Raw genomic sequence first — 72,089 nt, forward strand, 5'->3', positions numbered from 1 at the left:
AAATGTGCTGGAAAAAAAGTTTTCCATTAAAAAATCCCTCAAAATTCGCCCCTTAAAATATACAATTATTCAATTTTTGAAAATACATTGCCTTCTGAAAGTGGAAGAAAGTAGCACAAGTTGTTTTTAGAAGTGGACGCAACTTTATACGAATTGCTTCCAAACAGTGGAAGCAACTTTCTCAAGTTGATCCTAAAAAAATTATTTTTTGTCCCTCGGGGGTATTTGTGCAATGTCATCAAAAATGGAGGGTATTTATAACATTCCCACTTAAAATTCGATTGTGTTGTGTTCTCATGCGACTCTCATGTATGTACTATGCCGATACAATTAAACATTGTTGGTGTTGGTATGTAACTGAAATTATAGAAGAAGAAAGATGGGAGGAGAAGATGGGAATTAAATTCCCCATTTCATTTCTTATTACTCTGTTTCTTAAAGTAGTACATCCATGGTTGAGAACTGGCTATTTATATCCAGTAAGTCGGTAAGACAAATGACACGTATGTGTCTAGAAATGTTTAGAAAACTTAAAGATTAAGACTCCTCAGTTGATCCTTATCAGTTAAGAAGCGTCTAATTTGTCCGGTTTTCTCTCGATGCCTGCTCGATTAATGGTGGGTCATTTATGACGTGTATACAACACTCCCCCTTGGACCACCATTCTAATAATGTTCCGTTGTTAAGGCTTTGCTGGAAAAACATAGTGGGACAAGATCGAGCAAAAAATTGTTGCATCGTCAAAACTTAATTTGCCAGGAAAAAACGGGACAAAGCTAAATACTTTAAACTCCAAATGAGGTTGGTCTCCTCAATGAATCTCCTCCTTTTTCGAAGCTACGTCAGGAAAACCATTTAGGAAAAAACCTGAGCTTAGAGTGAGGGTGGTCGCCGCCACGAAATATGTTTTTTGAAAAGATTTACGCCAGGAAAACCACTTGGGATAAAACCTTAGCGCCGAGAAATACTTCCACCATAAAAAAAATTGCGTTAGGAAAACCACTTGGGACAAAACCTGAACGCCTGCGTCAGGAAAACCACTTGGGGACAAAATGTGACCACAAAAATTTAGAATAACGCCGACGTCGAAGAGCATGTTTCCTCGTTAAAAACCTCGTCTGGAAAACCACGTGGGATAAAACCATACCAAAGGAAAAGAGTACAACGGACGTCGCCCAATGACAGTGTTGGATACGCATATGCTGCCTCGTTAAAACCTTGACAAGAAAAACCCCTCGGGACAAAACCTTGATGAAGAAAAAAGAGTACAGCGCGTTTAAGTCCAGCGTATGATTCTACGAGTCTGCTCCCCCTGAAGCATGACTTCTTAAAGCTGTTGGTGGTGTTGACATTTTACAGCCTTTAGAAAAAAACTGCTTTACTAAGTTCAGTTTATGGAGGATTGACTGCCAGATTTTGCGCCGGGTGAACAATTGCCATTGTACACTTCGCATTTAAATCCTCCATCATTGCACACCAAATTCATTTTTCCGCTTTAACTTCATGCATAACAGTGAAAGGCCTTTTGTAAACTCATAAACACCGTAGAATCAATTTCAGCCTCTAAAAGTGTAACCTGCAAAAAAATAGTTAGAAAACAACAAGATAATGCATGCATTATATTCGTATATGGTACTTATGGACCATAAAGTATTATTTCTACGTACGCATCATATAGATCGATCACTTCCCATTTTTGGGAATCAAATAGTAATGGTGTAAATTTTAATAGCACAATAAGTATTAACAGTATCAAAAGTTAGATACTCTAGTCTGTGCTAGCATATTCTCGAACTTCTGGCCGAAAAATATTTCAATTTCGACGAGATCTCAAAATTTAGTTCAAGCGTGGATTTTAGCGCTACCAAAGGCTCCTTTTAAAAGCCAAAAATGATATCATCATTTCGTCCGGATTTTAACCTTATATCAAGAACATAAAATACACAAATAATTGTTCATAAATTTCTCCTTTTCAAGATGGTGATTATGATTGAATTTCAAGCCTGACGTGGTTCACAAATTCAGGTGGCTGCCTGATTCAGAAAATCGAATCCTTCAAAGATTCAAATATAATCACCAATCATAAGTCGTAGCAAGGTGCAATCAGAGTCCTTCAAGGACTACCACGCTAAGGTGCATCAATATTAGGAAAATACCTTTAGTTTTACAGAACCAATCCTGTGGTTCAGCAGGAAACCCTCAGTCGTACTTAAAACGATAATACTATTCTCTCTGCGCTTAATCTCAAACACCGTACTTAAACGGTGTGAGCCAGATCCGATCTTTTGCGCTTTTTCGAGAGATTCCATCCTCTACCTTAATTTGAGGGGAACGGATCATATGACTATCAATCACAATGTCGATGTTCCTCTGCAGAGGGGTACACAACCACTATTGTAAAATAATCGACTATTATATACAATCTAACACATTCTCTAGTGCATGCACTCTCAATAAAAGTTTCACATACTGGTACCAGCGCCACTTCAGGGGCATTATTATCTCCTCATTTTTAATAAAGAGTTCCAAACTTAGAGAATGTGGATCATATTCCGATAGTCTCCACGAGCACTATCTGTAGTCTCTCTTCAAGAGCACTACATATTAGGAAAGTGATTGGATTCTCTTTTTAGAGGCATATATGAGGTAGTTATTTAGGCCTCAAGTGTGTTTTAACACACGACTTTGTCACTGCGAGATGCATGATTTAACCTGCTGTGACAACTTCTCATGTCCGCATCCTCAAGAAAGTGACAAACAATATTTTCCCAAAGCTACTGCAGTTATTTGCTTTAATCATGAGTAACTTTCAACACCTCAATTACATTCAATATCTTGGTGTGAGAAAAACAAACTGAGATGGTTTCACGCCAATATATAGCGGCAGCCAAACTTTGTTTGATCAGGATAAATACTTGATCAGATAACCTATTAATTATCGACATTTCTTACTGCAACCATTAAATGGTGTCGGTCATCTACATGACTTCAAGGGAAAATTCTTAAATTTGTCGATATAATACGTGTCATCTTCAGGTGGCATTCTTTCTCCCCTGGTTAGGGAGGGAAAACCTTTTAGGTTATCATAATTTGCACCATCCTTTATGGTGACGTTTCTCCCTCTGACTAAAGTGGGAGAACCTTACAGGTTATCAACCCTACTCTTGCTGAACTTCTGGTGGCGGGTTGTCATGCCAACTTCTGGTGGCATTTTAGTTTTCCTGATCATGACGGAAACATTACTATCTCATTTCTGGAAACTTCTGGTTCCATAATTGCCTGATTTTCAAAGGAAATTCTGCTCATGATAGATTTTGGGTATTAATTAAACCACACAATAAGTGTCCCAAAAACAGCCTCAGGCTCGACAAGAGATGAGACATTTCACGCCGTTCCTTTTTGGCGGCTTACTTCCTCCCCCTAACGGCGGGAATACAGTCTCATCTTCAATAAGACATTACCAACACACGGTTTTAAATGTCTTATGAATCGAAACCAATATATATAGCTGGGTGACGCTATGGACCAAACACATAAATTGTAAGGTTGCTTCGCAAGACATAATTGATGGTAAATAGTTGGTCGAGCAATAAACTAAAGATGCTTAAGCAAAGAACTCAAATAGACCATGTCGAGTGCGCACATGTGCTAACTATATGCTCGATATAATACCAACTGAAGGCAAAGCATCAAAAGCCTATAAATTTACCACCAAAATAAATGGACTTAGCTGGAAAGTCTAAAAATGGATACGCAACAACAAGATTTGCACAAAAAGTTTGGCAAAATCTAACATCACGTGTTAATATAACAAGAGACCATCTAGTAGACGTGTCTGCAATACGATAAAGTATTGAAATAATTGTCCATACTGCAGGGTGAATAAGTCCTGCATATGCCACCTTGAATCCTTTCTAGGGATTAAAGTTGGTGTTTCAGCAACGGGTTACCATAATGGAATTTAATAACTAATTGTCTCTGGGACCAAACAACACAATTTACATCCTCATGTAATAGAAGCTTCAGGTTCTGTAAAGGATGTACATGAGCATTTTTAATTGTCTACTCATCTTGGTAGAACTTTGGTGTTCGTGCGGACCATGCCTAGGCATGAAAAATCGAGGTCATTAAACTTCTGGCTAATGACACTGTGAGATTCTACTGATAGAATTTTCATATGGCACTCCCATAAAAGAGAGAGCCTCAAACTTCTCTTAACGTGCTTCTAGCACAAAAACAAATGAAGTAACAAAATACTCCATAAAAATGCTCATTTATTATTTCAAGGTGGTAATACTAAATATTTCTAAAACTCAACAGATTCTTCTGGAACCTGATAGAATATAAGGCAAATACCACACCACCATATAAAATGATACACGCTCTTATGCAGATGTCTATCATACTATTCGAACATGAAATGATATTTTTCACATTTCCAGAAACCTCTACAAGGTTATAAAATGGTTCGAAAATTCGTGTTTGTTGTTTCGTCTAAATTTGAGACAAGTATCTCAATCGTCCATATCTATACTGGACTGATTACTTCTGGAATCCATATTCTTTGGCAAAGATAAGACGAGAGAAAAATAGTAGAGTCACCAACAAAAACATTTGGTAACCATGGGCTACTTTGGGAACCCAAAATTTTATGGTTATTCCTGAAATCCAAGTATTTCGATAGACCAGTTCTGGAGTCTATTTTATGGATTATTACTGGAACCCAAATATTTTGGATCACCACAAGGAACCATAATTTAAATGTTGGACCGCTTCTGGGTCAACGACATCTCGTGGATTACTTCGGGAATCCATAAATTCAAAAACAAGTAAATAAAATAAACAAAACTCGAAACAAAGAAAAAATATATGGTACCGACATAATAAATCTCCATTTTCGTCTCTCGGGGGTCGACGAAATATTAATTTACAAGTGTGCAAATGGATACATGCTTTATAGGAAAATTCCTCAATATCAGTCACAGGTCACTTCAGGGACCGCTGATAGAAACCGGTTAGCACTTTATAATGGGTCACTTCTGGGACCAAACGGCTAGCGGACCGTGCCCTTTTGCATTCATACTATGCTAGACGAAATTCCAGCTTCTGGTGGAATTATTTCAAAATCTCTGGAGATTATTTAGAGCAAGAGAAGTTAAATTTATGTTATCCTCTAGGGATACAACAATGTCTCGCTTCGCTGGTATTAAAACCGTAAGTACCATAACAAAAATAATATAGCGGAAAATTATTAAAGTTTACGGAGTCGCGGTTCTCACCATCCCGCACTTACCCAAAAACATTCGTACAAGTTTGCAATACTTGTAGAACAACTTGCCTCCATTAATAGTGTTACTACCCTGATCAATAGAAGCAACAGAGTCAGTACTACTATCCACATATATAATCAAAAACACAAATTCAACTCAAAACACAAATATAAATTGTGAAGTTGATTATATGGCTTTGTGGGTATCATCCCCGGCAGCTTGGCATAACTATCGTCGAACACTGGTTTATCAATTGGCGGCATCGAGTTATTCGTGCTGATAACGTGTTGCGTTCTCATGCGACTCTCATGTATGTACTATGCCGATACAATTAAACATTGTTGGTGTTGGTATGTAACTGAAATTATAGAAGAAGAAAGATGGGAGGAGAAGATTGGAATTAAATTCCCCATTTCATTTCTTATTATTCTGTTTCTTAAAGTAGTACATCCATGGTTGAGAACTGGCTATTTATATCCAGTAAGTCGGTAAGACAAATGACACGTATGTGTCTAGAAATGTTTAGAAAACTTAAAGATTAAGACTCCTCAATTGATCCTTATCAGTTAAGAAGCCGCTAATTTGTCCGATTTTCTCTCGATGCCTGCTCGATTAATGGTGGGCCATTTATGACGTGTATACAACAGATTGGAATTTGTATATTTTTTGTAGGCCATCCTATTAAAATATTTTTCACTTCATCTTTGCCTACGACACATATCCAAGCTCCATCGGAGATGTTGTAAGTTGTAACCATAAGCTTCACAATTCCTGTTGGACAAAAATATGGATTTAAAAATGTTCCCTAAGGAAATCTTAGATTTCACTTTATCTAACGTTAATGATTATTAAACAAAGTCTAATTTAAAAACAGAAAAAGAAAAAAAAAACAGCAAATCTTAGATTTCATTTTCTTCCTATTCATTCTTACCACATCATCAACACATTTGGACAAAACATGGAATTTGCTTCAATAGGTGACAGTTAAACTCTTTCCAGCTCTGTAATGTGTTTATCAAGCTGATCTTTCAACTCTTTCTTCCGCCCTAGGATTAATTTCTCGTGCTTCTTTATCAACTGTGTCTTGGTCCTCATCTCTTCTTCCATTTCTGCAATATGCTGGAGAAACACAGCACTGCAAATGAGAATCCTAGTGCAAAACGCCCATTCAGATTTTAAAGAGAGTTGGCTTAACCACACATGGCATGAAAGAATACGCACTCTGCAGTATGATTGTTATGTCCCAAAGTGAGTGGTATTTATATCCTTTATTTTTAATCAGTTGATCGTTCCCCACCTGCCTGGTTTTATGAATCCACTAAACAAGTATTATGTACAAAATACCTTTCGAAGAGTTGATTCTTTCGTGGGGAGCTCTTCATGTTGCAGTCCAATAAAATACAATTGCAGTTTCTTGGCAGCTTCCATGAAATCTCTTGCATGTCTCTCCACGTCAACTATAAGGACACAAAGTAACCATCAGTTTTGAACGCAAAAACTTCACTACTTGCAATGCTGCATCACAAAGGGATATGAAAAAAATACTGGATTTTCACGTCACAATAGACATGATAGCGCAGCCAGGAAAAGACTCATAACAGTTACCTTCGTGGTCCATTTAGAGAGTGCTCTCTTCCAACCACAAAATATCTCACAGGTACCACAACAGCAATAAAATTGGCAGACAAGACAGTACAAAAGAATAATATATATATCTGTAATCATCTGAACCAAACTGCTTGTTTGATAACCATTAGGATGACTACTTATGAGTTCACAGCCAATTTTGCATTATAGGGGGATACCATACCTTGAGAGGGGGAATAGCAATCCATATAAAACAAAACAATCTTGACCACTGGATCTTTGGATTGGTATCGCGTCACTAGGTTTGGTATCCCCTTTATAAATCTTGCAATTTTGGATCCTATTTTGGTGATTGGAACTTTTTCCCTGTGATAGTGTTCGAGCTTGTCTGATTGCAACTGAGAATATGTAGGCCATGAGTAAACAAAACCCTACATTGCAGCTGTAGAAAAGAAGTTGGAATTTTAGAACCACCTTTGTACTATAAAATTCAGATGAGATGCATTTGGTTCAATTTGGAAAAGAAAAAAATTCTACCTTTCGCTTATCATAGACCATCGAACTAAAAAGAATATCATAGCTGAAACACAGAACACAGCTCAATGCCCACTAATTAGAATAGTTGGAATGTTCAACCAAAGTTGAGAAAACAATGGAAAAGAGACTCGGCATCACTGCGTCATCAAGCTTGTAATAAACATTTACATTTTGTTTGTACGATTCATTTTCCCAGATCCTAGTTCAAACAATCCTACAAATCACGACTGACGGGTGCACTAATTGGGACTTCTTGCCTGTTGGTCACCACAGCTAGAGTTGCTTATTAGACCGGAAAAACAAAATTTTGAACAAATTGAATCTCCCATCATATTATCTTGTTTTTTTCCTTCCACTTCAATGGATGGCTAAACCTGACAGATCTCCATCAAATTTCTAAATCACTACAACTGTGACTAAGAATAGTTCATTTCAAGATTAGATTACTTACTTTGGTGAGAAGGATGAGGAGAACAATCTATTGCTTGCAGCTCTCTCGCAGGCAAGCATGGAAGCAAGGCAGCTTCTAATTACACAAGCAATCATATCTCCACCTTGTTGCGGTGGTTGCAGTTGCTGATCAATTTTCTGTCTCTCAGCCGTATCGTAAATTGTGAAAGTTTGTTTCTGTAAATTACTGTGTATCAACGAACTCAAATCCTGCACCGCAGCAAGTAAATTTAAGAACCTAGTTTTGATAATCCCATTACTTGTCTCTAAAACAAAATAAATATGACATAGAACAACATTGCTAAGGCTAAACGGTAAGACATGAATACTACTACTATTGGAGGTATGAAATTCATACGACATAGAAAAACATTACATACCCAACTATGCAATCGAGAAAGATAATATGTAACTAATGGTTTCAAACACCCTAAGCGAATTTTCGATTGAGGAATTTTATCAAACAAGTAAACATGCGAATATGATCAACACATATCAATAAGAAATAACGATACTCACATCAAAAAAATTAATAATCAATGAAACTCAGATTGACACATCGTACCTAGTTCCTTTGCGCGCTCGCTCTCTCTCTGTCTCTCTCTCGCTTTCTCTATAGTAGAGAGACAAAATTGTACTGTATTTCTTTACCCTTTTGGTTTGAGAGTTTCTTAAAAGGACAATTTTAACCCTTGAGCATAACATGTTAAAATCGCCCGTGGGGCAGTGCTTTTCTCTTTGTTCACCTCCTCCTTCCACATTATTATTATTTCTCTGAAGTCTAAACCCTAACAAAATTAAGGTATGAAAAATCCCCCTCTTTCTCGCAGTCGTTTGTTAGCTTTAAGGAGACATAGACTAGATTAGCTGTGAACTTGATTGATATCAACAAATCCGTTTATGTGGAGAAATTTATGCATTTTGTTTCGACAATTTTATATAGATTGATTTCTAAGAATTCAAGTATCAACTAGTTTAAAATTTTGAGGTTAATGTAACAAGTAACAACTCAATTTCAATTCTTTTGTGTATTTTCTGATGCTATTTTTTTTTATTTTTAGGGTTCAATAAGGCTCTCTGTGTTTTACACTGTCAAAGCGGTAGAGATCAGATAAGACAGTAGTAATGGGGTCGAAGAAGACTACCGATCTCAAGGCTCTTGCTGAGCGGTTGCAGGAACAGGGTTTCTCTTCTCTCTCTACGCTGGACTTGAAGCTTTTAGGTATTATCATTATCTCTCTCCTCTCTCACTTTGAATTTTAAATAAACATGCATAGTGTTGTTGTTTTCTAACATAAAGGAAACAAGCTTATTATAGGGCGTCATGATTTATTAAAGGGGCGGCATTGTGATAGTAATGTCCTTTTAGTTGGTTAGGGGATGTAAATTGACTAGATTACCCTTTTCACCTTAAATCAACCAAAATTAAATCATTTTTCTTTAAACCTAATGAATTAGAAAAAATCAAATCAGTTTTTTTTCATCATCTTCTTCATCTTCTCTTCTCCTCCATCAACCGTAACCTCCATTAAAACTGAAAATTTCATCGTCTTCGATTAATCGACGATTCGAAAAATGTTTGGAAAAATCCAGTTAGGGTTTAGTTTATCGTGTTGGATTTAAGTTAATTTTGTATCAAAAATTAAGGTTTTGTATGAAAATTGAAATTGAAATTTCTGGTTGCATGTGAGTTACGGTTGGTAATAACTCAAATACGAACCGTAACTGTAGATTGGGTTGATGTTACGGTTGGTTTTAACTCAAATACCAACCGTAAGTTCTTAGTTTTGAAAAATATGTTCAGTTACGGTTTGTATTTGCATCATATTTATCAACCGTAATTGAGTTACGGTTTGTTACTCAAACAACCATACCAACCGTAAATAATCCCGTGTCTTAAGAATTTATCAAATAATGATTTACGGTTCAAAAGTTAAGTTGACACACCAACCGTAGGGTAGTTACGGTTGGTCTCGATTCATTAGTTACCAACCGTAATTTAGTTACGGTTGTTGTCCAAATTTAACTACCAACCGTAACTGGTTTTACAATTGGATCTTCCCCAAATTTAACCAGTTACGGTTGGTATTCGATAACTTACGAACCGTAACTAAGAGTTACGGTTGGTCACGAGCAAAATTGCAACCGTAAGTTCTTCTGAAAATTTAAAAGTTTTGATTTTGTTATGTACTTTAGATAATTTTGAGAAAGAAAAAGCTAATGAGAACTAATTTAGAAGTATACCGGGTCACTGGAATCACTCATTTTGGTTGAGTGAATCAAAATTTAGGATTTCACAAATATCACAAAAGTTTTTCTTTTTCTTCTCCTCTAAACTTTTTTCTTTTTAACTCTAAAAGTCTGATTTTCTTTTGATTTTGAGTTAATATAAGTGAAATTAATCATTAACATTAAACTTGATTATCATCACTAAACTAGGTTATTAATAATGAGGATTAATTTGTCATTTCCAATTTTTTGATAAGGGACACCTTGAATGATCATGTAATGACCCTTTTCGTCCTATTAGAATACCGTCCCTCTAACAAAACATGTCGCCCCTATAATAAGATTGAAAGGAAACGACCATTCACTATTATTTAGTCTTTGATAAATATTATCCATGGTACTAAGGGATCTTTGTGATTAACCTTAGCGGAAGGGGAAAAAAAAAAGCTATTTTATTTGGCCATGTCAAATTTGAATATGAGATTGATTCATTTTGTTTTTAGCATCTAGTAACATGACCCGACAGTATAAGATTAGGAATGCCGATAGCAAGAGATTCATTATTAAGCCAATTACTTGCTCTCTAACCAGTACTGAATCAAGTCAACAACAAATTTTATTATGTATTTACACACGGCAAATATATCAAAGCACAATTACTATGATTAAAAGCTGTTTAATTTTTTTATATACAACTAGTCTTTAATGCGAGTAGTGTGTATAGCCTTTGCCAGTTTCCTTCTTTTAGACTTTCTTGGTATGGAGTTATAAACTTCTTTCAACACTTTAGATAATTCTTTTATACATCAGCACCTACAACTCTACAAGCCTACAACCAAAGCTATAAATGAGATCCTTTAGCAGGCTTGTATCTTATTTTGATTCAGAAAACTGTTAGCTTTATTTATGGATGCTTAAAAACAAATATACTGTCTATACTTGGCCAGTTAGAACTTGATCCCCAAATTGCTTCAATTTTTGGTTTGATCACTCATGTGTTGTTTTATTGTAGGTTCCTCCCATATGACATGGAAAGAAAAGAAGGCTTTGCAAAATGAAAGGGTAGTTTCTCTCGGTGGGAAGGTAAGAAAACTACACAGATGGTTCGTCTTGGATATTATACATTTACCAAGCCTCTAACTCTTCTTATATTGAAGTATTGTTGATTTTCTTCTTAAATAACAGCCTGTTAAGAAGCAAAGAGTACCACTGAGTCTTGCAAGAGTCACAATGAAGAAACAAAAGGAAAGACAACAGAAAACGCTACAAGAGGTTGTTGAAGATTTCTATTGCTTGTTTGCGATTTTTTTATTTCTTTAACATAGTATCTTTACTATTTAGTTCAAATTTGGAGGTTTTGCTGATAGTTAATTGTTGCTAATTTAGGATATGGTTCTCGGTCGTTTTGGGGGGAACAAATCAAGTTCTAGTAATAGAGCCCCAGGGAAGCGAAAGGCGGAGGATAGTGTACTGAGGTCAACTGATGGGTATTTCAAAAATGGTGTATTGAACGTGAAGCATCTATTGCACAATAATTCTTCAAGAAGCATGGAAAATCGGCCAAGTCGGCCACAAGCGTTGAATTTTGGTACTGGTACTAGTGACAAAGGAAAGAAAAAGCAAGGTGGTGGAAAGAAGAAAGGAGGTAGGAAGCACGGCAAAAAGAGGCACTAAGGATTTTCTTTTTCATCGGATATTTGGCCGTGTACGTTAAAGAACAATGCTTTAGGTCTGATGTTTCGTAATCCCCGAATATACATGATTTTAGGTTTCAACTTGGACTGGATTTTACAGTTGTGTCTGGTATTCTTATTAATGGCTTTAATGGCTTTGCGTGAAAGTGGTACTCATGGGTACAGAAAGTGGAGATTTCTGAATCTGCATCACGTAGTCAGTGTTTTGGGTCAAAGACCTTGTACACCATAAAATCTATATTGCAACCGAAATAAGGTTTTCATACAGAAGTAGGGACGAAGACCAGTAAGAAAGAAACCAAAACCTCCACACCAACTCTAGTGAAGTGCAACATCATCCCACACCAACTGTTACTTCTGAGGGTTTCAGTAGATCCACCAACTGGAGTAAAGTGCAACATCATCACACACCAACTGTTTTTTTTTTTTTTAAGCATCCCACACCAACTGTTGCTAGGGAGATGATTCTGAGGGTTTCCGTAGATCAAAATAATATTGGCCTGCAAGGTTTCCTTTTCGAGAGCAGCATCAGCTACCTTCTTGTTTCCTGGAAAGGCTTGGTGAGAAATATCAACAGGGGCCTTGTAGCTGTCAGTTTCAAGCAATATTCAAAATGATATTTAGCAATCGATCATACCAGCACTAATCCCAACTGTCTGATCAAAAATAAAATAAAATTGTAGCTGTCAACTTCAAGCAATATCAAAATGATATTTAACAATCGATCATACCAGCACTAATTCCAGCTGTCTGATCAAAAAAAAAAAAAAAAGAACCACAGTTTATGACCTATCCTGAACGAACAGTAAGTTTTTGCTTTCATAGTATATGCATATCATTTTTATGGATGAAGCGCAACACAAGAAGTAATCTTGGGAAATTATGATTGGAAATAATTTTATAAATTGAACTAAGGTAAAAGCTAATACAAAAGAAGCAACTGGAAGAAGCCAGTAAGAAAGCCTAATCTCGAGAGTACATTGACTGATATTATGACACCCACGCATTTCATGCTCAAGCAAACAACTCGTTTGAAATGCTTAATTCCGGGTTTTGAATGTTGCAATGTCCTTTATCTTTCTTAACAGTAAGGAACGTCTGGGTTCCACTGCTTGTATCCATTTCTGTTTCAACAATTGAAATTCCGGTAGGACATCAAATCCATTATATAGCTCTTGTGTCGGAACAATTGAAAGTTGCTTCCAGTGTGAGTCAATGTTTGACAGAGGGATAGCCTTACCCTGAGGAACATATTTTACCAACTCATGTGCACAAGGAAGTCCGTGTATAGAGTGGAGGAAACACCTGCACGAGGACTCTTCGTTGCCAAGGTTTTCTGAACAATGAATTTCAAACAATACAAGCTCCAAAGCCTTATGAGATACATGGTTCCTCAACTCCTCCAAAGCAGGTGACAAATGTTCTTGATTCAATGTGGTAAGACTCAGCTCGAAAGAGAATTTAATTTGAGCAATTTCATCTTTTATCATGTTGTGCATTGCTTTCCAACAAGTATTATAACTGTCTACAGCAGAAACTAGATACTTCCTTAGGTTTTCATGCTCTTTGTCAGCCTTTGTCGTAGTGTTGCCGAAGTGTTTGATCTTATTTGTCCACGCCAAAGCAAATTTTTCTTTCTGTATCAGCCATGTATCACGCAAGTATATGATGCATGATGGGTATTTTGGTGCCCATTTTGTTGCAAAATCAGCATAAGCATCGCCACATTCATCCATCGTCTCAGCTTGCCAAACATGATTCCAATCAGTGAGAAACTGTTCCCACTCTTCAATATCTTCAAAAGCCTTCTCACAGTTGGCCTGCACCTGCTGATTTAAGTGCCACGTGGAAAGCAGCCTACTTGATCTCGGAAATACAATATCAATTGCATTTACCAATGCACTCTCTCTATCTGTGACAAATAAAGATGGCAATGTATTTGGCATATACATCCATTTCAACTGCGTCAAAGCCCAAATATAATGTTGTTCTGTGCCCGCCTCCATAAAGGCAAATGCAACTGTGAAGAGTTTCCCTGTTGAAGAAATCCCTACAATATGAATGAGCGGCTTCTTAAATCTATTAGTCTTGCATGTGGAATCAATCATTAAAACCGATGGGAAACATTTGGCCAATAACATCGATTCTGGATGAACCCAGAATATATCTCTTACCTCGTTTGTTTCTTCATTACTTCTATGCTTTTCTACATAATGGTATTGAGCCAATAATTCCATCACTTGTTGCATTGCAGACTTACCTTCAACCTGACTCTTCCGATGTTTGGCCTTTACATTGTATATTGTTTTCAAAGTCGAATAATTTTCTTTGCTCTTCTCTTTAAGTGCTATAAGTACCTGTTGTGGTGGAACACCAGTTGCTGTCAAATGAAGTACCAATTGCTTCTCTTCCTCCTTCAACCTACCAGCATATGCATGCCCAGTCAGTGTGTCTGATAATTCGTGATTATGACGTCCACACACTACACGAAGAGTCCACTTATTTCCTTCTACCCAATCGCATTTCAATTGAAAAGGACAACCACACTTTCTAGTTCTGCTCTTTCTTTTCCTTGGCTCAGGAGGTTTGGGTTTTAAACTCTTTTTCTTATGGTCCGTATACCAACCACTTCTTTCACATCCAAGTGTAATTCTTGACCCCTTTCCTTTTAGTGTTCTCTTTGAGTGTGAGATCACAAGTACTGTGTTGTTCTTCTTTCCGACCTCTTGACACCACTCTATTATGGCTTCGCGTGAGTCAAACACCTATGCACAGCAAAATGTTAGTGACCTACCTTTTATGTCAGTATGTCAGGGACAAATGTGTATATAAATATCTCATAAGAAGTTAGTTGGCAAGATCAGTACCTGATTGGTGACAAAAAAAGGTGTCAAATCAACAGCTATCGATTGGGAATCTGGTTCAGTTATCGATGTCATCTCTACTAGTTGCGGACTATCAACCCCTGGATCCACATCTAGTTGTGGACTACCAACACTTGGAGTTATCTCCATACGTGGACTACTGTTAATCGTTCCATCCACCATCTTCCTTCCAACCACATGTATAAGTAAGTATCAAAGTAATATGACTGCAAATTTTTAACACTATAATAAGCATATGAGCCAAATTTCACCTGAGTCGCTGTTGATTCCAAGTGCCTGCCAGAACCAAAGGAGCCCTCAGAAGAAGAATCGACCTCCATAATTTCTCTCCCAAAATTTACATCCACCATGCTCAGTATCTAATAGGTGGTGCTGGTGAGGACTTGGTCTGCTAGTATATGTGAGCTAAAAGCCTAAAACGTTATGGTTTCTCTTAGTTGGGGAAAACAAGAACTAATTTTAGGATACACCTTGTCCAATTCCCCCAAACTGCCAATCTCAATAGATAATAAAGAGTAAGATGTTCCTGGAAAAAAGAAAAACCCCATTAGTTCACGAAATGTTATTAAGGGTTTCAAGATCCAATTCTACGAATCATTTCGAAAGAAGGAAATCCTTAACCTAGAATTATGAATTGAGCGAGAACATATATTCAAATCAACAATAGATGAAATCTTTTCAAATATATCTAGTAAATACGCACGTGCGATGCACCTGCCGAATTGGCATTCGATCAGCATATGAGAATGTAAAAAAAGCAATACTGATGTATATAATTCAGTTGTTTAAAGGTCATTAATGATCAGCAACATTGGATAGGAAATAAACAAACATCTTTTATATTTTCAACTTTTGTTAGATTTCAGAAGTATAGCAGCATAAACTTATCAACTTCATGGATGTTTCCTCATCCATATATTTGGAATTAGTACTTCACAACGATAAAATTAGCCAGGGAACGATCACAGCCGATCGAACGCCAAAACATGGTATTTAAAAAAAAAATCCCCTTTCTACCTTGTTAAAAGTTATAAGTTAGCTTAAGACACAGGAGGAGCTCATAGGAATGCACTGTTGATCTATGATCTATTCAAATGTTAAATCATGTGAGAATCATTAAGCCATTCAAATTTTATCTCATAGGAATTTTGTCGATCAAGGGATATAAATTTAAAAATATACTGCCTGACGGTGCATGTGATATACATGTATGGTTTTGGAAGCAGAGCACCTGTAACATTTTCTTCTTCTCCTTAGTCATGAAATTCATAAAAACAAAAATGGAAATTCCCCCATGAACCAGCTGCTTAGCTGTTACAACCATTACAACAGTAAATTTCTACCGCTGCCAACAAAGTGCAAGAAGACATTAACATCAGTAGAATACTGAAAGTATTCCTGCAGGTGGGTACAGGGGATGGATATACTGCATACGCGTTTCACAGTGAAAATTTGGATCCGCGACCGCAATGTAGCAAAAGTTGACATCATTGCAAACAGCTGTAGTACATTATTAGTTTAATTACAAATAGTGAAATCTAAATTGCAGTATGCAATTGGTACAGTACACACATTTTTTGTTTTTCGTTATCATATTAACTCCATATACAAAAGCCATTGCAAAACCAATGAAGGGGCAAAAAGAGGTGAAATATTTCGAGCATGCCACTCTCCTAGTCAAAGTATATGAGAACATTGAACAACCATAATCAAACAAAAGTTGAAGTAGAAATCATGTAGTATTAGGTTGAGAATGTAGATTTTGTGTCCTAGGAATTCTGTCAAACAACTGAAAGGTATAACAATGGGGTACCAATGAAGCAGGAAAAAGGGTGAATTTGTGCAAACCTGCCTTCTGAAATATGGAATACTTTGTAGGTGACGCTGAAATCCAAATCTCAGCTGATTAATGTTTTGTAAGCTGAAATCATAGTGTTGTTCAACTATTAATTTCAGAATCACTGTTATTCGTCCGTCACCCTGAAATTTCTTCTTCGGCTACAAACCCTCTTCTTTAGTCCCTAAAATTTCATCTTTGGCTGCAAAAGCTGGGCTGAATACAACAACTATGGTTCGATCATTATAAAAATTTTGATTTGGAGAAAGAGTATTATGGTTAATTTAGGGAAAGAGTATGGTGATTATAAGAGGCGAAGATTTTTGGGTTTTATTTGGGATAAGAATTCGATGGCTTTTTGGAACGAAAGATCAGAAAATTGCCCTCGATTCTTCAGACGTACCAAAATCTGATGAGATTCAACTGAATAATCAAGAACAGGAATGCGTTCATTCAGACTCAGTTGCAGCTAAGTAAACAAAAACACAAAGGGATTGTATTGCTTTCAGTCGCAGCTGATTAATCAAAGAAAAAACGGAGGGGTACGGTGGTCATTTCCTGTCGGTACGTTGAAAAGACCCTTTTCTTTATTATAGTATATATAATACTGCGCGATGTGCCTGCCGACTTGCCGTTTCGCTGCAAAATTTATACTCCATATGAGTAATGAACCAACATAGTTTAGACGTAAGCGTGATCCGCATATCGTTCCGTTCTCAAAAAATTAAACTTTTGGTAAAATGATATACTACTGGTAAATTCTCCTGACATTGGCATTGGTAAAGTTTTTTCCTGATAAATGGACTCAGAGCAACCACAGTCACGACCAAATTTGGAGACTATACCCAAATTTAATCCTAAAGTGAAGCGTAGTGGAGAGGATCATAGTTATATTTGGTCCGGAAAACTAGGGTTTGAGACCAAATGTAGTCGTCAACCCAGACCAAATGAACATATAGTGGGGCGTAGGTATTAATCGCGTGTGTTGTTAAGCGCAAGTATAGTGAACGTTTCTGATGTAGTACATCTTTCTCTGTATCAACAATGATTGTTGATCCCTATCTTCTGGATCAACTGTAAACAATTGACCTCATGTTTTTGGATCAACTATGACTGTTGATCCATTACGTCAGTTTAAGTTAGTTTGTTTCACAAGTATTTTCTTTTCTAGTTTTCGTCAAACTCTTTCCTTTAATCTGTTCATGTAAGTCTATATAAAGGCTGGAACTCTTGTTTATAAGACACATCTTATTATCAATATTATTATCAAGTTTGTTTATCAATTTTTTGTCTTAAAATCTTGATCCTAGAATCAGTTTTCTATTAAGTTTCTGACGAAACTTAAACCTATCCCTGTTACCCCTGTTCTGTGCTACACTAGTTGGTATCAGATACAGAGTTTTTAGATTTTTATCTAGAAACAGATCCTTTCCACAGCTTCCGCAACAATTCAAAACCCTAAATTTTCACCCACCTACCTTTCGTTACAATGGGAGACAAGTTAACAGCAACTGAAATTGATGCCATTCTCACAACACTTGAAACCAAGCTCAGCGCAGCACTTGAAACCAAGCTCGGCAACAAAATTGAAACGTCTTATAGTTCCTTAGAAACCAAGTTTGCTACCAAGCTTGATTCAGGTACAAATTCTCTAAAATCTGCACTTGCTATGCATGGAGATTGTTTAGACAAATTATGGAAACATGCTGGTTTTGGTGACTTGGTGATGCCTAAATTAACCGATGATACAGAAGGGGACCAAAGCTCTGGCGAAAAAGAAGAAGATGAAACACAAAAAGATAAACCTTTTTTTACTCAGAATGATAATATTCCTGAGAATATTTCCCATACCCTTTACCACAAGGAACCCTTGGAAGGTTATGTTAACAAAAAAAAGATTACCGTACCCCTCAACTATGATGAAGATGACAAAGCTGAAGAACTCAAAGAGCAACAATGGGTTGATGAAAAACGATTAAAATCTGGTATGAATATTTATGGAACTTTACCAGAATATAAGTTGAAGGCTGATACCTAGTTTTCATGGTGGTTTACATATTGAAGACTTGCTGGATTGGTTTTATGAAGTCGATTCCTTTTTCACTTTCATGGAAGTTCCTGAATCTTCTCAAGTTAAATTGGTAGCTTATAAATTAAAAGGTGGAGCTGCAGCTTGGTGGGAAAAACTCGGTAAAGATCGACGCAATGCTCATAAACCTCCTATACGTACATGGCAAAGAATGAGACAATTATTAAGAGATAAATTCTTACCTAGAGATTATATGCAACAACTTTTTATTAAGCTTCAGAACTGTCGACAAGGGGCCAGATTAGTTGAAGAATACGTTGCTGAGTTCTATGCTTTAGTTGCTCGTAACCAATTGCATGAAACTGAAGAGCAATTAGTTGCACGTTTTATAGCTGGTTTGAATAATTTAATTCAACATGGACTGACGCAGTCCGTGTTTACAATGGTTGAAGCCATCCAACAAGCTATTAGAGTTGAAAGGCGTGTACTCAGTACCTTTAGACAAGCAACTCCACGTCAAGCTCATTATCAACATTTTTCTAAAACTTCCAGACCATATAATTATTCTTATGGTTACCAAGCTGAAAAGGGATCAACAGTCGTTGATCCATCCTTAGAGGGACCAACTGTCTTTGTTGATCCACATGACAGAAGTGCAAACCAACCATATCAGCAACAACAACCTACTTATGTTCCTTCAGAACCTGCTCCTACAATGCATATCTCATCTGCTAAGCCACCTCAGCCTCCTCCACAACGAAATTTTGTTCGCAATACTAAAGGTAATCAGTTTCAACAAGATTTTCCACCATTATCTAAACCCTCTAACCCTTATTCAAAATTTCGAGGAGATAAATGTAACAAGTGAAACCAAACTGGCCATACTTCTAGTGATTGTCGCAAATTCCATGCTTACATTAATGAAACTTCAGACGAAACACAAGAAGAAGAAGCATTAGGAGATGATGAATTATTTTATCTTCAAGAACATGAGACTTATGATGCAGATTTCCTTAGGATGATTCGACCAGTTTTAATCACTGAACCATGTCCTACTCAGAGACATAATATTTTCAGATCTCATTGTTTCATTGAAGAGAAGCTTTGCACCATGATCATTGACAGTGGAAGTAAAGAAAACTATGTTTTTGCAAAGTTAGTTGAGAAACTTGGTTTACCTGTTACTCTTCATCCAAAACCGTATTTAGTTGGATGGATAAACAACTCTTCCACTCAGCAAATTAATAATCAATGTTTGGTGAAGTTTTCTTTCCCTGGGTATTCAGATTATGTTTTGTGTGATGTTATTAACATGAATGCAGCAAGTTTATTATTGGGAAGACCATGGCAGTATGATATTCGTGTTGTTCATAGCTGCTATGAGAATACGTATACCTTTGTTCATGAAGGGTTTACTAAAGTTCTATGGCCTTTACAATCTTCTAATTCAGTCAAGGAACCATCAGATAAGAAGACAAATGCACTAGTTGCTACCATTGTTCATTCTTTACAACCAAAACATTCTTTGAGTTCTCATGAAGCTGATAAACCTGGAAATTCTAGACAAGGTACAACCTTTATTATCTTCTTTCAATAACTTATTTCCTACTGAATTACCCAATGTTTTTCCTCCATTAAGAGATCTACAACATCAGATATACTTTATACCTGGAACTTTTATTCCTAATCAACCTCATTATAGGTTAAGTCCTAAAGAACATGAGATTTTACAAGGTCAGGTTGATGATTTGTTACAAAAAGGTTTGGTAAGACTTAGCAAAAGTCCTTGTGCTAGTCCAGCCTTTTTAGTAGATAAAAAGGATGGTGGACATTGTACGTGTATAGACTGTAGAGCATTAAACAGAGTTACTATACCATATAGGTTTCCCATACCAAGAATTGATGACATGATAGATATGCTTTCGGGTGCTAAAGTGTTTACAAATCTTGATTTACGTAGTGGGTATCATCAAATACGTATTCGAGAAGGTGATGAATGGAAAACATCTTTCAAAAAAAAAAGAAGGGTTATATGAGTGGTTAGTCATGCCTTTTGGATTATCTAATGCTCCTAGTACTTTTATGCGCCTCATGAATCAAGTTCTGCAACCTTTTCTTGGAAAGTTTGTCATTGTATATTTTGATGACATACTGATTTTTAGCAACAATGAAGAAGAGCATATTTCACATTTATCTTAAGTCTTTCAGGCACTGCAGGACAATGTTTTGTATGTGCATCTAAAGAAGTGCACTTTCTTTACAAACAAGGTCACTTTCTTGGGATATGTTGTGTCGGATACTGGTATTTCTGTGGATGATTCTAAAGTTAAGGCAATTGTGGATTGGCCTACTCCAACATCTATTCGTGAAGTAAGAAGTTTTCATGGGTTAGCTTCTTTCTATAGAAGATTTGTGAGAAACTTTAGTACCATTGCAGTTGGTTTGACAGATTGTTTGAAGTGTGATACTTTTGAGTGGACTGAAGAAGCAGATAAGAGCTTTAATCTTCTTAAGGAAAAATTGTGCAGTGCACCTGTTCTTGCCATGCCAAATTTTGATAAACCTTTTGAGATTCATTGTGATGCTTCTGTTGTTAGCATTGGTGCTGTGTTATCTCAGGAAGGACATCCAGTTGCATACTATAGTGAAAAGAATTCAGATACAAGGAAGAAGTGGTCTACTTATGAGTTGGAATTAATTGCTCTTGTTCAAGCTCTTAAGAATTGGCATCCTTATCTTATTCACATTGAATTTGTTGTCAATACTGATAATCAAGCTCTCAAGTTTTTGAAAACTTCAACAAAGGTCAATAGGATGCATGATAGATGGTTATATACTATTAACCAATATACTTTTTCCATTAAACATCAAAGTGGGAAACTTAATCAAGTTGTTGATGCTTTGAGTAGGAGAGCTCATCTTCTGGTTACTCTTAAACATGAGAGTTTAGCCTTTGATTTCTTAAAAGATTTATATAGTGAAGACAAAGAATTTAAGCAACCTTGGGACAAGTGTGGTTCTTCAACAGGAAGTGTTGATGATTTTCTCATTCAAGAAGGGTTTCTCTTTAAAGGAAATCGTTTATGTATTCCACAATGTTCCCTACGTCTTCATCTCATCCAAGAATTACATGGCAGTGGCCTTGGTGGACATTTTGGACGTGATAAAACAATAGCTTTGGTTGAAGAACGTTATTTTTGGCCTTCTATTAAAAGAGATGTTCAAAAATACGTACAAAAATGCATGATTTGTCAACAGTCTAAAGGTAATATTCAAAACACTGGCTTGTATACTCCTCTACCAATTCCTGAAGCTCCTTGGGTGGATATTAGCATGGATTTCGTGCTTGGTTTACCACGTACTGTGAGGGGGAATGATTCTATTATGGTAGTTGTTGATCGTTACTCAAAGATGGCTCACTTCATAGCATGCAAGAAAACAACTGATGCATCCAATGTTGCTTATTTATTTTTCAAAGAAGTAGTACGTTTGCATGGAATTCCAAAAAAAAATACTTCTGATCGAGACACTAAATTTTTGAGCTATTTTTGGAAGTCTTTATGGATGCATTTGGGTACTAAACTTCAATTTAGTACAACTGCTCACCCTCAAACAGATGGACAAACTGAAGTAGTCAATCGATCTTTAGGAAATATGATTAGAGCCAAAGTTATTGGAGGAAGAGAGAAGCAATGGGATAATCTCCTTTCACATATGGAATTTGCTTATAACACTTCAGTTAATCGATCTACAGGTAAGACACCTTTTCAGATTGTTTATTCTAAGGTTCCTAATCATATTTTAGATTTGGTGGTACTTCCCAAGCTGCGTAAATCAAACGCTAAGGCAGATAACTTTGTTGAGAAAGCTTCACTCATACATCAAGAGGTACAGTCAAAGCTTGCAGATTCTAACAACAAGTTCAAGGACGATGCCAATCATCATAGAAGACTTAAAACTTTTGGTGAAGGAGAATTGGTTATGATTCATCTCAGAAAAGAAAGATTTCCTACTGGTACTTATAACAAGACCAAGATGAATAAATATGGACCATTCAAGATTTTGAAGAAAATCAGTGACAATGCTTATGTTATTGATCTTCCATCGACTTGGAACATCTCTAATATCTTCAATGTGCAAGAAATATTCAAATTCCATGGAGAGAATGAAGTTCTTTCTATACTTTAACTCGAGGGCGAGTTTCTTTCAAAAATGGGGGACTGATGTAGTACATCTTTCTCTGTATCAACAATGATTGTTGATCCCTTTCTTCTGGATCAACTGTAAACAGTTGACCTCATGCTTTTGGATCAACTATGACTGTTGATCCATTACGTCATTTTAAGTTAGTTTGTTTCACAAGTATTTTCTTTTCTAGTTTTCGTCAAACTCTTTCCTTTAATCTGTTCATGTAAGTCTATATAAAGGCTGGAACTCTTGTTTACAAGACACATCTTATTATCAAGTTTGTTTATCAATATTTTGTCTTAGAATCTTGATCCTAAAATCAGTTTTCTATTAAGTTTCTGACGAAACTTAAACCTATCCCTGTTACCCCTGTTCTGTGCTACACTAGTTTCAAATCCGGCGTGAGTATAACTAACGTACCATAGCTCAGCGTAGACGCAATGTACGCCTGAATGGGGCGTAGTTATAAACTCCGCCAGACAAGACTCATGTAATACGTACGCCTCACGTGGGACGTGGTTATTAAATCCTCCCAAATGGGACGCTTCTATAAGGTACGTCTGTCATGGGACGCAAGTTTTATATACGCCCATTTGGCCATTTTGCAGACGTGTGTTATACCTCCGCCTGTTATCTAGGCGTTTGTAATACGTGCGTCTACGACTAAATTTCAGGTCGTTTGATTTCATTGCAACGGCTCTTTCATATATCTATATATATATATATATATATGAAATGAATTCCTTTACCATTTCATCACCACTACTCGTTCATCTCTGCATCCAATAACTTCCATACTACTCTCGTCTCGACGTTATTTTGTCCGACATCTGCACACAACATAAATACAACTGGAAATCATTTTAACTTTATTGTCACTAGAAATTCTTTTGTTGCTTTATCTCCACTACTACACATACGTAAAGTTCTAAATTTGTAAAGTATGTTTGTGTCTGGGTTTTAACTTAGAACACCAATTGATGCAGTGTGTATGATGAATAAGTTGTAAAATATCACCTCACAATACTTGGTCTAACAAGCAGTTTTTTTTAACCATTTAAGCAAGATAATCACTAAATTAAACTTATACGATGTCTCCTTACAAAATTTAGAGATCAATTGAGAAAACCATATTCAACAGATGAAACTCGAGAAAAATCAAAACTCGAGTACAAAATTTTTTTTACAAACTTTGTGCAACCCAATTTCAAAATTAAAACATGCAAAAACCATACCTTTAATCTCCAAGCACAATTCTACACATCCAATTAAGAAAACACTACAACAAACACAAAAATCATAGATTAAAACGGATTGATTAAACTAAATAAAAATCAATTGGAATAAAACCTTTTTTTGATTACATACCTGGTTAAGAAAGATTAATCTTCATAAAAACATGGATTAAACTTCATATAAACATGATATTTGGAGTTTTTGTGGATATTATTGATTAATTTTTACTTACGGTTTTGCAGGGTTTTTAGTTTTTATGTAGAGGAGAAGACTCTGGAAAAGAAGCAGAGTACAGGTGAATACGCCCAAAGTCTAATTATAATCCACCGCCCACCGGACGATGTTTGTACGACCGTCCAACAACCAAACGCTCATATAACCAACGCCCAACAAGACACACCTAATACTTACGCTTGTTGTCTGAGCGTTGTTATTATCGTCGTCTCACTCCAGGCGTTTGCAATACTAACGTCCCTCTCCAAGCGTGCTTAATACCCACGTTCCATGCATACGTTCACTATACCCGCGCCTCACCATCATACGTTCATTATATTTTCGTTCAATGTGGGGCGTTATTATATCGTTCTCCAGACTAAATTTTAGTCTTTCACCATTGCACTTCACCTCCACTAAACCCAAATTTTTTTAGCTTTTAGTCTGGCTTTTAGTATTTGGTCCCCTTCATGACTGTGGTTGCTCTCAGCTGCTTGATGGGAATGCATTATTGAACCTATCTGTGAGCTGTTAGAATCAGTGATCCTCTTTCGGATGGGTGGATGTTTATAGTCTCAACAACACTGAAATAGGTCAGATGCATACATACATTATGTTTTCAGCATTTGGTCCCAAATTGGCGAGAAGACAACGTCTTTAGATAACTGAAAAGAAACTTATACCGCAAACAACGATGTAAATAAATTCTCAATAATATATATACTCCCTATTGTACCTGGAAGGATATATCTAGACTCCTATTGTGAAGTACACAAAAATATTTATAACATTATCAACAAATGCAAGCCTGGACTCATTTATAGAAATTGTAGGATATCGCCCACCGGAAATAGTCCGTTATCCTTATCTGCTTCACCTATATTCCGACCCACTATCACAAAAGGATAGAAATGGTCCTTGGTATGACTGGTTATTTAAGCGTTTCATGCTGGTTTTGTTCTCCTGTTCAGCAAAAAATCTCAACATTTCGATATTTTGACTTCTCACTGACATCACTGAATTCTGGGATTCTGCTAAATAGTTACAACTGCTACAATGATGTAGATCATGGCTGTCGGTGAGCATGCATCAATATTATCTAGTGTCATGTGATTTGAGGTTAGTGGAATGATACCACTACCGCCAATGTCAGCTCAGTACACTCATTCGTCTGGTGCAACAATATGATGTCGTCACTTCCTTAACTCGGTCAAACCCAATCTTCACAACCAACCTGCAATAACAGGTACTTATACACTCATGGCTTAAATGTCATTTTTTAGTCTTTCGTTGCACCATTCCAACCTCCCTTTGCCTCAAAGGATGCCACCACTATCTTTATCATAACAGTGATACGAAGGGGCTTAAAATCAGCGTGCCATGTTGATGATAATGATAAAAAAGAGGCATGATATAGAAGTGGAGTAGGAACCTCATAGTGTCAGCCGATCAGTATCTCCATCCTTAAAATTGGTTTTACAAACAACAGTCCAAGGTTGACGACGTTCTAGCCTTCCATATAACACATAACTATGTCCACAACAATTAAAACAAACAAATGAGTTGGAATCGATGACCACCTTTTAAAATAATCTTGTTATAGAGGCGGCGGATTCCATTAGAGGGGAGGCGGATAATAGGACAAAAAGGATCATTACATGGTAATTTGAAGTGCCCCTTATTCAAAAAAAAACTGAAAATGACTAATTAACCCTTTCATAGTTTAGTGTTGATAATCTAGTTTAGTGTTAATGATTAGTTTTCACTTAATATTAACTCTAAATCAAAACAAAATCATATTTTAGAGTTTAAAAAAAAATTCCATTTTTTTTACATTTTCAGAGCTAATTAGGTTGGAATTTTGCCCGTAACCAACCGTAAATCTTAGTTACGGTTTGTAAAATATGAACTACCAACCGTAACTGGTTAAATTTGGGGAAAACCCAATCGTAAAACCAGTGACGGTTGATAACCAAATGCTCGAGATGAACCATAACTTAGTTATGGTTCGTAAACTAAAATGATTATCAACCGTAACAGTGTTTACGGTTCATCTCGAATTTTAGTTATGGACCGTAATTGGTGACCTTTATGAACTCTGGGTTCCAGGGTTATTTACGGTTCGTAATTCTGGTATCGACATCAACCGTAAGTTCACTTATGGTTGAAAAAAAGCGTAACTGAAGAAAATTCTCAGATATAAGAACATACGGTTGGTAATAGTTCAATTACCAACCGTAACAACATCAAAATCTCCAGTTATGGTTCGTAATTGAGTTCAAATCAACCGTAACTCAAATAAACCCAGAAATTTGAATTTCAATTTTCATCTAAAACCCTAATTTTTTATAGAAATTAAACTTAAATCGAACAAAATAAACCAAATCGTAACTGGGTTTTTCAAAACATACCTCATATAAGTCATTACACTGCACTTGATTAATTTTCGAATCGTCGAGTAATCGAAGATGATGAAATTTTGAGTTTTAATGGAGGTTACAGTTGATGGGAGGAGGAGAAGAGAAGAAGAAAAAAAAACAAATTTTCAATTTAGCTTTGATTTAAGTTAAAAAATGGGGAAGGTAATCTAGTCAATTTACACCCCCTATAAAACATCCCCTAGCCAACTAGAGGGACATTGTTATCACACTGCTGCCCCACTAATGGAACCCCCTACCCCTTTAACAGGGTTGTTTTAAAAAGACATTGTTAGTAGTTCCAAAGCTTTGATATGAAGTTACCAATAAGATATAGTATATGTGATTAAGAAAAAACTCATTTTGACAGAAAATTATTTCTCATCAATAAAAAAAAAATTATACTTACTTGGTTTTGCTTCTAATTCCACGGTAGGATCCATGTTTCATAAAATGAAACAGAAGCATTAAAAAATTTTGTCGTATTCCCAAAATATATTGACCGATTAATTGAAAGAACACACTACTGGAAATCGATATAGTCCCATAGGTTGATATGTTATCCAAACATCAAATCTCGAACATAAATTTACCAAAGACGATGGCGCTGCGATAAATAAAAGAAAAATCTGTGTAAAAAATGGGAAAAGAAGAACCCTAACTTTGAATCTACCAAAATTAGAGTGGTTCACTTGGGCTATTATTTTCATTTTGATGAATCTTTCTCCTCTCAAGCTTGTAGAAGATCAGAATTGCACTCTGATTAAATTTTTGATTTTGATGAATCTACTACCACCGAATAAATTTTCAAACCCCACTGTGATTTTACAAAATCATATTTGGGACGAAGACAATTGATGTAAAGATAGGGACATGAAATTAAAACCGAGATTTTCCGATTAAAATCCTACGAATTGAATAAGATAATCTATGTAATAGTGTAGTCAGATTTGAGAACTAATTGGAATAGAGATCCAATTCGGGATGAAAACTAATTTCTGAATGAAGAATTTTCTTCTTTAGATACGAAAGAAAGAAAATGTCACGAAAAAATGAAAGTTAAAATGGGGACGACAAGATTCGAATCGCAAGCATTTTGTCGACGTTTGACAAATTCATCCTTTTTTCCTTGCTTTTTTATGGAACTTTAGAAGAGAAATTTAAAAACCCAGAGGGGCATTTTTGTGAAGGAAAAAATCTTCACCAAATAATTACCTCTTTTTTTTACCAATTAACTATGACGCAGTTGCCTTTTGGGGGGAGACAAAGAGTGGTCGGGATGGAGCTTTGGAAAGACAAATAGTGGTCGTGATCCTTTAGTTCAGTTGGAGAAGATCTGCAGCGTCAGTTTTCAGATTTGCGCACTAATCCGCCGTTCTTTGTTTCTTCGATCCCAAACAGTTTTAACACTCTAAAACGTGTCGCGTCCTAATCAAATCTTGGTGGTTTGTTTTGGCAGTTTTAATACGTGGAGAACTGCTGCATAAAAGTTGTTCAAAATTTTGCCCAGGCGTACAAATCCCAAGCGGTTAATTAGGAATCCTATATCCCTTGGAAATCGTAATTAGTTAGCTCTCAATTACTTCAGAAAAATTCTTTTGCATTTGATTTCTTCTTCACAGTTGAATGGCCGTATTACAGGGTTTCTGGATTCTTTCTCTTTCTCTGCCGTAGCGACGTTGGTGTGGGCATAAGTTACACCACCAACCGTCTCGCAAAATCCATAAAGCATATACAGAGAAGAATGAGAGGGTTTTCTGGTGGCCAACTTCATCTTGCACATGATGAGCCACCTTCCCGTTCAAGGTAATAAGTTACACACATGATTTCGATTTGTAAACGGTGGATTTGATGTAATTAAAGAAGAACTTAGTTTGTTGATGTGAATTTTGCAGGTGACAGTGGGAACAGTGAAAATGGGGAATGCAAAACACCATTAAGGAGTAGAGGAATGAAAAAAACATCCATACTTGGGTTTTGTTGGCGTGATAATGCTAACATTTATAGTCAGGTAATCATCCATTTCATTTTATGATGATTAAGTTGAGAAATTTAGAAAGAAACATATTGGTTTTGGTGGACTTGATACGCCGGTGGAATTCTTCTTTATTTTACAGGTGAGATTAGTCTTCCTTCTCAAATACAATTTTTCACAAGTATTGCAGTTCAATAGTGGATTTTACTAATGGTGATAACGTCTATAACTATCATTTCCTGCTTCGACTTAATTTTGTTGTACTAATTGTCATTTGCTGACCAAAATCATTCATAAAAATGCTTTCTTCGGCAACTTCTCCCACATTTCTATGAATTGTTGCAAAATTCAGTTACTATTATATTTCAGAGAACAAGTTATTTGTCTGAAAACTACTCACTTTTGACAAATTTATTGTTTTGTACCGCTGAAACCATTACAAACTTCGGACACCAATAAACTGATAACACGTGCAGATTTTGTTTGTGAGGTCTCCCAGGCTCCATTGGAGATTCGGGTTGTATATCGTGTTGTTGTACAAAGAAGGGTAACTTTCAGTCTGAAGTTCTCTTTGGTCCCTCTTAACATCCTTTATTTCCCAGGATTTTGTTCATATGGTTAGTTGTTGTAAATGTAACTGAGTTTCACAAATCAATTATTCAATTACGTACTTGCAGAATCACATACTTTGGGTGTACTCTTCAATGTACTCAAGCCAGCACAGAAATTCTTCAAAAATAATATCCACAAAATGCACACCGAACTACTTACTGTGCCCGAAGGAACTTATGTAGGTTCGCGTCATTGAAAATATACTTAAATGATGCTTCAAGAAGGGCACTCCTAGCAGAACTTAAAATGTACCACACCTTGGGAAGTTTTTAGTCGAAAATTGCACTCATTGAAGACGACGTGACGAAATAATCAAGAAGATGCCATTAAAAGAATTGCTTATTGAATCTTCCCTAAATATATGGTTGATTTTAGAATCATTGAAATTCTTCATACATTTAACTTTTCTACTGTTTCAAATTTTACTGTTTAGTACTTAATCTCTTGCTTTCCCTTAATTTTGTTGTTGTTGAGTTGAAGTGATTTTTATTTGACCTTTTTTTTTTTCCATTTTTCTCTGTTGTCGTATTCTCTTTTAGTTTATAATTTGATGTATTAATGCTCTATTATATTTGAAGAAAGCAGTAAGGAAAAACATGTTGCCCAAAGGAAAAAACTTTAACTTTCTTAGTTTTCAATGAAACGTAGTGTAATTTTGATGGTACAGTGCGCTTTGGGCTAATGACCTTTTGGACTGCTTCCTATAGTATTTAAAATTTTTGTTCATCGCAGGTTGAAATGGAGGTCATCGTTAGTACCGGATCAGGCATATTTAAAGAAAACGATTTTCCAGTAAGCAAAATGAGATACATATTCTTGGAATTACTGTGATGAGCCATACTTACTAATCGTCCTATCACATAACACCTCAATGTTGCTAATTTGGCATTGCCGCTTCATTGGTGTATTCTGGTGAGTACTAGACCAAAGATTGAAATAAGTTTTGGCATTTGGCAGGGTAGGTTCTCCTTTTAATGTGCATGAATTTATGGAACTTGAAATTTTTAATAACAGCTATTCGTGTTTCTTTTGTTTTTTTGGCTTTGGTGTCTTTCTATCTGTATTATTGATGATCAATATTGTTTCTCATATTCAACTATAAAAAATTTATTAATTACAATCCCTTGGGGGTTTGAAGATGTTTGAACATATTTTTTTTTTAATTGCAGGATGTGGTACGACGAACTCATGATCAGATAAATGGCATGTGATAACCGAGCCTTCTCTCACGTCGGCTCTGTCTCTCCCTTTTGCCTGTTTCGTTTGATGTTGGTCTTTTTCATGCCACTCATCGTATCCCTATTTTTAAAGCGTCGAGGCAAGTTCTTACAGCTCCTTACATTGAAACTAGAAAGTTTAAAGCAAGTGAGGCTCTTGGTAAATAGTGAGATATATTGCGAAGACATTTGCTTTTCTTTATTGATACTAGATTTTGTGCCCGTGCTACGCACCGGATGGACCCGAAAACCATCATTTTTCTTTACTTTTAACCATGCTTAGGATTTATGATTTGGTGTGGCTCGACTTCGTCTCTGCCCTGTGCAAATGCATTTCCACCTATAGATGTTGATCAAATGAACCCCTTTAATCTGTATCTCAAGTAAAAAAGGTTCCAAGGCAAAGAATTCGACAACCTGACGCAATGAACTCAATATGAAAGTGAAAAGTGAACAGCTCCTTGGCTTTTTATCAATTCTTTATGCAGATAACGACACAACGACATTGTTAAATCATCAATACCAAGTAAGAAAATGCCTTAAGATAGCCTGCAATATGAAAACAATACCTCAAGGAGAATGACTTACAAACTATGCATTCACTGGATTATTACTTAGATGTCATCAGATACCCTGAACTCAATAAAATGTTTAATTATGGAGACTGCATCTTTGAATTCTGATATAAAAAGGATCTGAAATATACATGCGACATTGTGGACTCATCAATACCAAGCAAGCAACTTCCTTCGGACGGCCGGCAATAAAAAACTTCAAGTAGAATGATCCACCAACTATAAAAATTCAGTAGATGATAAATTAACTGTCACCAGAGACGCTGAACTCAGTATGATCTGTTTCCACAGATGCATACATACCCGATTGAAGAAAATATATAATACTAAACACAAATTCTGAGAACCCAGAGAATAAAATAAGATTATTAGCAAAATTTAAAGAATAACAAACTTTGAAGAAACAGAAGCACGACTTACCAAATTTTCTGTCAGGGGAAGGTTCCCTCGAGCTAACTGTTAACTGTTAGACTCCAACTCCTCCAGCTTCAACGTAAAGCACACCAATAAAACCAATTACAGTGAAGATCAATAGATAAGCGTTTATTGTGAAGGGAAGCTTGATATCCCTGCATCCCAGGGTCCTGAAATCTGGAGATGATGACAGTGCACAACAATTAACAAAGTTCATTCAGAAGTCTCACCATTAACACAATGTCAGAAAATCAACTTGATGGGGAGACTTCTGAATATTAAACATGATTGGGGGAATAATAAACATTCATTTCTATAAGGCAAAGGACTGTGTTGCAAACATTTGAAGCTCAGCAAAATTGTACACTTTTTTATGCCTTGGATTACAGAACCCATAATATGCTCACACCAGCTTCTGCCGCATAAATCAATACTTTTTGATGACTTTTATCATTTAATATGTAGTGAAAATATGGATTCACATCATTAAGTATATCAAATGAGTGGAAAGGATTTGGATATGCCAAAAGCGCGACCAAATCTTGTTTCCAATCTATTGTTAATTACCTAAGAATGAAGTGCGGAATAAACATTTTAAGTTCGATGCAAAATTATGAGCTGAAGTCTTTTGGACGCGACATTCAAATTTTTCTATATAAGTAGTTTATAGTGTTAATCCTAATTCATTTCAATTTAACCATCTTGAACATCCTAGGTGCCAAAGGAATTGCCGGAAGAGTAATCAAATTATGAAGTCCAACGCGCCGAAGGCGCACGAGAGGTTGAGACCAGGCGGAAGGCCTGGTTGATACCCTAGTATTAGTATAAGATAAGATATGCCCTTTGTCTTTTCGTTACAGGCTTTGCTATAATGGCAATGACTCTTCTGTCTCGTTGTCGTCAATGAGCAGCATAACAAAATTACTTTGTACAGAATAAAAGACTTATACTTACTTTTCATGGGGCATCCTAATAACATTAACTAAATTCTAAAAATTAGCTCATAAAACAGTGCTCATATTCTCTTGGTCTGTCACATGCTGAATGCCAGACAATGACAACTCGAGATTATTACTATCAATTTTGTTTGCAACCTCGAATCTAGAAAATGTCAACTTTGGAAAATTCTATTGATACCTTACTTGGCTTCCAGAAAAGTTAGGGGGACCATCTATGAGTTTTTGGGTATTGTGTTTTCTTGTATCCAACTCAAAACCAATTGGCAATGAGTGGAGAGGTCCTAAGAGATTATAAATCGCAGGATCTTAGACTGTCCAGACAATGTGGGACTAATAATCTCAACATGCCCCCTCATGTGTAGCCTCGTTGGGTCTAACACGTGAACAATTAAATCGGGTGACGCGGAGTAAAGGCGCGGTCATATGACTCGTCACAAATAGCCTGCTCTGATACCAAGTTAGAATACGGGCATCCAACTCAAAACCAATTGGCCATGAGTGGAGAGGCCCTAAGAGATTATAAACCGCAGGATCTTAGACTGCCCAGACAATGTGGGACTAATAATCTCAACATCTTGCTCTAGGGATTTAAAAGCAGTGGAAACTGCATTTGAGGATTGATTTCTTGGTCCCTTTTCTTTGGTCAATGATCACACCAAATCATATGAAGGATAACTGAAGGATAGTGATAACTGTAGGATATCAAGCTGATTATTCATATGAATTTTCCTTGGAAGCTAGATAAGAAGTCAATATCATAATAACATGGTATAAAGTGGCTATTGAACAATATACAGAAAGAGTGAAAGGCATTTCGACAATGATTATGAAGTAGTCTAAGAATGTCATGTAACCCTCACCTGAAGTTCTCACCCCTGTGCATTCCTCCATTACCATGAGTTCTTGCTTCGATACCTATAAAGCACAACTCAAAAATTCAAAATTAGACATCATTTGTTACATAATCACATGACTTCTTTAAGAACCAAATAAAAAAAATGAACATTATTTTTCTATTGGGCATTTCAACAAACAATTATATGTATGGGGAAAACATCTAAACACTTGACCCCTAACTAAAAATTAGAGTTTAACTGAAATTCAAGTGATATCCGAAATCAGCTCTTCAACTGATAACCAAAACCCAGATTTAAATAACCGAAATGATTAACCGAATCAATAATACAAATAATCAATAAACCTGTTACCTTAAAATAAAACATAAAAATTCCTCAATTCTATTCGATGTGATTTCTCCTTATAATCAAACACCAACACGACAATGGGTTAATTTTTCAGATTGTAATTTCTCCTGTTGATGTTAAGTTATTGTATCAGCTCTTCAACTATGGTTCAATCATTTTGACGATTTTGATTTGGGGAAATAATATTGTGATTAATTTGGGGGAAAAGTACTGTGATTATGAACAGAGAAGATTTTTGTGTGTGATTTGAAATAAGAAATCGATGGTTTTGTTTGGGAAGTAGAAATCAGAAATGGTCCTTTCAGATTTCACCAAAATCTCATGAAGATACGGCTGAATAATCATGAATAAGGAGGGTTCTTTCAGATTCATCTGCAGCTGAATAATCAAAAGCACAGAGTAGCTATTTCAGCATCTTAAAAACACGGAAGGGTACATCGATAATATCTTATCGGTCCGTTGAAAAGACACCTTTTCTTTATTATAGTATAAGATAAGATATACGATAATTAAGGTATAGAGCTTAGTTTAAATCAAACTCACTGGGGGTTACTTGTTTGTAAATATATGATCGACTCTCTTCCGTTTCCTCTAGCACCAGTCTGGAAGTGTACCCACCAATTAATATAGCTTTTTTATTTATTTTAGAAACCTAAAAGCAACTTTAGTGTTGTTGCTATAAGTCATATATGACAACAAAAACAGCACATTCCCAGCTGCTAACCTATATTTCCATATTTTTAAACGGAGTGTCCATATATGAAAACTTTTTATAGCAAATCTCATATATAGCTTCACGAAATTATAAGTCCCGTGTGACATTAAACGAAATTTAAAATAACGTATACCCATAAACGCTGTTTTAAACTACGTTTATTAACATAACGCCATTTAAGAATCCGTGTGGCTTAAACGACCTTTAAGAAAACGTTTCTATAAACGTTCATTTTAAATGCGTACAACACGGAACGCACGGTATATATCCGTCTGACTGAGACGTAATTAAAATCCGCGTTTTGTTGGACGTGGTTGTAAAACTCGTCCCAACTAAATGATTTCTATAACCCCTTCTCAAAGTGAGAAGTTCCTATAAATTACGTTTGACTACACGTAATTATTAATGTCGTTCTCTTTTGAACGCAATTTATAATCACTTCCAGTTGAAGGACGTTGTTTATAAATTTGTCTTTGGTACACTTTTTAATTAGAGCTCTTTTAATTATCTGATAACATGGCTTTTCTTGTTTTAAATATTTATTAACTAATATTCTCCTTTGTTCTTATTCTATACATTAAACTATGAAAAGATTAAATATTGAGAAGAGGGCTAATCAGAACGCCCAAAATTCCTCGAGCATAAATTGTAAAAACAAAACCTGATAAAAAAGAATAAAAAAAAACTAATCGACCAGTTATAAGTTGAATTAACAAACATTAAGCACACTATTTAAGAATAATCTATCTTTGTAAACCACAAAGGAGCACGTGCCTAAACGTAACTTTAAAATACGCCTAGGTAAGACGTTGTTATAAAACTCGTTTAACTAAACGGTTTTATAAATAATGGCCAAAAGAAACAACGTAATTTAAATATACGTCATCCACTGAACGTGTGTATAAATAGCGGATGGAATGAAACGTAGTTTTTGATACCGTTTTGTCAAACATAATTTTACTCATCGTCTACCAAACAAACGGTTTTTTAAAACGCGTGCAATAACAGATGCAATTATAGATTACTTTCAGACCACACTCAATTATTAATTTTGTTTGAGTTGGACGCATTTCTTGTTAATGTTTATGCGGAAACGGTGATATTAACTACGTTGATATCTATCCTACTACGACGCACACCAATTTGCTAATCCAAAAAAGCCATATATGGCTTGAGAGTTTGAGAATATAGTAACTCAACGCTGCAGTTGCTCTAATATTGGGGCTTCACATCCTCATAGAATGACTTCACTTGGATTCCTAGTGTTCAAAAAATGTTTATGGGATATCCTAATACAAATACAAAATGTCTAGATTACCCTTTAACTAAAATAAAAACTTAAATACCTAATCTTTTATATTCACAGTAAAACATAATCTTTCACTCACTGCTCCTCTTCCTCTCCTCTTTCTCTTCCTCTCCTTCACAATAATTTGAATTCACTTCATCGTTTTCAATTAATCAACGATCCGAAAAGCTTAACATCGTGGATTGAAACCTCTACTAAAGATGAGGAAGAAACAAATTGATTGTACTGATAATCAACATCTCAATAAACCACTGGACGATCAAATTCAACACCAACAACCGAGTCAGGAATTTGAAGAATTGCGATTTCAAACTCCTCAACAAGTTTATGTTAGGTATTAATCGATAACCCATCTTTTTTTACTCGTTTTTTGCTTAAAATAGGTTAGATTGAATGAAATCGAAGTCAAATTAGGGTTTCAGTTGTGTTTCTAAAAGTGTTACGGTTGGCTTCGCTAACTGTAAGTATAGTTTATGAAGATATTACGGTTATGTTTGGATGAATCCAAACCGTAAAATTTGATTTGCATGTGGTATTAATTTTTCATGTATCCTCAAAAAAATGGTTACGGTTGGCTTCGATTTTCTTGGTGAACCGTAAGTGTTTTACGGTCTGTTTTTTTATATAAGTGAACCAAGCCATAAATAATCCTGAACCCTAAAAAAAAAATCAGATTGACTTGTGTTTGATTCTGTAAGTTCTATTTCTTGTAATTTGCAAGAATCCTTATAGAGTAAAGGCTAAAAAGAATAGAGGAAATGATCTAACGCCAAAAGATACTCCTATACCTCGTCGTAAAATTCATTGTGGGGTAGATTATAGAGGTCCCCACAAGGATGCTAAGAAAAAGAAGGATAAGATTGAATGAAGTATCTCAAGATATCTTGAAGCACCTCAAGAGGAAGATAATGTTTTCTAATACATGGAAAATGATCTACGAATTCATGGGGAACAATTTGAACTACCGGTGATATTGGAAGGTGCACATGTGATTAGGGATGCACCACACGAGGAAGAATATGATGATGAAGAAGAGATTGAAGAAGAAAAAAAAATTGTTTTTCAAAGCAAAGGGAAAGAAGTTGTTGTTGCTTCATCTGAAGCTACACCTCAACTGTTAGAGCACTGCTCGATTGAACCCACTAGCGTTGGTATGTCAAGTTAGTTGTCAATTTTAGTTGCCAAAATGAATTCTTGATTTAGCATACTAAAGATAGTTTCGGACTAGATTAGGTCTAAGAAGTTGAATCAAAATTATCCTTAAAGGATGAAGATTGAAGATTGAAGACTACAAGAAGACATCATCAAGTACTTCATCAATAAAGGTATGTGATTGATTTCATTTGGATTCTTGTTCAATTCTACCTTTCTAATCTATCAAGATATATGCTCACTACATGGAACAATTCCGATGACGGTAAATGTACATTTATGTATATATACTTGAGGTTATTTGATTCATGACCTTGGTGATAATAACCTTTATCCCTATAAAGGATCTCATGTTATAGTGAATGAGCTTGCGAATCCAATGAGTCAAGAATCACTCAATTCCGAGTTATAACGATAAAGTTATGAGTGATTTAAGTTCATTAGTAGGAAACATTCCATGGGCTTTGGAGTGTCCGCGAACTTGGGCCCAATACGTGACTAAAAGGATTTTTGGTCAAGTTGGTGATGTTTCCTTATCTAGGCAAGTTAGCTATTGGTCCAAACACTTTTGATTTCCATATTAAAGTGTTTGTGATTCCTGCCTAAGTTAAAATGTGATTTATTCACATAAATATAATTTTTGCTAAATAAGTTATTTATTTAAGGGGGATTTTGTGTTTCCCCCTCAAAAAAGATACATAATTTGCATTACCCCCTTTTCAAATCACTAATAGGTAAAACCCCCTCTAAGTTAACTTTTCCATCATCACCCAGTTAAGTAAGCACGTGAAGTGCAGGCGTGTGTTATAATAAAATATTAAATATGAGAGACCCCAAAATACCCTGTAGTGAACTCTCTTTTTCGTTTGGTCTTCTTCTTCATCTAATTTCTCTGTAATAAGAACTCGAATTTATGGTCAAAAATCCAAGTAGAGAAGGTGTCGTCCATATTGAAGATTAAAGATGGCTGATTGAGAGCTATTTTAAAGTTCTAAAGGATAAGAACCATTGGGTTTGATTTGAGTTTGAATTTGGTAGCAAGGGTATCAAATTTGTGGGGGTTTTGTTTGGATCTGGGTTTGAATTTGGCACCACCGTCCACCAACATCACAAACACGCTGTGTGCGTGCAACTGGTAACCAAGAGATAGCCCATCTCTTGTTAGATTAGCTTTTCCTCACTCTGCAAATTTGGATTAGAGAAATCCATTGTCCTAAATCTTCTCAAACACCCAAAACATTCATAAATAACTGTCATTTTATCTATATAAATCAACGTGATCAACCCATTATACAGACCCAAGTTCTTATCAAAACTGCCATTACTCATCAAAAGAAGTCAATGACATCAAGCAATTTTCAATCCTTGTTTCTCTGCTTAATAACTTGACCAACTCCTATCGATATGTTTAATGTAATTGCTAGAATTACAAAACAATATATGTATTGTGTTGTTCTCTAATGGCGGCGATGTATTAGATATATGAGCACTGAGGAGGAGAAATGAAGAAGAATGAGGGATAATAATGATGAGTCCCGTTCAATTGATTTTTGTTCTGCCTTGTTAATCTATGCGTGACACGTTTTGGAGGGCATACATGTCTAATCAGGGAAAATTACGCACGTGCATGTCACATGTGCCAACTTAACCAGGTAATGACGGAAAAGTTAACGTAGAGGGGATTTCACCTATTACTGATTTAAAAAGGGGGTAATGCAAATTATGTATCTTTTTTGAGGGGGAAACACAAAATCCCCTTTATTTAATTATTTTGTCAAGAGTTTTAACTTAGGAAAGACTCTCATATTTAGGAGAGTCTTTTAAAAGGAAAATATCTTTGCTTAGCTTCCAAGCTATTGTTCATTATAAATAATGAGTTCGCGAGTTTACACGTTTTTCATCCCTTTGGGAAATTGGCGTAAGCACTGCAGGTTGTTTTCCATGTCTTCCGTTCTTCGTGAACGAGAGTGAGATAAAAGTCTTTGTATTGGGGATCACAAAGCCAAGTTGGATTTAATCTTCGTGATTTATCATACAACTTGTAATCTAGGTTTTTCACCTCTTGTCTATTCTAAGGTTTTCTCTTCTGATATAAAACCATTAAAGAGTTGTTGATCATAAACCCTAGGTTTTGATAGATTTCAGTTTCCGATCGTATACCAATACTTGTTAGTCGAAATCGGAGACTAGAAAAAAAAACTTCTTTTGAGGCATCTCGTAAAAATCCTTGAGAAGTTTTAAACAAGATATCTCTAGATTTATTCTAGTTGTTCTTGTGGTAGATTTATTAGGGTTTTCTTAACTTGGAAATTGATCTTTGGAATCACCCAAGTTTACTCATGGAAATCAGGTTCACGGACGCCTTGTGTGTACGCATACTGATTGTAAGTTAAAACCCTAATCTACAAGTTTGTTTTGATATTACTTTTACCTGGTAATTGTTTTTATCAAAATAAACACAAGATTTACAAAACCTTGATTCACATCTAAAGGGAAATCAAACCGGTGTTTTTGTGCAAACAAAATATCGAATCGTATCAATCGTGGTGGTGTATCTTCTAAAGAGAACCTTGGGTTCTTCAAGAAGATTTGTGTGAAGAATTTCAAAAGAAAATCGGTATTCTGCTAGGAGTTCTACAAGTGCTGAAGAAGATATTACATCTAGTCCGAATAGGTAGTAGGAAATTGGTGTAACAACTTATTATCAGTGTGTGTTTATTCTGGACTAGGTCCCGGGGTTTTTCTGCATTTGCGATTTCCTCGTTGACAAAATTTTGGTGTTTGTGTTATTTCTTTTCCGCATTATATTTTATTTATATAATAGAAATATCACAGGTTGTACATTAAGATCAATCAGTTCTTGTATCCGGCCTTAGGGTTGTTGAGTGAATTGATTGACACTTGAACATTGGTATTTGGTACCGTTCAAGTTAATCCTTTTATATTTAATCGGGCTCGCAAATCCCTATTTGCTGATTGCGGATTGAATTAAGAAATAGAGATATAAAAATCTTTGGTATACTTTTTATAGATTGATTCTAACTGTCTAGTTGATTCTCTTGAAAGTATATTGGAGTTTGTCTATTCAGATTGCCATACGAAATATTGGGTGGTGTTGTTAGACCCCCGCTTTTTCAATTGGTATCAGAGCAGGCAAACACGCTAAGACCTCATAAGTCTGTGTTTGTAGCAATATGATTCTATGGACAGAGGTGTTATCTCTATAAACGTACCACCAGCCTTTGATGGCACAAACTACCTATGGTGGAAAATTACTATGCGAGCTTTTCTTCAAGCACGTGATTTTCAAACATGGGTATATATAGTTAATGGCTATGATGCTCCCGTTGTGGCAGTTGGAGATGTAAACGTTCCCAAGAACATTGGTGAATACAGTCCTGCCGAGATACTTGCTACAAAGAAAAATTCCGACGGTGAATGCCATCATACATGCCATTACCCCAGATCTTCAGCACCACGTGACTACGTGCAATAAGTATAAAGATGTTTGGGATATCTTAGAAACCGTATTCGAAGGGAATGCCGCAGAAAAAGAAGCAAGGCTTCAATACCTAGCATCTGACTGGGAAAACCTTCGCATGTATGATGATGAATCATTTGATGAGTTTAATCACAAAGTGTCTGAAATTGTTAATGCATCTTTTGCATCAGGTAAGACTATTCCTGAAAAGGACATTGTGATAAAAATTCTCAGATCGTTACCATCTAGATACGATTCTAAGAAATATATGCCATTGAAGAAGCAAACGATCTTTCTACGCTCTCCATAAATACTCTTGTTGGAAAGTTAAAGATCTTCGATAATGAACACGCTAGAAAAGAGGTGATTTCTCTTAAAGCTGCAAACAATTCTGAATCCTCTAAGGATAAATCTGGTTCGCCAGATACTAAGGATGTTACTCCTCGACAATTTAGAAAAATTTTGAGAGACAGGAAAAAGAGTTTTTCCAAAGGTGCAACATCTCCTAATGATGATGTACAATGCTATAACTGTCGAGCTTTCGGGCACTTGTCTGCAGTATGTCCTAGCTGGAGCCGTAGAAAATCAGCATATGAAACAGATTTGCCTACTCTTGATGATGGACCTGAATATTATAATCCTCAAGAGCTCATAGGAGAGGTTGCATTATCTTCTGGAAAAATTCTTTCGGATACTGATTCTGATTCTGACGAAGAAGTGTTCCATGTTGATCCAGTTGCTAATAATCTTCTTAAAGAATGTCATCGGAAACTTTCGGAAGCTGATAGTACCATTTTCAGTGAGAAAGTTCAATATGACAGACTTCCTAGTCGGAATAAAGACTTGCAAGACCAACTTGATTCTAGTGGTGCAAGAGATTATCTCAACGAAATACGAAAGCTTAAAGAAGAAATTTCCGAAGGTCGAGATCGGGAAATTACTCTTCAAGCAAAGCTAGATAACTTGGAAAACATTGAGATGAACTTTTTATTTGATTCGGAACGAGAAGATCTCAAAGTTCAATGTGAATCATCCAAGAATGATCTAGTTATTGCACTTGATAAGGTCAAAAGTTTAGAAGAAGAAAACTTGAGCTTAAAAGAGAGTTTGTCTAGAAATAGCAGCTCAGATAAATTAACCTCGATATTGGGAGCATGTAGAATTCATCATGATACACGAGGATTGGGCTATGAAGGAATAGACGCTCCTAGTATTTGCAAAGAGGTAAAATTTTTCAAAGCTCAATATTCTTCTCAACCAAAACCTTCCACGGTTGACAAAAGTAAAGTATCTCTACAACTACGGATGACGAAAAGAAGAAATCCTTCCAATCTCCAAAGCAAGCACATACACATTCAGGTAATACTAAACATCACTTTTTCCATTATACTAAACATTGTTTTTATTGTGGAAAACCAGGTCACTTGCAAAGGAATTGTAGATTTCTTAAAGAGATAAAACCAGATATGATTTTGTTAAGATGACAAGATCTGATGTTCCAAAATGGAGAAAAACTGAGTCTCATAATATCAGTTCTTTCAGTATTTCCCCAAAGAAGTTTCACAATTATATTGGGGAGAAAAAGAAATACGTTGCTCCAAAAGCTGCTCAGAAATGTGTACCAAAGAAGACTAATAAAGCAACGATTAATATTAAGAAGGATCTCCCAAACAAGAGTTTGAAAAGGGATAACATCTTAAAAAGGTATGGAACATTTATTGAAAGTTTCAAGGAAGTTTTTAAATTCCTAGAATCCATGCATGATTTTGTTTTGAATACCTGTAGTGAGCAAGATTTTGCTCACCTCAACACAACCTGATTGTGTTGAAAGTGCATCCTCACCAAGAAGCCCTAATAAATGCGGTGAGGATTGCAAAAGAATTGGGGCGCACATATTAAGTTGGGAAATTTCTGAATATGTGGAACAATTCATTGTTTCGAGCTGAGTTTAACTCGCTTATATATTCCTCGAAACATGTGTTGGTAAAGCGTTTCGCTATGATCAAGTTTATCTTCATCTAGTGACGAAAGTCATGAAAAGTTTCAATTACTGTGAGAATTGCTCTGACGTGAAACGGTCTGTGAATAACGGCTATATAACGTCCTCTGAGAATGTCTCAATGATTAGAATGCGAGTTTAGATTACATAACCATGTATTCCTTAATCCGAAGTTTCCGAACTTTGTTGATTCAGAAAAACCGGAGGAATTGGCTTTGCCAAATCCGCGAACTGACGGAAGTTCTCTTACCGAGAATTTCTGCTGGGATTTTCCAAAAACTGGTTTGCGTGTTAGTCCGCGAACTGGCGGAAGTTTCATTACCGAGATTTTCTGCTGAGTTTGGAAAACTCTACCGGTTTTCTTAAGTCCGCGAACTTATTTGTGAGCTTAAGTGGTTATGATCTAAAGATATGCTCTGAACATGAAACATAAATTACTAAGGAATGCAGTATGTAAATCGTGGCTATAAAGTTCATGAGCCGATTCAATCGAATCGAATCATCTTTGTTTCAATTGTGTCTTGTGTAGTTACGTAAGATCTCATAGCAATTGAACAACTCTCTAACTAGTTTGTATTGAAGTCAATTGAACTAGTTATTGTGAAGAAGAATATGGTTAGTTACCACATGTATGAGTCTTAATTACCTAACTTGATTTGTGATTAAAATTCTTAAATATAATAGGTTAGAAGCAATTATCAAAGCCATGGATGTTGGTTTTTATTGTCAAAGAATCTTTTTCATACTCTTATGGTAACCATTCTTGGTGTAAGTCCTTATGGAAATGATTATTCTTCCTTCTAAGCATATCAATTCTTGTTAATACAAGTTTGTATCTTAGAAAAGATGATCATAATATTTGATCTTCATGATTACATATTGTGTATTATTACCATGAGATAGTTCTTTTGATAAGTAACTTGATCTCATGAGAGACTTTCAATGATTGGTTCTCAGTTCGCATCTCCTTGTGGGTTTTCTAAAATCCAATTTTTAAATCCTTATCTCTGGAGTAAGGTCACTCTTGTTGTTCTTTCGAGAATGGAATCTAATGGGGGAGAGTTCTTTTGAACTTGTGCTTAATGGTAATATCTTGCGGGGTGTGCGGCTTTGGAATTTTATGGGGGTTATCTTGTATCTTAAAACTCCTTGATGATTGCATTTAGCTTCGGCTTCATGATTGCATCTAAATTAAGATGGTATGTATTTTTTTCTTCTAAGTCTATGAAACTTCTCTTCTCGAAAATTTCATTAGGATCCCGTTCTTGTCCCTTTGCCAATTTTATTGACAAAAAGGGGGAGAATTAATGTGTAGTTCTACTACATATACATATGGTTTTCGGATCATTGTGTAAGGGGGAGTGATTTCCATGTGAGATGGAGTATTGACTAAGGGGGAGTGATACATATCACCGTAGTATTATTGTCAAAGTTGTGATACAATGAAACTTTGATGCTGTGTAATAATACTATGATGGATCTTCAACAAGTACAGGATGAACACATGAAGAGTTGAAGAACCAAGGAAATCAAGATTGTCGTTTTTACTTTTAACAAGTACAAGCCATATGTAAAATGGTTTTGTCACTAAAATTGACAAAGGGGGAGATTGTTAGAGCCCTGCTCGGTTGAACCCACTAGCGTTGGTATGTCAATTTAGTTGTCTATTTTAGTTGCCAAAATGCATTCTTGATTTAGCATATTAAAGATAGTTTCAGACTAGATTAGGTCTAAGAAGTTGAATCGAAGCTATCCTTAAAGGATGAGGATTGAAGATTGAAAACTACAAGAAGACATCATCAAGTACTTTATCCACAAAGGTATGTGATTGATTTCATTTGGATTCTTGTTCAATTATACCTTTCTAATTCTTTCAAGATATATGATCACTGCATCGAACAATTACGATGACAGTAAATGTACATTTATGTATATATACTTGAGGTTATTTGATTCATGACCTTGGTGATAATAACCTTTATCCCTATAAAGGATCTCATGTTATAGTGAATGAGTTTGCGAATCAAATGAGCCAAGAATCACTCAATTCCGAGTTATAACGATAAAGTTATGAGTGATTTAAGTTCATTAGTAGGAAACATTCCATGGGCTTTGGAGTGGTCCGCGAACTTGGGCCCAATGCGTGACCAAAAGGGATTTTTGGTCAAATTGGTGATGTTTCCTTATCTAAGCAAGTTAGCTATTGGTCCAAACAATTTTGATTTCCATATTAAAGTGTTTGTGATTCCTGCCTAAGTTAAAATGTGATTTATTCACACAAATATAATTTTTGCTAAAAAAGTTATTTATTTAATTATTTTGGCAAGAGTTTTAGCTTAGGAAAGACTTTCATATTTAGGAGAGTCTTGTAAAAGGAAAATAGCTTTGCTTAGCTTCCAAGCTATTGTTCATTATAAATAATGAGTTCGCGAGTTTACACGTTTTTCATCCCTTTGGAAAATTGGCGTAAACTCTGCAGGTTGTTTTCCATGTCTTCCTTCTTCGTGAACGAGAGTGAGATAAAAGTATTTGTATTGGGGATCACAAAGCCAAGTTGGATTTAATCTTCGTGATTGACCATACAACTTGTAATATAGGTTTTTCACCTCTTGTCTATTCTAAGGTTTTCTCTTCTGATATAAAACCATTCAAGAGTTGTTGATCATAAACCCTAGGTTTTGATAGATTTCAGTTTCCGATCGTATACCAATACTTGTTAGTCGAAATCGACACTAGAAAGAAAAACTTCTTTTGAGGCATCTCGTAAAAATCCTTGAGAAGTTTTAAACAAGATATCTCTAGATTTATTCTAGTTGTTCTTGTGGTAGATTTATTGGGGTTTTCTTAACTTGGAAATTGATCTTTGGAATCACCCAAGTTTACTTACGGAAATCAGGTTCACGAACGCCTTGTGTGTATGCATACTGATCGTAAGTTAAAACCCTAATATACAAGTTTGTTTTGATATTACTTTTACCTAGTAATTGTTTTTATCAAAATAAACACAAGATTTTCAAAACCTTGATTCACATCTAAAGGGAAATCAAACCGGTGTTTCTGTGCAAACAAAAATATCGAATCGTATCAATCGTGGTGGTGTATCTTCTAAAGAGAACCTTGGGTTCTGCTAGAAGATTTGTGTGAAGAATTTCTAAAGAGAATCGGTATTCTTCTAGGAGTTCTACAAGTGTTGAAGAAGGTATTATATCTAGTCTGAATAGGTAGTAGGAAACTGGTGTGTAACATCTTATTATCAGTGTTGTTTATTCCGGACTAGGTTCCGGGTTTTTCTGCATTTGCGGTTTCCTCGTTAACAAAATTCTAGTGTCTGTGTTATTTCTTTTCCGCATTATATTTTATTTATATAATAGAAATATCACAGGTTGTACGTTAAGATCAATCAGTTCTTGTATCCGGCCTTAGGGTTGTTGTGTGAATTAATTGACACTTGAAAATTGGTATTTGGTACCGTTCAAGTTAATCCTCTTATATTCAATCGGGCTAGCAAATCCCTATTTGCTGATTGCGGATTGAATTAAGAAATAGAGATATAAAACTGTTTGATATACTTTTTATAGATTGAGTCTAACTGTCTAGTTGATTCTCTTGAAAGTATATTGGAGTTTGTCTATTCAGATTGCTGAAATATTGGGTGGTGTTGTTAGACCCCGCTTTTTCAATTGGTATCAGAGCAGGAAAACACGCTAAGACCTCATAAGTCTGTGTTTGTAGCAATATGATTCTATGGACAGAGGTGCTATCTCTATAAACGTACCACCATCCTTCGATGGCACAAACTACCTATGGTGGAAAATTTCTATGCGAGCTTTTCTTCAAGCACGTGATCTTGAAGCATGGGTATATATAGTTAATGGCTATGATGCTCCCGTTGTGGCAGTTGGAGATGTTAACGTTCCCAAGAACATTGGTGAATACAGTCCTGCCGAGATACTTGCTGCAAAGCAAAATTCCAACGGTGAATGCCATCATACATGCCATTACCCCAGATCTTCAGCACCATGTGACTACGTGCAATAAGTCTAAAGATGCTTGGGATATCTTAGAAACCGTATTCGAAGGGAATGTCGCAGAAAAAGAAGCAAGGCTTCAATACCTAGCATCTGACTGGGAAAACCTTCCCATGTATGATGATGAAACATTTGATGAGTTTAATCACAAAGTGTCTGAAATTGTTAATGCATCTTTTGCATCGGGTAAGACTATTCCTGAAAAGGACATTGTGATGAAAATTCTCAGATCGTTACCATCTAGATACGATTCTAAGAAATATGCCATTGAAGAAGCAAACGATCTTTCTACACTCTTCAGAAATACTCTTGTTGGAAAGTTAAAGATCTTTGATAATGAACATGCTAGAAAAGAGGTGATTTCTCTTAAAGCTGCAAACAATTCTGAATCCTCTAAGGATAAATCTGGTTCGCCAGATACTAAGGATGTTACTCCTCGACAATATAGAAAATTCTTGTGAGATAGGAAAAAAGAGTTTTTCTAAAGGTGCAACATCTCCCAATGATGATGTACAATGCTATAACTGTCGAGGTTTCAGGCACTTGTCTGCAGTATGTCCTAGCTGAAGTCGTAGACAATCGGCATATGCAGTAGATTTGCGTACTCTTGATGATGGTCCTGATTATTATAATCCTCAAGAGCTCATAGGCGAGGTTGCATTAGCTTCTGGAAAAATTCTTTCGGATACTGATTCTGATTCTGACGAAGAAGTGTTCCATGTTGATCCAGTTGCTAATAATCTTCTTAAAGAATGTCATCGGAAACTTTTGGAAGCTGATAGTACCATTTTCAGTGAGAAAGTTCAATATGACAGACTTCGTAGTCGGAATAAAGACTTGCAAGACCAACTTGATTCTAGTGGTGCAAGAGATTATCTCAACAAAATACGAAAGCTTAAAGAAGAAATTGTCGAAGGTCGAGATCGGGAAATTACACTTCAAGCAAAGATAGATAACTTGGAAAACATTGAGATGAACTTGTTATTTGATTCGGAACGAGAAGATCTCAAAGTTCAATGTGAATCATCCAAGAATGATCTAGTTATTGCACTTGAGAAGGTCAAAAGTTTGGAAGAAGAAAACTTGAGCTTAAAAGAGAGGTTGTCTAGAAATAGCAGCTCAGATAAATTAACCTCGATATTGGAAGCATGTAGAATTCATCGTGATACACGAGGATTGTGCTATGAAGGAATAGATGCTCCTAGTATTTGCAAAGAGGTAAAATTTGTCAAATCTAAATATTCTTCTCAACCAAAACCTTCCACGGTTGACAAAAGTAAAGTATCTCTACCAACTATGGATGGCGAAAAGAAGAAATCCTGCCAAGCTCCAAAGCAAGCACATACACATTCAGGTAATACTAAACATAACTTTTTCCATTATACTAAACATTGTTTTTATTGTTGAAAACCAGGTCACTTGCAAAGGAATTGCAGATTTCTTAAACGAGATAAAACCAGATATGATTCTGATGACAAGATCTGATGTTCCAAACTAGAGAAAAACTGAGTCTCATAATATCAATTATTTCAGTATTCCCCCAAAGAAGTTTCACAATTATATTGGGGAGAAAAAGAAATACGTTGCTCCAAAAGCTGCTCAGAAATGGGTACCAAAGAAGACTAATAAAGCAACGAGTACTATTAAGAAGGATCTCCCAGACAAGAGTTTGACAAGGGATAACATCTTAAAAAGGTATGGAACATTTATTGAAAGTTTCAAGGAAGTTTTTAAATTCCTAGAGCCCATGCATTATTTTTTTTCGAATACCTGTAGTGAGCAAGATTTTGCTCACCTCAACACAACCTGATTGTATTGAAAGTGCATCCTCGCCAAGAAGCCCTAATAAATGCGGTGAGGATTGCAAAAGAATTGGGGTGCACATATTAAGTTGGGAAATTTCTGAATATGTGGAACAATTTATTGTTTCGAGCTGAGTTTAACTCGCTTATATATTCCTCGAAACATGTGTTGGTAAAGCGTTTCGCTTTGATCAAGTTTATCTTTATCTAGTGACCAAAGTCATGAAAAGTTTCAATTACTGTGAGAATTGCTCTGACGTGAAACGGTCTGTGAATAACGGTTATATAACGTCCTTTGAGAATGTCTCAATGATTGGAATGAGAGTTTAGATTACACAACCATGTATTCCTTAATCCGAAGTTTTCGAACTTTGTTGATTGAGAGAAACCGGAGGAATTGGATTTGCCAAGTCCGCGAACTGAAGGAAGTTCTCTTACCAAGAATTTATGCTGGGATTTTCCAAAAACTCGTTTGCGCGTTAGTCCGCGAACTCAGTCCGCGAACCTAGTCCGCGAACTGGCGGAAGTCACTTTGCCGAGATTTTCTGTTGAGTTTGGAAAACTCTGCCGGTTGTCTTAAGTCCGCGAACTTGTTTGTGAGCTTAAGTGGTTATGATCTAAAGATGTGCTCTGAACATGAAACTTAAATTACTTAGGAATGCAGTATGCAAACCGTGACTATAAAGTTCATGAGCCGATTAAATCGAATCAAATCATCTTTGTTTCAATTGTATCTTATGTAGTTACATAAGATCTTGTAGCAATTGAACAACTCTCTAACTAGTTTGTATTGAATTCAATTGAACTAGTTATGGTGAAGAAGAATATGGTTAGCTACCACATGTATGAGTCTTAATTACCTGACTTGATTTGTGATTGAAATTCTTAAATATAACAGGTTAGAAGCAATTATCAAAGCCATGGATGTTGGTTTTTATTGTCAAGGAATCTTTTTCATACTCTTATGGTAACCATTCTTGGTGTAAATCCTTATGGAAATGATTATTCTTCCTTCTAAGCATATCAATTCTTGTTCATACAAGTTTGTATTTTAGAAAAGATGATCACAATATTTGATCTTCATGATTACATATTGTGTATTATTACCATGAGATAGTTTTTTTGTTCAGTAACTTGATCTCATGAGAGACTTTCAATGATTGGTTCTCAGTTCGCATCTTCTTGTGGGTTTCTAATATCCAATTTTTAAATCCTTATCTCTGGAGTAAGGTCACTCTTGTTGTTCTTTCGGGAATGGCATCTAATGGGGAAGAGTTCTATTGAACTTGTTCTTAATGGTAATATCTTGCGGAGTGTGCGGCTATGGAATTTTATAGGGGTTATCTTGTATCTTAAAACTCCCTGATGAATGCATTTAGCTTCGGCTTCATGATTGCGTCTAAATTAAGCTGGTATGTATTTTTTTCTTCTAAGTCTATGTAACGTCTCTTCTCAGAAATTTCATTAGGATCCCGTTCTTGTACCTTTGCCAATTTTATTGACAAAAAGGGGGAGAATTAATGTGTAGTTCTACTACATATACATATGGTTTTCGGATCATTGTGTAAGGGGGAGTGGTTTCCATGTGAGATGGAGTATTGACTAAGGGGAAGTGATACATATCACCGTAGTATTATTGTCAAAGTTGTGATACAATGAAACTTTGATGCTGTGTAATAATACTATGATGGATCTTCAACAAGTACAGGATGAACACATGAAGAGTTGAAGAACCAAGGAAATCAAGATTGTCGTTTTTACTTTTAACAAGTACAAGTCATATCTAAAATGGTTTTGTCACTAAAATTGACAAAGGGGGAGATTGTTAGAGCACTGCTTGGTTGAACCCACTAGCGTTGGTATGTCAAGTTAGTTGTCAATTTTAGTTTCCAAAATGCATACTTGATTTAGCATACTAAAGATAGTTTCGGACTAGATTAGGTCTAAGAAGTTGAATCGAAGTTATCCTTAAAGGATGAAGATTGAAGATTGAAGACTACAAGAAGACATCATCAAGTACTTCATCAACAAAGGTATGTGATTGATTTCATTTGGATTCTTGTTCAATTATACCTTTCTAATTCTTTCAAGATATATGATCACTGCATCGAACAATTACGATGACAGTAAATGTACATTTATGTATATATACTTGAGGTTATTTGATTCATGACCTTGGTGATAATAACCTTTATCCCTATAAAGGATCTCATGTTATAGTGAATGAGCTTGCGAATCCAATGAGCCAAGAATCACTCAATTCCGAGTTATAACGATAAAGTTATGAGTGATTTAAGTTCATTAGTAGGAAACATTCCATGGGCTTTGGAGTGGTCCGCGAACTTGGGCCCAATACGTGACTAAAAGGGATTTTTGGTCAAGTTGGTGATGTTTACTTATCTAGGCAAGTTAGCTATTGGTCCAAACACTTTTGATTTCAATACTAAAGTGTTTGTGATTCCTGCCTAAGTTGAAATGTGATTTATTCACATAAATATAATTTTTGTTAAATAAGTTATTTATTTAATTATTTTGGAAAGAGTACTCCAATGATCCCAAACGTTGTAAGTTTAGTATCACCGTTGTTGAAGATCCGTAGCTATAACAATGAGAGAAATCGAGATTCTCGATCATTATTATACAGTGTCATAGTATTATTATGAACAACAAAGTCCAATTGCATCACGACTTTAACAATAATACTATGGTGATATGTATCACTCCCCCTTAGTAAATACTCCATCTCGATCATGGAAACCACTCCTCCTTACACAATGATCCGAAAACCATATGTATTTGTAGTGTGACCTACAATATTTCTCCCTCTTTTTGTCAATAAAATTGGCAAAGGTACAAGAATGGATTCATAATGAAATTTCCACAAGAGACATTTCATGACCAAAAGAAAGACAACATATCATCTTAATTTAGATGCAATCTTATAGCCGAAGTTAACTGCATTCATCAAGGAGTTTTAAGACGCAAGATAACCCTTTAGCCGCACTCCACGCAAGATATTACCATTAATCACAAGTTCAAAAGACCTCTCCCCCATTATATATCATTCCCAAAGGAACAACAAGAGCGACCTTAATTTCGAAGAAAAAGAAGGATTTTTATTTGGACACCAAAAACCATGTGAATGATTTTTTATATCCAAAACTCAATCAAAATACTCACAAGTAAACCCATGAATATTCTAATTGGAATACGCAATTAAATCAAAACCACAAAAGTGATCAATTTAATTGAAATTACTCAACATAAGCAAACTCACGGAGCAACATGCTACGACTAAGTTAATCATATGGAGGTGACTAACTTAACCGTTCAAGTACTCAACATAAGGAAAACCTTATGGAATACCTTACGGAATACGTGACTACATTAACCAATAAAACATGATAGTGTAGCCTTTCATATACTCAACACAAGAATTTGTGGAATATATGAAAACTCAACTAGATTAATTACAAGAGAACCTATAATTAATCCAATTGGAATACAAACAACCAAGCTAATCACCGAAGTAATCAATTTAATTATTTTGGGCTCAACATAAAAATATTATGGAACCCCGACTAAGATTATCATGGAACATGACCATCTTAACCGAACATGTACTCAACATAAGTAAGAAAACTTATGGAGTACAAACTAAATAACCAAGGATGATTAATTTAGTTCATAATGCTCAACATATAGCATCTTACGGAACAACCAACAAAACCAAGGTTAATCGACTTAGTTGTAAAGTGCTCAACATAAGACACACAATGGAGCCTTCACGGTAAAACATAGTAAGATGGATCAATGAAGATCAATACCGTGGATAACATACAAGGATCTATTCTATTTTCCATCATAACGAAATAATAGACTTTATCCTTGTCACACAAAAGATTTAATCCTATTTTCCATCAATTACATGATTGCATAGGCATAACTTTTGTATATGTCAAAAGTCCATTTGTCCTTTCATCAATAAGAATACTGATTCATGAACGACTTTACTTTTGACTGCAATATGGGACCTTCAAGTTCACGGACGCAAACAATACATATCCCATAAAAATATTGCAATATGTCATACCAATAAAATACTGCAATAACAATCATCCTCCAAATATTTTTAGAATTTAATACCAATAAACCTAAAAAATAACATAAGAAGATGAAAACAAAAATAGCTATGTGTAGTCACAATCATCACTATTCAAAGCACTAGTTATTCTTCCAACTAATCCAAAAAGAAGACATACTAGGAAACAAACATCTTTTCCAAATCTTCTTCAGAAAACTCCTTCTCGTTGTTGAAGAATTTATTGACAAAGGGATCATTCATCTCCTCCAAATCTTTTGAAAACACCGTCAACTTACTAAGTTCTTTTTCTAGTTTTTGTACAGTGTTTGTAGATTGGAACAACATACGTTCATAGTGAATTATCTCTTTTAGGGATGCAGCAATCCGAGATTTTAAGTTGTTTCTTTTGCTGATGAATTCTTTTACTAGGTTCCTGAAGTTTTCATCACTTTGATAAGAAGACAAGAAACAGTTAGAGGAAGGATTTTTACCATTAATTGTAACCTTCACCTTCTTCAGACTTGTGAAGGAGATTCCAGTGCATCCACGAACATTAGCTGCAAGGGCTGCATTCCTGCTTGTACTGCATCTAGTAACAAGTGCCATAGAAAGGATGACTTGAGACGCACCGTTCGCGGACGACAGAAACCCTGGACACACAAAAACTTTTGTATTTTTAGATTTTCATATATATATAAAGAAACAGAAAAATATAACCAAAAATACACTTCTTGAGCCAAAAGACGCAAATCCCCATTTTCTAAAGACAAACATGGGGACGTGAACGTCTAGGGTTAGGGAGACATGATGGGATCAAAAATCTCCCCTTGTTTATCCCATAATGACTTTCTATGGTAAGACACATGTGCATAGATTCTTTTTCTTTTGTTCCCTGAAGCACTTGTCACGTAGGACCTGCGACAATTATAAGTGGGTTGAAAAGCTAAAAAGCATTCCATAGGAACAATCGTTTCCTCAAATTCTTCAACACGTGAGTGTCCTTGAGAAATGAACCTGAGATTATTTCTGAAGGTTTTTAAACAATCTCCCTCATTCCTGGATACCCATTTAGAACCTTCATTATAGACATTGTACTTGCATGATACAAGGTTCCACATAACTTGTCTATGAACTTGATCTAACTCATCATTCATTGATTTTTTCCAAGAGAAGTTGCTCAGAGTTACATCAATGTTTACTGGTTCTGAATGAGACGAATAACAACCAATTGACATATGTCCTTCTGTCTTGGTTGTAGAGTCTTTTTCACGTTTGGAGATGATAGAAGATACACACAAGGAGGAATCACCTAACACATGTAGAAAAGGCCCACAACGACTGTCACTACACCATCGAAGAGAGGAAGTAAGACAAGAAGTAAGACTGCCTATACCATCGGTACTTCTCTGTACAAAATTTCCTGATAGTATCGTACGTCCCTTTTGAGTAACACAAAGTTGCACAATATTCTTACAAGGATTACTTGCAGCCTCCAGACTCCTTAAAGACGGCGTACAGGGTCGTCGAGGGTGATCGGATGAGCATCCATAAAAACCAAACCCTTGGAATTTTTCTGAATGGTTCCTAGTCACATCAGTTTTCTCAATAAATGATCGTTGAGCATTATCTGAAAGATGACATTCTTTAGAAAGGAACAACTGGATTCTCTCAGATTGAATGAGAGATTCTTACTAGATATCAAATCCTTAAAAGTTGCAATTTATGTAACAAGACCAGAATAGATCCGGATTTGTTCTTCCAATCTCTTTTGAAGATTAACCAGTTTATCAAACCTTTTCCTGTGGTTGTTTTTTACACCTGGTGAAGCGTTAATTGAGACTTTAAAATCCATAGAGTCATATCGCTACAAACACAGACTTATGAGGTCTTAGCGTGTTTTCCTGCTCCGATACCAATTGAAAAAGCGGGGTCTAACAACACCACCCAATATTTCGCTTAGAAATCTATATGGACTAACTCTGAAATACTTTGCTAGAGAATCAACTAGACAGTCAGACTCAATCTAGATAAAAAGTATCTCAAGGAATTATTATCTCAATCTCTCGATTTGATCTTTACTCAAGCAAATAGAAATCTGCGAGTCTTTATCAAAGAGAGATAACTTGGACGGTACCAAAGACCAATGTCCAGGGATCAATCAACTATAATCAACAACCAAAGGTTGGATTAGAGAAGTTGATGATCTTAACGCACAACCTGTATTATTTCTATTATATAAAATATAATGCGGAAAAGAAATAACACAGACACCATAAATTTTGTTAACGACGAAACTGCAAATGCAGAAAACCCCCGGGACCTAGTCCAGATTGAATACACACTGTATTAAGCCGCTACAGACACTAGCCTACTGCAAACTAACTTAATACTGATCTATAGTTGAACCCTTACCAATCTCCCACTGATACAAGGTACAGTTGTACTCCTACGCCTCTGATCCCAACAGGACACTGCGTACTTGATTTCCTTAGTTGATCTCACCCACAACTAAGAATTGATGCAACCCAAAATCACAAACTTGATAATAAACGAATCTGTCTCACACAGAAAAGTCTATTGAAAGGATAATTTGTCTCCCACAGATAAACCCTAGGTTTTGTTCCGTCTTTAGATATAAAATCAAGGTAACATGAACCAATTGATAATCCGGTTTTATATTCCCGAAGAACAGCCTAGATTAATCAATCACCTCTCTACAATCCTTCCTGACTACACAAGCGGATTGTCGAGAAATCATAAACAGTGAGACGAAGATGTTTGTGACTTCTTTATCTTGCCTATCGGAGAACTCTCACGATCTCAAGACAATCACAGATTGTGATCGTACGATAGAAGATGCGAGATCAGATCACACAACTACGATAAAAGTAGTATCAGTCTGGCTTCACAATCCCAATGAAGTCTTTAAGTCGTTAACTCGAGTTTAGAGAAGAAACTCAAGAGTTAATGGAGATCGACTCTAGCGAGCGCACTAGTATCACACATACGTGTGGGGATTAAGTTTTGCTCTTGCTAGATGTCTTCTATATATAGCCTTTCAAATCAGGGTTTTTCCTTAGGTACAAAGCAAACTCTATCCACCGTTAGATGAAAACCTGATTTAGATTCAATCCAATATCTCTCAACCGTTAGATCGAAAGACATAGCTTGTCACACACACTTGGGTACACGTTTACTGGGTTTGAGAAAACCATGCCCAAACGAGTACACGTATGTTGGTTCAACATGATAACCCAAAAGGTCAACCATATGAGCATCTCATATTAATCATGTTATTCTGCACCATAACTAGTTCAATTGACTCAAATGAACTAGTTAAGAGTTGTTCAATTGCTATGAGATCTTATGTAACAACACAAGACACAATTGAAACAAAGATGATTCGATTCGATTAGAATCGTCTCATGAACATTATAGCCACTGTTTTCATAAAGCATTCATTAATAATTAATGTTTCATGTTTAGAGCACATCTTTAAATCATAACCTCTTAATCTCACAAACAAGTTCGCGGACTTAAGTTAATCGGTTGAGTTTTCCAAACTCAGCAGAAATGCTCGGATCGAGAACTTCCGCCAGTTCGCGGACTTAGCACACAAACGAGTTTTGGAAATCCCAGCAGAAATTCTCGCTCGAGAACTTCCGTTAGTTCGCGTACTGAGTCTGCGGACTGGGTTCGCGGACTTGGCAAGCCAATTACACAATCCTACCGATTTCTCTTGATAAACAAAGTTCGAAAACTTCGGTTCAAGGAATACATGGTTATATAATCTAAACTCTCATTTCAATTATTGAAACATTCTCAGAGGGCGATATTCAGTCGTGAAGAACAACAGACCTTTCTCGTCAGAGGAATTTCCAAAGTGATTGAAACTTTCATGACTTTCGTCATTAGGTGAAGATAAACCTGATCAAAACGAAACGCTTTACCAACACATGATTTCGAGTAAAAGATAAGCATTGAATATTCAGCTCGAAATATCAAGTGTATATGATCTAGTCTATATAGCACACGACTTTTGTCTCATAAGAAGTAGAAGAATAGATAGACTTTCGAGTGATAGATAAGTTCAAGTCTTCATATACCTTTTTGTTGATGAAGTTCCACGGTTCCTTGGTGTAGATCTTCGTCGTTGTCGTTGAATCACCATGAAGTTATTTAGCTCAACTACACTTTTCCTATCCTAGTCCGAGACTTAGATAATAGGCTAGAAATCAAGAATTTATAGTTTTGATCACTAACATTGACAAACATGCTTGATATAGCAACGCATGCGAGGTTCACCGAGCTATGCTCTAACAATATGAATCGTGGTGGTGTATCTTCTAAAGAGAACTTTGGGTTTTTCTAGAAGATTTGTGTGAAGAATTTCTAAAGAGAATCGGTATTCTGCTAGGAGTTTTACAAGTGCTGAAGAAGGTATTACATTCAGTCCGAATAGGTAGTAGGAAATTGGTGTAACAAATTATTATCAGTGTGTGTTTATTCTGGACTAGGTCCCGGGTTTTTTCTGGATTTGCGGTTTCCTCGTTAACAAAATTCTGGTGTCTGTGTTATTTATTTTCCGCATTATATTTTATTTATATAATAGAAATATCACAGGTTGTACGTTAAGATCAATCAGTTCTTGCATCCGGCCTTAGGGTTGTTGAGTCAATTGATTGACACTATTGATATTTGGTACCGTTCAAGTTAATCCTCTTATACTCAATCGGGCTCGCAAATCCCTATTTGCTGATTGCGGATTGAATTAAGAAATAGAGATATAAAATTCTTTGATATACTTTTTATAGATTGAGTCTAACTGTCTAGTTGATTCTCTTGAAAGTATATTGGAGTTTGTCTATTCAGATTTCCATACGAAATATTGGGTGGTGTTGTTAGACCCCCGCTTTTTCATCAACCTCAAGTGAAGGAAAAGAAGTCGAGGAAGAAACCTTCACCAAAAGGCAAGCATATTCCTAAATGCAGAGACTTGTTGTTTACTAAGAAGAAGAATGGCAGACTTTGGGGTGAGGCGCCCAATCAATCTGCGGTCTTATTTAGTTATCCACATTCATGGGATGCTAAGGTTTGCGAAAGAAAGGTAATAATCTCAAAATTTCACTTATTTTGCATGATTTTGTTCAACTTGATATATTAATTATTTGTTATAATTTAATTTAACAAATTTGTTGTTTATATATTCTTTGTAGGATCATGAACTTGCTATAAAGAAAATGAAACATCAAAAGGCTAAGCATTGGCCGTTAGGTGAAGAATGTAAAGAGGTTCGTGATCTTGTATTGGATACAGGGTTAGGTAATGGAATTCTCAACCATCAGTATGAGTTTAATTCTATTTGTTAGAGCATAGCTCGGTTGAACTCATCAAGTGTTGGTATGTCAAGTTTGGTTGTCATATTTTAGTGTTTCAAAAATCATCTAAAGTCGCTTGATTAAATACTAGGGTCAACTTCGTTTAGGTTAGACTGGAAAGTCTAGGAATGTTGAGACATACAAGTATTACTCTGAAGACCTAAAGAATGTGAAGAAGTAATGAACTACAACAACGACATCATCCTTTCACTTGAGGTTAGTAATATTGACTTGTGCTATATTGAAAACATAACTGCGAAGTTGTATGTACTGTACATATTGTATAATACTCTAGTGATGTGACATGGTTATAATTGTATGATCATAATATTAGGGAATTAGACTACGAAGTATAATGCTTATCTTTTGAACTTCGTAGATATGACATCGACATAATCTTGCATATATTGTTATGATTGTGTGAAAGGGTTATGGTGAAGATTTCATCCACGGAAACAATGTTTTACATTCGTTTAAAGGAAGTACATTCATGAAATTGTTTCGTGAATCGAAAGGGAAATCATTAGGCTTATTGGTCCGGATATTCATTGCAAATCTTTGGATGACCAATATGTGTGAAATGGTAGAACCGATCGTAACTAAGTTGTGTATATTGGTATAACTAATCACAATGCCTGACTTATGATTTGATACGACTGATTTTTATTATTTAGTGTAACCGATCCTAAAATCACCATGTGATGGTGTGATCGATCCTTGTAATTGGTGTGACCGATCCTAGTAACTGGTGTGACCGATCACGAGTGTTGTGTAATCTATCCTTGTAATTGGTAACCGGTCTTGGTAACTGATGTGACCGATCACAAACGATACCATGTGAATATGGAACCAATCCTGGTAAGTGATGTAACCAGTCATGGTAAATTGTGTGACCGATAACAAGTATTTCCATATTGAGGTATAACTGATCCTAGTGTTTCGTAGAACCGATTGAACTCATGTATGTGATTTGATATTTGATCAATCACATAGTTGTCTTGGAATACAGGTCAACCAATTCTAAACTTGTTTTCGAAGTATGGTATTGAAAAAGCGGGGGTCTAACAACACCACCCAATATTTCGCTTAGCAATCTGTACGGACAAACTCCAATATACTTTTTATGAGAATCAACTAGACAGTCAGACTCAATCAATAAAAAGATATATCAAAGAGTTTATATCTCAATCTCTCGATTTGATTTCTACTCAAGCTAGAATCAATAGCGAGTCTTTATCAAAGAGAGATAACTTGGACGGTACCAAAGACCAATGTCCAAGGATCAATCAACTACAATCAACAACCAAAAGTTGGATTAGAGAAGTTGATGATCTTAACGCACAACATGTATTATTTATATTATATAAAATATAATGCATAAAAGAAAAAACACAGACACCAAAAGTTTTGTTAACGAGGAAACCGCAAATGCAGAAAAACCCCGGGACCTAGTCTTATTGAATACACACTGTATTAAGCCGCTACAGACACTAGCCTACTGCAAACTAACTTCGGACTAATCTATAGTTGAACCCCTACCATTCTCCCACTGATACAAGGTACAGTTGTACTCCTACGCCTCTGATCCCAACAGGACACTGCGTACTTGATTTCCTTAGTTGATCTCACCCACAACTAAGAATTGATGCAACCCAAAATCACAAACTTGATAATAAACGAATCTGTCTCACACAGAAAAGTCTATTGAAAGGATAATTTGTCTCCCACAGATAAACCCTAGGTTTTGTTCCGTCTTTAGATATAAAATCAAGGTAACATGAACCAATTGATAATCCGGTTTTATATTCCCGAAGAACAGCCTAGATTAATTAATCACCTCTCTACAATCCTTCCTGACTACACAAGCGGATTGTCGAGGAATCACAAACAGTGAGACAAAGATGTTTGTGACTTCTTTATCTTTCCTATCGGAGAACTCTCACGATCTTAAGCCAATCACATATTGTACTCGTACGATAGAAGATGCAAGATCAGATCACACAACTACGATAAAAGTAGTATCGGTCTGGCTTCACAGTCCTAATGAAGTCTTTAAGTCGTTAACTCGAGTTTAGAGAAGAAACTCAAGAGTTAATGGAGATCGACTCTAGGGAGCGCACTAGTATCACACCGACGTGTGGGGATTAAGTTTTGCTCTTGCTAGATGTCTCCTATATATAACCTTTCAAATCAGGGTTTTGTCTTAGGTACAAAGCAAACTCTATCCACCGTTAGATGGAAACCTGATTTAGATTCAAGCCAATATCTCTCAACCGTTAGATCGAAAGACATAGCTTGTCACACACACTTGGCTACACGTTTACTGGGTTTGAGAAAACCATGCCAAAACGAGTATACGTATGTTGGTTCAACATGATAACCCAAAAGGTCAACCATATGAGCATCTCATATTAATCATGTTCTTCTTCACCATAACTAGTTCAATTGACTCAAATGAACTAGTTAAGAGTTGTTCAATTGCTATGAGATCTTATGTAACTACACAAGACAAAATTAAAACAAAGATGATTTGATTCGATTAGAATAGTCTCATGAAAATTTTAGCCACGGTTTGCATAAAGCATTCCTTAATAATTAATGTTTCATGTTCAGAGCACATCTTTAGATCATAACCTCTTAAGCTCACAAACTAGTTCGGGGACTTAAGTTAATCGGTTGAGTTCTCCAAACTCAGCAGAAATTCTCGGGTCGAGAACTTCCGCCAGTTCGCGGACTTAGCACACAAACGAGTTTTGGAAATCCCAGCAGAATTCTCGGTCGACAACTTCCGTCAGTTCGCGGACTTGGAAAGCCAATTCCACAATCCTACCGATTTCTCTTGATCAACAAAGTTCGAAAATTCGATTCAAGGAATACATGGTTATATAATCTAAACTCTCATTTCAATCATTGAAACATTCTTAGAGGGCGATGTTCACTCGTGAAGAATAACAAACCTTTCTCGTCAGAGCAATTTCCAAAGTGATTGAAACTTTCATGACTTTCGTCACTAGGTGAAGATAAACCTGATCAAAGCGAAACGCTTTATCAACACATGATTTCGAGTAAAAGATAAGCAATGAATACGCAGCTCGAAATATCAAGTTTATATGATCTAGTCTATATAGCATACGACTTTTGTCTCATAAGAAGTAGGAGAAGAATAGATAGACTTTTGAGTGATAGATAAGTTCAAGTATTCACATACCTTTTTGTTGATGAAGTTCCACAGTTCCTTGGTGTAGATCTTCGTCGTTGTCGTTGAATCACCATGAAGTCCTTGAGCTCAACTACACTTTTCCTATCCTAGTCCGAGACTTAGCTAATAGGCTAGAAATCATGACTTTATAGTTTTGATCACTAACATTGACAAACATGCTTGATATAGCAACGCATGCGAGGTTGACCGAGCTATGCTCTAACAATCTCCCCCTTTATCAATTTTAGTGACAAAAGTATTAATACATATAGAATACAAAAAAAAAAACTTTAGTGGCTCCTATTCCATAGTCCAATCTTCAACGTTCCTTGAAATCTTCGTCCTTCCAAGTACTCCAATGATCCCAAAGGTTGTAAGTTTAGTATCACCGTTGTTGAAGATCCGTAGCTATAATAATGAGAGAAATCGAGATTCTCGATCATTATTATACAATGTCATAGTATTATTATGAACATCAAAGTCCAATTGCATCACTACTTTAACAATATTACTATGGTGATATGTATCACTCCCCCTTAGTCAATACTCCATCTCGATCATGGAAACCACTCCCCCTTACACAATGATCCGAAAACCATATGTATTTGTAGTGTGACCTACAATATTTCTCCCCCTTTTTGTCAATAAAATTGGCAAAGGTACAAGAATGGGTTCATAATGAAATTTACACAAGAGACATTTCATGATCAAAAGAAAGACAACATATCATCTTAATTTAGATGCAATCTTATAGCCGAAGCTAACAACATTCATCAAGGAGTTTTAAGACGCAAGATAACCCCTTTAAAATTCCACAGCCGCACTCCCCGCAAGATATTACCATTAAGCACAAGTTCAAAAAAACTCTCCGTCATTTGATGTCATTCCCAAAGGAACAACAAGAGCGACCTTAATTTCAAAGGAAAAGAAGGATTTTTATTTAGACACCAAAAACCATGTGAATGATTTTTTATATCCAAAACTCAACCAAAATACTCACAAGTAAACCCATGAATATTCTAATTAGAATACGCAATTAAATCAAAATCATAAAAGTTATTAATTTAATTGAAAGTGCTCAACATAAGTAAACTCACGGAGCAACAGGCTACGACTAAGTTAATCATATGGAGGTGACTAACTTAACCATTCAAGTACTCAACATAAGGAAAACCTTACAGAATACGTGGCTACATTAACCAATAGAACATGATAGTGTAGCCGTTCATATACTCAACACAAGAACTTGTGGATATATGAAAACTAAACTAGATTAATTACAAGAGAACCTATAATTAATCCAATCGAAAATAAAACAACCAAACTAATCACCAAAGTAATCAATTTAATTATTTTGGGATCAACATAAAAAGATTACGGAACCCCGACTAAGATTATCATGGAACATGACCATCTTAACCGAACATGTACTCCACATAAGAAAGAAAACTTATGGAGTGCAACCTAAATAACCAAGGATGATTAATTTAGTTCATAATGCTCAACATATAGCATCTTACAGAACAACCAACAAAGCCAAGGTTAATCGACTTAGTTGTAAGGTGCTCAACATAAGACACACAATGGAGCCTTCACGGTAAAACATAGCAAGATGGATCAATGAAGATCAATACCGTGGATAACATACAAGGATCTATTCTATCTTTGCATCATTATATTCATAACAACATAATAGACTTTATCCTTGTTACACAAAAGATTTAATCCTATTTTCAATCAATTACATGATTGCATAGGCATAAGTTTTGTATATGTCAAAAGTCCATTCGTCCTTTCATCAATAAGAATACCGATTCATGAACGACTTTACTTTTGACAAAATGTGGGACCTTCAAGTTCACGGATGCAAACAATACATATCCCATAAAAAATATCAAACTAATAAAACACTGCAATAACAATCATCCTCCAAATATTTTTAGAATTTAATACCAATAAACCTAAAAAGTAACATAAGAAGATGAAAATAAAAATAACTATGTGTAGTCATAATCATCGCTATTCAAAACACTAGTTATTCTTCCATCTAAGCCAAAAAAGAAGATATCCTAGGCGACAATGCCTTTGATAAATTCTGCATCATTCCCTAACTCCTTGTTGTCAACAACCATTGGAACATACAGTTCACGAAGATAGGAGTTTATATCAATGAACTGTCTTGGCTGACTATGTCGTACCAGGGCTCTCTGAATTTCTAAGGACTTTGACACAAAAGCCTTTATTTCACGAATCTCTTTTCTTACTTCCTTCAACTCATCAAGAACATCGGAAAACCTCTGAGAGTTAGAAGACACTGCCTTTGGATTTCTTTTATTCCTCAGTTTTCTTTTTCGGGACGGAGTTACAAGAGATTTTTCTTTTTCCTTGATTGATGGCTTAATAATCATGTTGACATCTTTTATCTCCATAGACATGATACTTTGAGAACAGTTATAAACAACTGATTTTTGTGGATGGAATTCACAATCTCATTAGGTCTAGAGACAAAAAGTATATCAAGAAGGAAAAAGGAATGTAGGGTTCGAAACCTATAAACAGGTGTGTGGTCGTTCAACTCTAAACCCTATAAAGATTAGAATTGTCGATAATAACCCTTTTGTTTGATAGACAAAAACAACAACCCTAAAGAAAAACTTTTCTACAAGCTTGCACGTTTACGATCTTGTCTCTTTCGATCAGGCACATGAGACAAGATTTGCACAACAACACAATTAATTTGTGTTGTGGTGAACAACAATTTGTCCACCACTTTCCTCAAGAGAGGAATCTTCAGGTTTCTGTCTATCAAAACTATTTGACCATACTTCCTTTTCAAATGGTATAATTCTATCCCTGGAAACCAACTTCTTTGATGAAGATAAGATCCTACATACCTTGGCGGTCTTCTGAGCAAGTTCCAACTTTCTTGCTAATCGATCTGCTCTTCGTTGAAGTTTGTTAGCGTGCCTCATTTGATGCTTGTACTTGTAACATCTTGATAGTTTGTGACCCTTCATCGAACAGGACGAGCACGTCAATCTTGGATAATATTCAGGCATTTGTGGTGCGACAGCAGCTAAACACATAGTAGATCCTGAAACATCACGATCAGAGTTTCCATAGGATAAATCAATCGAATCTTCCAGCTTGATTGGGTTTCCTTCTTCCATGAACCCATTGAGGTTGATATATGTATTGCTACAAGTATCAAAACCGATGTTTTCACCAAGAAGCCCTACACTTGATTTCCTATCTTCATCGGAATCATTGGTTTCAGATATTTCATCAAGTGTTACAGCTAGACCTTTGTTCCCAGTGTATTTTCTACGATTTGGGGCATTCGTTATCAAAATGTCCAAAACCCTTACACTTAAAGCACTGAGGCATGTCCTCGTCATCAGCCTCGTTAACATCCCTGTTTTTAGGAGGTACGCGACCTTGAGGTTTGTCTCTTGAAAACCGTTTACTTCTCTTCAACAGAAGATCCCTAAACTGTCTTGTGATCAAGGAGACCGAATTTTCAAGGTCTTCATCTAAAAAATCATTCTCAGACTGATCATCCTCAGAGACATGAACACTTTTACCTTTGGCAAGTAATTTAGTGCTCTTCTGTGCTTTAAATGCAACATCCTTACCGACTTTGGATGTATGCTCATGGTAAAAGATCTTTAGCTTCCCAACCAAGGTGTTTCTGGAGAGATTATTGAGGTTATTCCCCTCAACGATGGTATGCTTCTTAGATTCATATCTAGATGGCAGCGATCTGAGAATTTTCATCACAATGTCCTTTTCAGGAATAGTCTTACCCAATGCAAAAGATGCATTAACAATTTCAGAGACTTTATGATTAAACTTATCAAATGTTTCTTCATCTGCCATACGAAGGTTCTCCCATTCGGAATTAAGGTTTTGAAGCCTAGCTTCCTTTTCACTGGAGTTTCCTTCAAATACGGTTTCTAAGATATCCCAAGCATCTTTAGACCTAGTGCAATTAGACACATGGTGTTGAAGACTTGGGGCAATGGAATGTATGATAGCATTCAACCCTTTAGAATTCTGCTTTGCAGCAAGAATCTCGGCAGCATTATATTCACCAATATTCTTGGGAACAGTTCTGTTTTTCGGCTGCAACAACGGGCGTATCATAGCCATTGACTACATATGCCCATGATTGAAAATCACGCAATTGAAGAAAATCTAGCATAACAAGTTTCCACCATAAGTAAGTTGAGCCATCGAAGACTGGTGGTACGTTAATAGAGATAACACCTCTGTCCATAGAGTCAGATCGCTACAAACACAGACTGATGAGGTCTTTAACGTGTTTGCCTGCTCTGATACCAATTGAAAAAGCGGGGGTCTAACAACAACACCCAATATTTCGCTTAGCAATCTGTATGGACAAACTTCAATATACTTTTTATGAGAATCAACTAGACAGTCAGACTCAATCAATAAAAAGATATATCAAAGAGTTTATATCTCAATCTCTCGATTTGATTTCTACTCAAGCTAAAATCAATAGCGAGTCTTTATCAAAGAGATATAACTTGGACGGTACCAAAGACCAATGTCCAAGGATCAATCAACTACAATCAACAACCAAAAGTTGGATTAGAGAAGTTGATGATCTTAACGCACAACCTGTATTATTTCTATTATATAAAATATAATGCGGAAAAGAATTAAGACATATACCAGAAGTTTTGTTAACGAGGAAACCACAAATACAGAAAAAACCTGGGACCTAGTCCAGATTGAATACACACTGTATTAAGCCGCTACAAACACTAGCCTACTGCAAACTAACTTCGGACTGATCTATAGTTGTACCCCTACCAATCCACCACTGATACAAGGTACAGTTGTACTCCTACGCCTCTGATCCCAACAGGACACTGCGTACTTGATTCCCTTAGCTGATCTCACCCACAACTAAGAGTTGCTGCAAACCAAAATCACATACTTGATAATAAACGAATCTGTCTCACACAGAAAAGTCTATCGAAAGGATAAATCTGTCTCCCACAGATAAACCCTAGGTTTTTTTTCCCGTCTTTAGATATAAAATCAAGGTAACAGGAACCAATTGATAATTTCATCATGGCGCACCGGGGAAGTTACGGCCTGCGGGGCAACGCGCCAAAGGCATAATTTTCCGGTCCGTCACACCGAAGAGCGGCCTTCTTCAACTTCAACTCCTGAGACAGCTTCTCAATTTCTGATTCTTTATGATTAATGAGATTCATGGAAGGAAACCTATCCATTTCAGTTCGTGAATTTTGGATATCCCTTTACATAACCAGGAAACATTAAACCTGAAGTCTACAAACATGTCTTGATGATACTCTCAATTTACGATCACTCATTCAGAAGCATCATGCCTAATCATACCACACATTTGGTCGTGGCAATGTGTCCATACTTCTTCCATATTCGGGTGTACGACTCGGCATACCTGGATGACACGCTGAACCCTCCAATTAACACATAATCTACAAGAGGAGCATCAAATTGAGGGTCGAGGGCGCAGTCACATCCTCAACATCATCGGTCGCCTCCATCCATGGATTATCTCTCAGTCCTTCCTGCAACATCATCCCAAATAATGAAGAGTGTTGCCTTCGTTGTGATTGGATCCAGAATCTGTTCAGTTTTCATCGTCGTCATATGGAAGCAACTCGGTAAAAATCAAAGAAAACTCCATTCAGTTCTCTATGGAAACGGCCTGGGACTAGTATCCCCAGAGTTCTCCTTTTCTTCTGGAGGTTTCTTGAGCGCATCGTCATCCCGACTACCTGCATCTAGCGCAAGTCCAACAAAGGCGTTCATCTTCCCAAAGTACTAAAACTACGAAAGAAGTTGAGCAAGATTAGTTCAAAGTTACCTAGATAATTCATCCAGTCAAACATAGCAAAACATGTACATACACGTACATCCGAAAAATTGAAGATCACTGTAGCTGCTAAAGTGCCACCTGCAATCCTCTCTGACAGAACCTATTTCTCCCGGGGACTGCCTCCACCTTGTCTAGAGGATACCACTCAGACGCCCACCAAACAACTTAAAGTCAAGTCCTCTTGCAATCGTAAGGATCAACAACGCAGGTACACTCTCCAAGATTAGCCTTGACATGATCATTGCCGAACATATATCTCATCTATCCATCCCAGGAGCACAATGGAGTTTTGAAAATTTTGAAATCCACTGGAGAGGCTGGATACTCATTCTTCTGGAGACAAAACCTTATTACACATTCCAGAGAAGATCGATGTTACAACTTCTACACCCTCTGGTCCAGTAAGAAGAATCGTCACATGATTAAGATGAGTCTTAACAGTCGTATAGGACACTTCGAAGAAGTCATCATCCATATTTGGCATGTCTTTGGAATCATTAATGCCTCTTGGATTAGCAGCATAAATATCTTCAGATGACGTCTTATCCAACTAAAAATAATATATATATATATATATATTTTACGCTCCTAGTTACTTTTGGGTGGCTACATGTGCAAAAGAGAAAATAACACCTACCTTGAGTTCTCCTTGCTCGCATTGCTGTTGATCATAACCATTCGAGATTGCTTTGTTGTCGTTGATACTCGCTCGACCGCTGCTAACAAATAAAGTCATTCACACCGAGCTAAATGTTCAAGTTTGATCAACTACTCGTAGATATTACACTCACAGCTAAAATACGAATACGAGATGAACTTACCTTGCTGCTGGTTGGCGTACATGAAGATGGGGTTGTGTTCGGGCAAAACAGGAAAGAGCGGAAGCTCCATATATACCCAGTGAATTTCTAAATCCGGAAAGGGTTTCCTCCTTTCGCTCGCACAAACGGGATTAGGAGAACCTGGTTGAGCTCCAAGGCCTTGACCAGACATGCTCACTTTCTTTTTCCTACCATTGATGTTCGATGAGAAAAACGGTAATTTGTTAGTCGCCCCTGACTGAAAGATGCTTCACCAGTACGACTGCCAAGGAAGTTCAAACCAACTGATATCTCTCTGGTAACATCTATCTACTTTATCTTATTAATTTTATTTTTCGTCTGTCACCACCTAGTGCTTACGGGGCCTTAATATTGATGGTAGTTTTTAGTTTAGGGTGAAAACTATAAAAGTATGTCCACCAGACCCGACATCAGAAGTAGTATACCTGGATATGTCTATATTCCGCAAGGAATTTGAAGAATATATCAAAATCTGATGAGTGCCTATGTCTCTATTCATATTATATTGAAACTCAAGCTCCTATATGAATTGTTCACTAGTATAAAGGCTAATGAGTATTTAAGCACCTAGTTGCATAATTTACTAATGTCGGAGCTTGCTGTATAATAAACTCCTAGATGCATTATTCACTAATGACGGAGCCTGCTGAATATATATTATATGTTGTGTTCTTAGCTGAACTCTCAATTTTGACATGATATGACGATTGATGTTCATTCTTAGTTGAGTGACATTAATTTACCAAAGTGTCTAAATTCAGATATGCATGAAGGTACTCAACCAGAGTCGTGCGAGGTGCGCTGTTCTCTAAGACGAAATTAGTGATTTTGCGCCAATATGCAAAATTCACCAAAATTGATTAATTTTATGTCATCTCGAAAAATTCAATTTTTAACCTAATTTTATCAATTTACGAAAATTAGGTTTTTGCGGCCTGGGCAATATCTCGATCTCTATTGGTCAAGACTAAACCTAGGCAAACTAGGAAATTGGTCCATCATGGAACTAGTAAGAGAAAAATCCTACCAAAAGTTGGAAAATAAGAAATAAAGGGAAACTGCGGCAAATGAAGGCAGCAGCAAAAGGGGGCGCGACCACGCCGCTTGGCCGGCCGGTTTGCCCTAGCTGGCTCTGCCCATGGCCGACCCGCCACGCCCCATATTACTGCCTAACGTTCCATCTTTCCCACCGACCAATCAAATCGCTCTAAATGCGCAACCTACACTTTTAATTAAAGGTGGAAGTTGGATGGCCGACACACTTAATTCCTTAAGGAATTGAATATAGGATGCCCATGTCAGTCTTAAAACGATCACGACCGCACGATTTAGCCGGCCGATTTATCAAGCTTAGCCACCTCCTGACGCGACCGGACAAGCAACATGATACACACCGGAGGGCCCACTTTACTCCAACCAATCGGAATTCTCATAGCCTTAAAGCGACTGGCAAGGTACGGATATGCTCACCGGCGGCACATCTATATCCCCCACCAATCGCATTCCTTCAAACCCTGCCATCAATGCCGCAAACCGATCATCCAAAGAGTGTCGGCCACACAAATTTAAAAGCCTCGGGTTCGACCAACGGCAGTGCATAACTGCCGCAAAGCGATCTCGGCCATCCAACTTCGCCAGCCGAATCGACCGGCCTAGATCTGATTCCGAGGAACCAATGACATGTCATCGTGATCGCAGGCAGCCCCTCTTCCATGAGAACCGATCGGCCAATCCTCAGCCTACCCATACGGATCCTGGCGTCTATCTGAAGTTAGTTGGCCACGCTACTCATAAGAGTCTTAAATTAGCGGCAACCAATAATTGCCGCAAATCATCTCAACCATTCGACTTGGCTAACCAATTTAATCGATTTAGATTTAATTTGGGCCAACCAATAGGATGTCAAAATGGCTACCAGCCATCATTATCCTATAAAGACCGACCACCTCATATTTAATGTACATGGATAGCTCCTGGCAGCTTCCTGAAGATGGTCGGTCATGCTTCTTTTAAGACATTAAACAATGATGCTTCATATGCATCGATTATTTTGAGCTGCTTGCTTAAAAACAATGCTTTATATGCATCGATTATAAACGATACTTTATAAATATCGATTACACAAATAACTTAATAATTTAACCCAAGAGCATTACATGTTATTTCTTGCAACAAGTATCACAACTTGACTTGTAACATATGACCGCCCGTCGCCTAGCTTGCGCGTGAGATCTTGCAAGCAAGACCCACTCAGCAACTTGCTACATATTTTCTACAAAATACTCGAGACATCAAACATGTCACAAACTGGAGGATGTTCATCAGGGTATTATTCTGGCGATTTACAGCGTGCGGCGTGCACATACCCATTAAGATAAAGTGTCAGGAAAGGAGGACAGTTAGTGATGGTAGAGAAGTAGTGCGAATTAAACCAACCAGTCTTCCCCTAATAATAGGGACGTGGTTTTCACTATTCTACACGATCCCCACTTCTCCATCTCTCAACTACTTCCACTTCCTATGAGATCAGGGTGTGTTCGACTATGACTTGTATAAATAGATTTTCAATCTATTTCAACAAAAAAGGGAGTTCATTAACACAAGTATCCAGAAAACACCAAGAACTGATAGCTTACATTCTGCAAGCATGTTTTATATTCTGATACAAGTCATAAAACAACCACACCTTCATATTTCACCATTCTAGTCTCAACACCTTTTTCGTTTCCCTCCCTAAGATGAACCCTTCTCATTCATTTTGTGACCGAAGAAAGACTGGAACGACCATTTCTTGGTTTAGGCCAAAATTATACAGATTGATCTCTCGAATCTAAAGTACTCTTGTGCAATACATTTGTTTAGGGTTTAGATTCGTATCTCGGCGGCACACCCAATTTACCTTTTTCAGTAGAATTAGTTTTTACCCTACTACACCAGGCAAACTTCATTTCTTGTTGTTTCTGGTGGAGCCGTCTGTTCAGAGAGGAAAGTATCCCAATTAGGTGAAATCTCTTACGATCGCTCTTTTAAAGACTTCTGTGTGATCAAGAAGCTCTACGAGTACTGTTGGTGGGAAACTAGATCATTCAAATGTTATTAGTTTTCAATTGATTTGATTGACTAACGGTTGTTGAAACTTTTATTGCACCTAGTTTGTTTATTCTTGAGAATCTTCTCTTCTGATATAAGATTCACTCAAACTAGATCGAAGTATCGACGGGATCATTGAAACTGTTGTTAGATCTAAAGAAATCTTGTGATAACATATTGTTAACAAACTCCATTCTGTGTTTGATTGATCACAAGAGATTCAAGTGGTATTGTGCAGGTTATATTTGAAGATTAAAGAATATTTGAAGAGGAAGAAGATTTTTTATTGGTTTTTGTATCTTTGTGTGTACACAAACCTTGATCGGCTGGGATCCAACTAGAATCATATTTATTCGATTGATTAGTTGCGTAAGATCAACATAACTTTATAGTTTCTCGTTGGGATCTGCGAATCCAAACCTAACTACTTTGGTAGTTATTGGATAGATTGGTTGATCGTTGTCGTAGGCGTCAAAAATAATTACACTTTCTTACTACTCAAAATATATTATGAAGCAAGGGCAAGAAAGGATCGTTCCCACATAAAGGTCTAGGTTGTCGTTTGTTTCTATTTCTTATATAAACAAAGGTAACAAGAGGGGTTTTCTGATTTTTATAAACTAAGGTATACTAAAAACAATGTCACTCAGCTAAGAATGAACATCAATCGTCATATCATGTCAAAATTGAGAGTTCAATTAAGAACACAACATATAATAGATACTCAGCAGGCTCCGACATTAGTTAATAATGCAGCTAGGAGCTTATTATGTAGAAGGCCCCGATATTAGTGAATAATGCATGTAGGAGCTTAAATACTCATTAGGCTCTATACTATTTAACAATTCATCTAGGAGATTGAGTTTCAATATAATATGAAGAGAGACATAGGCACTCATCGGATTTTTGTATATTCTTCAAATTCCTTGCGGAATATAGACATATCCAGGTCTACTACTTCTGATGCAGGGTCAGGTAGACAGACTTTATAGTTTCGCCCTAAAGTAAAAATCACCATCAACACCTGGATCTTAGGATGGTTTGCTAGAAATGAAAACTTAGGTATTTATAGACTAAGGATGTTTGGACATCAAGGAATTTCCAAAACCGAAAATATTTTCAAGATTTGCAATAAATGAAGAAATTTGGTTTTTCTAATTCCAATAAATGCTTGTCCAGTATTTCCGAAATCTCTCAATAGAAGATATCCAATTAGTAAATTCACATTAATAATTTTATTCTCTAGAGATATGCATTTAATTGCTGGCATTTAAAGCATATAAAACCAAAAACCTTAATTAAAAGATTCTTAATTTATCTCGGCACAAGATCTCCTTGAGTACTAAGGAATATCTTTGAACAATGAATGATAAGAGTTATTGTACGTGTTCAAAGTATGTTGACATCTCTTCACTGTAAATCTTTATTCATATTTACATGGATTTACATTCTTGGAATCGGTTATACCATACTTCGAAAAAAAAGCTTAGAATTGGTTGACATGTATTCCAAGACAACTATGTAATTGATCAAATATCAAATCACATACATGAGTTCAATCGGTTCTACAAATCACTAGGAT

The 72,089-nt window shown here is 36.2% G+C and overlaps 3 protein-coding genes, 2 long non-coding RNA genes and 1 pseudogene across 9 annotated transcripts; 3 read left to right on the forward strand and 3 right to left on the reverse strand.

Annotated features, from left to right (window-relative positions):
* Positions 1–4,870: 4,870 nt before the first annotated feature.
* LOC113331591 lies at positions 4,871–8,207 on the reverse strand (annotated as a pseudogene).
* Positions 8,208–8,556: 349 nt separating this feature from the next.
* Positions 8,557–11,913, forward strand: LOC113331169. The gene is made up of 5 exons (XM_026577916.1): positions 8,557–8,646; positions 8,906–9,066; positions 11,086–11,156; positions 11,259–11,345; positions 11,460–11,913. The coding sequence occupies exons 2-5, from the start codon at positions 8,970–8,972 to the stop codon at positions 11,745–11,747; spliced, it is 543 nt and encodes a 180-aa protein (XP_026433701.1). The 5' UTR covers positions 8,557–8,646; positions 8,906–8,969; the 3' UTR covers positions 11,748–11,913.
* Positions 11,914–12,639: 726 nt separating this feature from the next.
* On the reverse strand, positions 12,640–16,968 carry LOC113331407 (PKS-NRPS hybrid synthetase CHGG_01239-like). 4 transcript variants are annotated; one of them, XM_026578114.1, is made up of 5 exons: positions 16,501–16,968; positions 15,884–15,963; positions 14,904–15,178; positions 14,635–14,814; positions 12,640–14,532 (listed from the first exon to the last, which is right to left on the reverse strand). In XM_026578114.1, the coding sequence occupies exons 3-5, from the start codon at positions 15,000–15,002 to the stop codon at positions 12,808–12,810; spliced, it is 2,004 nt and encodes a 667-aa protein (XP_026433899.1). In that variant the 5' UTR covers positions 15,003–15,178; positions 15,884–15,963; positions 16,501–16,968; the 3' UTR covers positions 12,640–12,807. The 4 variants fall into 4 exon arrangements, with proteins under 4 accessions (XP_026433899.1, XP_026433900.1, XP_026433898.1 ...); XM_026578115.1 differs by having other exon boundaries at positions 15,884–15,997; XM_026578113.1 differs by lacking the exon at positions 15,884–15,963.
* Positions 16,969–18,597: 1,629 nt separating this feature from the next.
* Positions 18,598–25,237, forward strand: LOC113331593. Its single transcript, XM_026578293.1, has 8 exons — positions 18,598–19,300; positions 19,451–20,086; positions 20,160–20,284; positions 20,727–21,603; positions 21,694–21,974; positions 22,074–22,272; positions 22,324–22,406; positions 25,127–25,237. Exons 1-8 carry the CDS (start codon positions 18,598–18,600, stop codon positions 25,235–25,237), a joined length of 3,015 nt encoding a protein of 1,004 aa, XP_026434078.1.
* Positions 25,238–28,135: 2,898 nt separating this feature from the next.
* Positions 28,136–30,642, forward strand: LOC113331483. 2 transcript variants are annotated; one of them, XR_003350961.1, is made up of 4 exons: positions 28,136–28,378; positions 28,468–28,583; positions 28,690–30,071; positions 30,329–30,642. It is a non-coding gene; the product is annotated as an uncharacterized LOC113331483 (long non-coding RNA). The 2 variants fall into 2 exon arrangements; XR_003350960.1 differs by having other exon boundaries at positions 28,468–30,071.
* Positions 30,643–30,813: 171 nt separating this feature from the next.
* LOC113331482 lies at positions 30,814–34,043 on the reverse strand. Its single transcript, XR_003350959.1, has 4 exons — positions 33,533–34,043; positions 33,185–33,239; positions 31,372–31,542; positions 30,814–31,170 (listed from the first exon to the last, which is right to left on the reverse strand). It is a non-coding gene; the product is annotated as an uncharacterized LOC113331482 (long non-coding RNA).
* Positions 34,044–72,089: the final 38,046 nt, after the last annotated feature.

This window comes from Papaver somniferum, unplaced genomic scaffold (genome assembly GCF_003573695.1).
Source record: "Papaver somniferum cultivar HN1 unplaced genomic scaffold, ASM357369v1 unplaced-scaffold_125, whole genome shotgun sequence".
Taxonomy (NCBI): Eukaryota; Viridiplantae; Streptophyta; class Magnoliopsida; order Ranunculales; family Papaveraceae; genus Papaver; species Papaver somniferum.

What these genes read in the sequence shown, in the direction of transcription:
- LOC113331169 (XM_026577916.1), top strand. Translation starts at nt 8,970, where the DNA reads ATGGGGTCGAAGAAGACTACCGATCTCAAGGCTCTTGCTGAGCGGTTG. An exon ending in TAGTTTCTCTCGGTGGGAAG is followed by an intron (nt 11,157 to 11,258) that starts GTAAGAAAACTA and finishes CTTAAATAACAG; the next exon opens with CCTGTTAAGAAGCAAAGAGT. An exon ending in AACAGAAAACGCTACAAGAG is followed by an intron (nt 11,346 to 11,459) that starts GTTGTTGAAGAT and finishes TTGCTAATTTAG; the next exon opens with GATATGGTTCTCGGTCGTTT.
- LOC113331407 (XM_026578113.1), bottom strand. Translation starts at nt 15,002, where the DNA reads ATGGTGGATGTAAATTTTGGGAGAGAAATTATGGAGGTCGATTCTTCT. An exon ending in TGGAATCAACAGCGACTCAG is followed by an intron (nt 14,815 to 14,903) that starts GTGAAATTTGGC and finishes GTTGGAAGGAAG; the next exon opens with ATGGTGGATGGAACGATTAA. An exon ending in CTTTTTTTGTCACCAATCAG is followed by an intron (nt 14,533 to 14,634) that starts GTACTGATCTTG and finishes TGCTGTGCATAG; the next exon opens with GTGTTTGACTCACGCGAAGC.
- LOC113331593 (XM_026578293.1), top strand. Translation starts at nt 18,598, where the DNA reads ATGGAAGTTCCTGAATCTTCTCAAGTTAAATTGGTAGCTTATAAATTA. An exon ending in TTCAGTTAATCGATCTACAG is followed by an intron (nt 22,273 to 22,323) that starts GTAAGACACCTT and finishes ATCATATTTTAG; the next exon opens with ATTTGGTGGTACTTCCCAAG. An exon ending in CTTCACTCATACATCAAGAG is followed by an intron (nt 22,407 to 25,126) that starts GTACAGTCAAAG and finishes TCTCCTGTTCAG; the next exon opens with CAAAAAATCTCAACATTTCG.